Source organism: Platichthys flesus, chromosome 9, assembly GCF_949316205.1.
Source record: "Platichthys flesus chromosome 9, fPlaFle2.1, whole genome shotgun sequence".
NCBI lineage: Eukaryota > Metazoa > Chordata > Actinopteri > Pleuronectiformes > Pleuronectidae > Platichthys > Platichthys flesus.
The window spans coordinates 15471403-15541119 of NC_084953.1; the positions used below are offsets into that span (position 1 = coordinate 15471403).

The 69717-nt window shown below is 42.7% G+C and overlaps 7 protein-coding genes across 12 annotated transcripts in view; 1 reads left to right on the plus strand and 6 right to left on the minus strand.

Annotated features, from left to right (window-relative positions):
* The window catches only part of LOC133960978 (transmembrane protein 275-like), a 1867-nt gene extending 1151 nt beyond the window's left edge, over positions 1-716 (minus strand). Inside the window, exon 1 of the mRNA XM_062395883.1 lies at positions 1-716. This exon is cut by the window's left edge and continues 1151 nt beyond it. Within this exon, the coding sequence (XP_062251867.1) occupies positions 37-648 (612 nt within the window). The 5' untranslated portion in view covers positions 649-716 and the 3' untranslated portion in view covers positions 1-36.
* An 861-nt stretch (positions 717-1577) lies between these two features.
* Positions 1578-8704, minus strand: mknk1 (MAPK interacting serine/threonine kinase 1). Of its 3 annotated transcripts, none has more exons than XM_062395778.1 (14): positions 8614-8704; positions 7911-7972; positions 7312-7414; positions 6547-6645; positions 6337-6434; positions 6027-6106; positions 5860-5933; positions 5645-5749; positions 5507-5562; positions 5319-5414; positions 4687-4881; positions 3909-4073; positions 3760-3803; positions 1578-3585 (listed from the first exon to the last, which is right to left on the minus strand). In XM_062395778.1, exons 2-14 carry the CDS (start codon positions 7962-7964, stop codon positions 3366-3368), a joined length of 1389 nt encoding a protein of 462 aa, XP_062251762.1. In that variant the 5' UTR covers positions 7965-7972; positions 8614-8704; the 3' UTR covers positions 1578-3365. The 3 variants fall into 3 exon arrangements, with proteins under 3 accessions (XP_062251762.1, XP_062251761.1, XP_062251763.1); XM_062395777.1 differs by having other exon boundaries at positions 6547-6648; XM_062395779.1 differs by lacking the exon at positions 7911-7972 and having other exon boundaries at positions 8614-8686.
* A 615-nt stretch (positions 8705-9319) lies between these two features.
* mob3c (MOB kinase activator 3C) lies at positions 9320-15323 on the minus strand. Of its 2 annotated transcripts, XM_062396369.1 has the most exons (4): positions 14877-15313; positions 11258-11869; positions 10531-10733; positions 9320-9751 (listed from the first exon to the last, which is right to left on the minus strand). In XM_062396369.1, exons 2-4 carry the CDS (start codon positions 11673-11675, stop codon positions 9722-9724), a joined length of 651 nt encoding a protein of 216 aa, XP_062252353.1. In that variant the 5' UTR covers positions 11676-11869; positions 14877-15313; the 3' UTR covers positions 9320-9721. The 2 variants fall into 2 exon arrangements, with proteins under 2 accessions (XP_062252353.1, XP_062252354.1); XM_062396370.1 differs by lacking the exon at positions 9320-9751 and having other exon boundaries at positions 10542-10733; positions 11262-11869; positions 14877-15323.
* Positions 15324-18688: 3365 nt separating this feature from the next.
* elovl1b (ELOVL fatty acid elongase 1b) lies at positions 18689-35290 on the plus strand. Of its 3 annotated transcripts, none has more exons than XM_062395106.1 (8): positions 18689-18847; positions 32114-32216; positions 32311-32501; positions 32700-32780; positions 32902-32958; positions 33042-33147; positions 34263-34399; positions 34478-35290. In XM_062395106.1, the coding sequence occupies exons 2-8, from the start codon at positions 32147-32149 to the stop codon at positions 34790-34792; spliced, it is 957 nt and encodes a 318-aa protein (XP_062251090.1). In that variant the 5' UTR covers positions 18689-18847; positions 32114-32146; the 3' UTR covers positions 34793-35290. The 3 variants fall into 3 exon arrangements, with proteins under 3 accessions (XP_062251090.1, XP_062251091.1, XP_062251088.1); XM_062395107.1 differs by lacking the exon at positions 18689-18847 and adding an exon at positions 26726-26748; XM_062395104.1 differs by lacking the exon at positions 18689-18847 and adding an exon at positions 28712-28945.
* Positions 35291-36501: 1211 nt separating this feature from the next.
* zfyve9b (zinc finger, FYVE domain containing 9b) lies at positions 36502-46356 on the minus strand. The gene is made up of 16 exons (XM_062394667.1): positions 46206-46356; positions 43459-44240; positions 43219-43318; positions 42959-43137; positions 42700-42811; positions 42076-42198; positions 41728-41883; positions 40859-41083; positions 40691-40773; positions 40458-40562; positions 40207-40357; positions 39266-39346; positions 38848-39010; positions 38058-38163; positions 37790-37969; positions 36502-37196 (listed from the first exon to the last, which is right to left on the minus strand). Exons 1-16 carry the CDS (start codon positions 46267-46269, stop codon positions 37035-37037), a joined length of 2772 nt encoding a protein of 923 aa, XP_062250651.1. The 5' UTR covers positions 46270-46356; the 3' UTR covers positions 36502-37034.
* A 3484-nt stretch (positions 46357-49840) lies between these two features.
* ptgfr (prostaglandin F receptor (FP)) lies at positions 49841-52798 on the minus strand. The gene is made up of 2 exons (XM_062396403.1): positions 52007-52798; positions 49841-50209 (listed from the first exon to the last, which is right to left on the minus strand). Exons 1-2 carry the CDS (start codon positions 52796-52798, stop codon positions 49901-49903), a joined length of 1101 nt encoding a protein of 366 aa, XP_062252387.1. The 3' UTR covers positions 49841-49900.
* An 8619-nt stretch (positions 52799-61417) lies between these two features.
* st6galnac5b (ST6 (alpha-N-acetyl-neuraminyl-2,3-beta-galactosyl-1,3)-N-acetylgalactosaminide alpha-2,6-sialyltransferase 5b) overlaps positions 61418-69717 on the minus strand; it is a 12495-nt gene continuing 4195 nt past the window's right edge. Inside the window, exons 3-5 of the mRNA XM_062395791.1 lie at positions 65267-65676; positions 63837-63944; positions 61418-62422 (exon numbers count right to left, since the gene is read on the minus strand). Of these exons, the coding sequence (XP_062251775.1) occupies positions 62179-62422; positions 63837-63944; positions 65267-65676 (762 nt within the window). The 3' untranslated portion in view covers positions 61418-62178. The remainder of the gene's footprint in view (positions 62423-63836; positions 63945-65266; positions 65677-69717) is intronic.

Genomic DNA, 69717 nt, shown 5'->3' on the forward strand with positions numbered 1-69717 from the left:
TTTGTACGGAGAGGCCAATCAGTCCTGTTAATTACTTCAGACACTTCCATCCTGTGAACAGTCCAGGCTACGAAGAGGGAGTGCTGTGAGCATCCTTGTGGGAGAGCTGCTGGCAGAGGTCACGGAGGGTTTGTCTCCAGGGCCACACATCTCCCTGGCTCCGTCCTGACAGGCAGGTGGCGAGGCGGCGGCGTGGCCCCCCTGGCTGGAGCTGGAGCCGGACCTGTGCGAGGAGCTGGGGGAGTTGGTGGGGCTGAGCTGCACGGCCGTGGTGTCCTGCAGCGTGTGCTCGCTCGTCTCCATCTCAAACGCTGCCGTCCCCATCCGCATCAGCCCCCACTTCTCGCCCCCGGGGGCCTTGCGGGCCATGTGGGTCGGGGGCCTCCTGCTGACCACACAGCAGGCCGCGAAGAAACCCAGGGCTACCAGCAGGAGCAGGGGCCCGATGACGATGGGGGGGTTGCCGGTGGGGATGAAGGTGCCAAAGGCGAACGCCCCCACCAGGGTGATGTTGATGCCGGCCAGCATGATGCACAGGCCACAGGCGCAGCACAGGGCCGGGGAGGGCAGGCTCTGGTGGGGCAGGGTGCGCTGCTTGGGGACCCTCTTGGCAGCAAGGGGTCTGGAGGTTTTATCAGTCAGTACCATGTCTCATGAAGAGCTCTGTGAAGATCAGATGAGCCACTGATCACCGGACTCATCCCCTCTGAGAGAAGAAGAAGAAGGTGACGAGGCTGGGGAGGAAGAGAAAATAACATTTAGTTAAGAAAATAAAATTGAAAAAACATGAATGAAAACACTTACTGTAAAACTGCAGCAAAAGGAAAACATTTCTTTCAAGATGAAAAAAACACAAAAAGTGCAACACCTCCTGTAATTGTGAAGCAAAACAGAATCAGCTTCAGTGTCTTTTCATTCTGGTGATAAGCCTGACAACACAATCATACTCAGAGTCACTTACATGATCTCAGCAGGATCCAGGGAAGTGTTCAGCCGCCTGTCGACCGTCCATCATGAAGAGCAGGAGCTGCAGGAGGTGTCTCTCTCCTGCTGGTCAACAGCAGAGTGAGCGTCTGCTGCTGCTGCTGCTGCTCTCACACACACCACATGTAATTATAAAGATGGGCCACTGGGGACGCTATACAACTCCTTGACATGAGGGGTCCAATCAAATTGACCTGTGAAGTGCTGAAGTTATTTGCTCAGTAAATTATGCTCTGAGAAATCAGTAGATATACAAGCACACAGGGTGAGACTTAAATGCGGATGGTACTGTTCTAATCTATCACTGCATTTTCATTAAACTAGTTATTGTTAGATTATGTAAGGGTTATTGGCATCTTAAAACCTTATTGCTCAGCAGTCGGTTCTCTACCCTTCTGCTTTTAAATGAGATCTGAACGAGGACACGGCTTCTGTCCGAGCGATGCTATCTGCGCAGTGTGGGCAGGTTAGTCACATCCTCACAGTGCAGCGGTGGGGGGGAGGACCTTCCTCATAACTCCTGAATGAAATCTCACAGTGCAATCGATAACAAACACAAGGTTTATATAACAGACCAGACAAGAGAAGACATGGAGGATCTTTGTTTTGTTTATTGAGAGCACAGCATACCAGTGAAAATCTGCGTGTGAGTGAGACTTTCATGAACAGGACCCCAGACGAGCCTCCACTCGTTTCAGTGGGACGACAGAATTGCACACCAATTAGGCCACTGGATCTCATTCCCTCCCATCACAGGTTGATGTGGAGAAACAAACGAGCCCTTTTTATGGCTCATAATGAGAGTGAGAGGGCTTTAACGCAGCAAGTGGATGTTTCCTCATGTGTGTGTTGGCTCTGAGCAAATCTCATGTCAATTCCTGCCAGCCAATAAAGGCCCTTAGTTGCTATAGGGATGGGGTGTCCATGGCAACAGTGTGAAATCTGGGGGCATGTTGTTTAGCGGGCAACACACAAAAGTAACAGATCGGGGGGGGAAATAGAAGTGATAGACGGCCGTGGTGCGTCCTTTCAAACCCAGACAGGCTCCTTAAGCAATGAAACAAGTAAGACAAAAAGTAAGACTAGATTTTTTTTATATTTAAAAAAAAAGGTGAGAAAAATAAATTACTGCATGGACTTGATGGACCAAAGACAATCAAAGATGGTGAAGTCTCTGCTTGTCCATCATTCTTTCAACGACACGTTCACAGAATCCAACATACAAAACTGAACCATAAACAAATAATTTTCAACTATTTATAAAAATAATTCCCTTCAACCTCAGTAAGGAATTAAATTTTAATATCAACTTCACACAAAACCTCTTTTAAGTCGTATTAGCTATACGGTACATACCATCCAAAACAGATGAAATTCTCCCATTTCAAGTCATTCTGACCAAAAACACATCAAGTCAATAGGACTACTAAGTCTTTTTGGGAAGATGCATTTGTTTACAGTACAAACACAAACACTTGGTGCAGTCTGAGGTATAGTTGGAGTCTACCGAGGAGAAAAGGTTGTTTAAAACTCTTTGAAGATAGTTATTGTTGTAGGTGAGACCAAACAGATTCAATGTTCTCCCTTTGAACTAAATACTTTAAAGTACATCAGTGCTGCAGGTAGCTTGTGTAAATGCGAAAGCTGGAGAACAAAAATAAATATAAAAATATCTGATCTGAGGGTTTTTACTAATCAGATTCATGCATACTTTAAATCGCCAGGCTAGAACAGAATTACTTTATAATGCAGGTAAGAATGGAGAAAACACCAGTGTCTCCTCCAAGTGTTATTTTTTTTTTATCTCAACCACATACACATACACACGTACTGGCTTAAAAAAAAAATCCCTTTCCTCCACTGACTGAGAAGCAGTTAGTAGCATTTCAATATCACATTAATTAATCACAGTTGGACAAAAAGGCAAATAAAAGCTATTAAATGTATATAATGTTCCATTAGGAGAGCAGCAGCTGCATAACTGTGCTGGACCTATGTAATGGATATGGCAATATATAAAACGCTGGCATTAAGAGCCTATAGTCAGCTGTCCCTGGTTGATCATAAATAACTCTGTGAGGATTATATGTAGTTTTCTAAAACTAAAGATATGTTCAAATAAATATGTCCTTGTTTAAAATGTAGGCAGCTTAAAATGTAACCTGAGTAAATCTCAAGAGGTTCAACTATGTTTGTAACTCTGAGGTGGTAGCTGAGGATGAACTGTTCCCTAACTGCTCAAACTCTGAGTGCTGATAAGATCACTGGCCAAGAGGAAGAGCTTTAACACCGTGAACAGTCACTTCTAATTGCATGTTCTTCCAGTGAAACACACTCACTCATGCACACAAGCCAAGCAGGCAGAGGGTGACGACCTCGCTTCAGGCAGCGAGGTCGTCCGAGGCGGGTTCGAAGTCACTGGTACGCAGAGCATTTGACAGCGCCCGTCTACGAGCCAGTCTGGAGTTGGAAGGAGGAGAAAGCCTCATGGAGCAAACGATCCCTCCGACGTCCTCCTGCTGCTCGTCGTGCTGGGAGAGCTGCCGGTTGAAGGCGATGGCTTCTGCTGCGAACTGGGTCAGGTCTTTGGTGCTGCTGTTCCTGGAAGTACAGAGGAGGCAGAGGAGGATAAGAGAGGAAGCGGACGCTTTGTAATTTGCTCCAGTGTTCACACATTGTCTTCTCTCTGCATCTTCTCATTCACTCCCACACTCAGGAGGTTTTCCCACCAACCACACAGGCCTATTGTTTTGTGGTGCTAACTGTTATTCTTACCTCTGTAAAACATGAGGGGTTGTAAGACCTCTCTCTGGAGCGTTCTGTAGAGGAAAAAGAGAGGAATTAAAGTACCTAATCACACCTTAAAATAAGCTTGTCATCACAATGGAAGAATTAGTCTAGTGCATAGATATAACGATACATACCCCCTGGACCCAAGGGTGCTTTAGGACCTGAGCGGCACTGAGGCGAAGCATGGCGTCCCGAACCAGCAGCTTGGAGATGAGATCCTTGGCCCCCGCTGTGATGTGAGACCAGTCCTTTTCTGGAAACTCATACTGGCCCTGCTGGATGCTCTCAAACAGGTTGCTCTGAGGACAGACAATCATAAGACATGCTGTGAAACTCTTCTGCTCTTCTGTTGTTCAACTATAAGAAGCAGAGGCAACATTCTCCACACAAACAGAACTGGTAAAAAATAAGTAAAGTCTCATCAAACTGGAGGTGGTTTCATGCATTATTTTGCATGTCAATATATTTGTCTTTGTCTTCAGTACATTCACACACAAGGTGAATATTACACAGGGACAACGCCACATCCTTTTAAGGTTATTTTCATTGGCACAAATCCTGCATGTAATATTTATTTTTGTTGAGCCTATTCAGTTGCCTGAATCATAACACGACTACAAAACTAGAAGACGTTCACCATTGAGAAGCTGGAACCAGGAAAGTCTCACTAGTTTTGTTTTTTGTATTTAAACTTCATCTACAAAAAAAAAGAGCTGAGATACCACAGTAACACAGAATAATCTCAGTTAAAAGAGGAGGCAACCATAATGAAGTTTTCAAAAACTGCTGTAGCTTTAATAGTATCTTTGCTTCAGTGGTGATAGGGAAGTATTCGGTACTTTCGTTCTGTAAAGACTGTGAGAAGTGAACACAGACAATGAGCGAGCACTGAGACCCATTAGACAACCGTACCTGGCAGGTTCTGCAGGTTTCTCCCCGGTCCCAACCACAGTCGGTGCCGCAGTGGCCTGTGAAGGGGGGGCTGCCGCTCAGCAGGATGTAGAGGATGACCCCGAGGCTCCAGAGGTCACAGCGCTTGTCGTAGAAGGAGGCTTCATCAGTAAAGACCTCCACTACTTCTGGAGCCATGTACTCAGCTGAGCCACACTAAGAGAGGACAAAATAAACACAGGAGGAGTCAAGTCAGTTTTTAGAGCATAGGATAAGATGGTGAATATCTCATGTCCGTTTAAAGGTCTTCTGCACACAAATCGAGTTACCAACTACTCGCTGTTAGCGACCACCAGCAGGTGCTAGGGGGTAACTTCTTATATGCACTTTAGCCTCATCAGCTGTTTACATACATACAGGCCTGAGTTGAGAATACGCTGAGGCTAAAAGGTAAATCGGACTGGCTAATGGCTTGTATGGCAACACTATGAAAGCCAGGAAGCTCGCTCAGTAGCTCAGACGTCATTACCTCTGTGCTTTTTTAAGCTGAACTCCTACTGTCACACGCAGCAGAGTCAAAAGATGTCCCATAATAGAATTGTAAACTTTACATCGATTCTGTTTGTGTGCTACAAATTCCAAACCAGACTTACCGGTGTGGTGAGCTCTGGAGTCGTAATGGGTGTACAGGCACTGCTGAGCTTCACTCCGCTTCCCAAGTCAAAATCACAGATCTTCACTGGCGACACCTGAGTAAAGAGATCGAGGAAAAACATTATTGTGCTATTAGAGGTACTTGTTGTCCTTCTGAAAGGGTTGTTGTCTCTTAATGGCCACTTACCTGATCAGTGTTTTCACAAAGGATGTTCTCCAGCTTAAGGTCTCTGTGGGCAATGCCTGTAGACAAGCACATTGTCACCATGATGATCCATAAATTCTCAGTTTGGACTTTGCTAGGAAAGTTGGGCTGTTGACCCACCTTTAGTGTGTAAGAAGTCAAGTGCTTGGGCAATATCCCTGACGACCTTACTGGCCTCCAGCTCATCGAAGTGCTTTCGATTCTGGATGTGTGTGAGGATGGAGCCTGAGGGAAGAGAAGAAAATCACTTGTAGCAGTCAGTGCATGTTATTATGAGTCATCTGGAACCACTAAACTCACTGTACATGTGAGGTTAGGGAGTCTTTTGTACTCACCTCCACGGAGCTTTTCAAATACCAAATAGAAGCATGTGCTATCTTCAAAGAACTGGATCAGTTCCAAAACATTCCTGTACCAAGATATTTCCAGCAGATTAGAGTCTGATTCATTCTGTGCTGTTTTTCCATTTAAAAATCTCTCTTAAAAAACGAAAAGCGCTCACTTGTTCCCCTGACACTGGTAGAGTGTCTCCACTTCCCGAAAGACGCGGCTGCGGCTGTGACCTGCACTTTTCTCTATCATCTATGCCAAATAAACAGACAGAGCATGGTTAGTTGTCTGAATAACATATATTTTCAAACTGTTTCACTTACAGCGCTGGCTTTAGATTCTTTTTTATCATTATTATATAATTATTTTATATATTTTTATGTTTGAACTTTTTAAGAAGATTTGGCTATAAAAGAGTGTCCATCCTCAGCAAATCTACACAGTTAAGTTTAAATGACTACATGACAAATGTCCTTACTTACCTTCACAGCAAACTCCTGTCCGTTCTGTAGACTTATGCATCCTTGAACTTTAGCAAATGCCCCCTGACCAAGAACCTCATCTGTCAGCTTGTACAGGTCTGAAAAAAGGAAGCAAATTCAAATCCACAGCAGGTGTACGCCAAGTAGTGGAAATGGTAACCTTTTCTGTATTTTCATTAAAAGGTCTCCCCATAACAGGAGTTTTCTTACCATCAAAAGTGCCAGTGAAGCTGTCTGTTGCCCTAGTTCTTTTCTTCTTCTTTCTTTTAGCTGCGTCTGGGATATTCACTGGCTGGCTTTTCTCTAAATCTGCTACAAAACAGAAAAAACACAATGGACTGCATTTATCAAGTGTTTTCCTGTCTTAACAAGCACTCGAAGCAGGTGTGAAACATCCGCTTATTCAGATACACAATACATACAGCATCTATCACTTATACATCCCAATAATACTTTGGCAGCACAGGCATCAGGAGCAATTTGGGGTTTATCATCTCTCGCCTAGTGACATTTTGACATGTTGACTTTGAAGAACCAGAGGATCAAACCACCAACCCAACCATTAGTGAACAACATGCTGTAACTTCTCATGGTATCTGTTTAAACAAGTTAAGTTTGAGACCTATGTCAAGTATGACAGATATTAAGGAATATCCAGAATCCCAGATCCTTTCCACCTGCCCACCCTGGAAATACCATACTATCTATCACACTACAGATAGAGGCAGTTGGTATGAATAGTCCTTCCCACAGCCATCTGTCCAGGGTGTTTGTATACTGATACAAACACACTGAAAACAAGACCAACATGGAACTGCCACGTTGGTCTTGTTTTCCGTGTTTTTAAAAACATTTAATTTAGATTTCCCACAGTGATACACTAAACAAAGCAAGAGGACAAAACAAAAGTCTATGTTTTGTTTGTAGTATTGATACTGCGTGCTATCATCTAAATTGTTGAGAAAGCTGTTGTACCTGATGGGCCCTGGGAAAGGTGCCGTCTTTCCTCTGTGGGGATCTCATTCTCCTCAGTTGCCCCAGAGCTCTGCCCTATGTGACCCATAGACAGGGAGTTACCCTGTAACAGGAGGAAGACACATAGGAGGGGGAGAGAGGGAGGGGAAGTGTTAGAGTGGTCAGAAAGATCAGTCGGTTTAACTTAGTGACTTTATAGAAATGTAAACTGGAAATTTCTTATCCTTCATCACGACGACATACAACTGAAAAATCCTTTAGCAAAACTGAACCACTATAGCAACGTAGTCATTTCATTACTGTTGCAACATCGTTGGCTAACTTCCCCTTTGGCAGTCTGCCAAATCAGAGGCCCAATGTGAATACGGGAAACACCAGGACAGGCCTTATCTCACCCTGGATATTACCAGAAAGACTCACACAGCCGCTCACAGCGCATGACTCATGGAGTCTGATGAAACTTCTGCTTCAGTGTGGATAACCATGAATCTGTCTGTGTGTGTGTGTGTGTGTGTGTGTGTGTGTACCACTTTCTGGCATCGACCACAATGTGTTTCAGGAAGCTAGTGAAATTGTGAAATGTCCAGTGATAACTGTACCTGGAGAGGCTGCTGGAAGACTTGCAGCTCCGACATCACGCTGTACCTCACCATACCTGCAACTGTGCCACACAAATATTCAGTTAGTCTGGAAATGAACTGCATCAGAACAGACGTAGATACACGTCATTACAAGTCAGACTTCCAGTGAAAGAATGTGAGCAATGAACAAATCAGAGCAGTCAATCTCCCAATGTTCCCTCCTTCTTTCACTGTGACACACTTTATTTGTCGATGGTTGCAGTTTTTGATCGACTGAGAGTCTAAACTGTCGGTTAGTTAGCGTTAGCCTTCTGTCCAGCGGGTAACAGCAAGTACCGGGCTACTATTAAACACTTAACATGTTACTGACGCTGGATATATTTGGCTCACTGTTGACGTAGTTTGCTAACGTTCTTGAATAAAACAGAGCAAAACAACCACTAATAATATATACATCGATAATTAGCATTTGCAATGTTGTGGCACAAATGTGGGCACCGTCAAGAAGAGATAAATGAAAATAGAAACCAAGCCAGCATGATATAAAAGCAAGAGTTAGCCTTCTGATCCGACAAAATGCTGCTGGGGTTAGCCGCAGCTAGCTAGCTAAAATAAACCTTAGCTTGCTTAACAGCTAAAGCGTCTATTTGCTAGGTTGTGCTGAGACACCGGTTAGCGAGCGTTAAAACGAAGCTGTAGATGCAATAAAAGCCTTCCTCACCTGCTTCAAACCAGCCAGGTTCCCTCTGTCAGAGCCTTGGGCAGCTGATGTAAGCATCCATAGCTGAGATCCATCACACAGACAGCCAGTGACGCGCGGGGCGGGAAAACACAATAACAGACGTTTGACCCCTCCCATTTCCGCATGCCCGTGTCTCCCATTGGTCGAGAACTAAGCTACCTCTACTACGTCACTTGGCCATGTTCCCCGCCACATCCCCACTCTACGTAGAGGGAATTGACAGAGTGCATTATCATCTCTATTTATACACAGAGGGTGTGTTTGTAGGTGCTCATCGCGACGTAGTGGGCGTAAGTATTTGTGTGTGTGTATCCATAGTGCCATAGTGAGTGTGTGTGTGTGTGTGTGTGTGTATGTGTGGCTATGGTGTGTGTGTGTGTGTGTGTGTGTGTGTATGTGTGTGCCTGTGTGTGTCCATAGTGCCATAGTGTTTGTGTTTATGCGTGTTTATGCGTCTATGCCTGTGTGTGTGTATGTGTGTCCATAGTACTATAGGTTGTGTGTGTAGTGTGTATACTGTAAGTGTGTATGTGTGTATGGTGCCATAGTGTGTGTATATTTGTGTTTATATGTGTGTATTTGTGTCAATGACGTGTGTGTGTGTATACATTGTCTCCTTTAAACATAATCATCACAGTGTTTTTGATGCTTGTGTGGTGCAGTGTCATAATAATAACACACAATATCTTTGGTCATTTTCAGGCTGTATTTTTTATGTCAAGTTCAAACTAGAAAAAACATCAAGTAAAATACAAACTTTGATTGGTCGAAAAATAATCAACAATGCATATCTAAACTTATAAAAAAGGTCGGACGCAAACATACATGCAGTAAAGGAAAGGGTTAAGGACATGCAGTATTATAAAGCAATACAAAGTCCACAAAGATGGCATCACTGCACTGTAAAGTAAACACACGTGTGAAAGTACAGCGTCACCATCTGAAGAAGTGTGTTACAAAAAACACTCATGCAAATATATGAGAAAAATCTAAAAGTTCTTTGTTTTGAGTGTCTTTGAAGCTGGTGTTTTTTCACGGGGCTCAGATAACGTCGGAAATGTAAACTCCTTTGTCCATGTGGTTCTGTTCAATTGCAGATCTTATCCGTCATCGCTTTCTGTAGGCAGAGAAAACAAAGGACACGTTAAACACGTCAAGCTCATATTATATTTTACGAGGGGATGATTGTTTTATTGTCAAATACAATAAGGAAATTAACATATTGTTCCTACAGGACCTATACAACAATCGACTTGGCTACTTAAGGTAGGACAATAAAACCGTGTCTGTTCATGTGATTCATTTGTCTCATCCCTGTTTCACGTTGGGATTGGAATTACACGGGCCGAGCAATGTAATGATAACTGTGGCCTTTTATTGACGTGTGGAGAACCATTCTCCATCGGCTCATATGTGATGCAGCTCCCTTTATTGGAAAAGTACTATGCAAACTCCTGTCTCATTATGACGGCACAAAGTCGGCAATTTCTCTTATGTGGGCTGTTGCTGCAAACCGAACCAATATCTATAAAGAAGTTAATGAGTTTCTTTCATGATGGAGAACTGAGGGGGGAGGAGATGCTGATTTCTTTCCCAGTATGAGCGAAAATGATGTGTGTGTATTGTTGAACACGTGTTGTTGTGTTAAATGCCTAGACAGAGATTGTGTAGCATGTACAAGCTTCAGGACAAATTGTCTGCACTGCGCTGGCAAAGATGAAACTCAGCGTCATTGCAGCATGGTGCATGGCCAGGTTATAGACTTGACCCGCTGACATTTTCTTCCAGACTGCGAGTCATGAGAGTGACACTGACAACTCATCCGCTAGAAACCATCTAACTGATCCTCTCCCTCACTTCGCCCTGACACATATCGAGGTCGCTCTATCGTCTCACCAGGGGCTCCAGCTCAGAGTGATCGATGAGGTTGAACTCTGTGATGAAGTAGTAGTAATGCTTGTAGCAGGTGTTGATGTGGGCCTCTGCGCCCATGCTGCAGACGCTGTCGAAGTGATGGATGTAAACGTGCACGAAGACTCTGAAGAGGCGGCTCAGGATCTTCTTGCACACCTGCTGGAAGTTTTTCGGGAAGGGTACACCTGAAGCGGAAAAGAAAAAGAAGTGTCACAGAAATTACAAGACTTCCACCTGGAAAATTGTTGCATTTGATAATATAATATATACTTTCTATATTTCTCCATTCCCTTAAAAATCTGATTATCATGGATAAGTGAGAGGAGAGCACTAAACTTATATTACATTGCAGCTGTAGTCCAAAAAGTGTCAAAAGACAGTTTCAAAACCGTTGGACCGCTGTTCCGTCCCCCCCCGTCCGCCCCCTGAGCTCATATACCTCCATTACGACCAAGAAATGTTGATGGCCACATTAGGTGCTGAGATAAAATAAGACCAGGATCAGCCGTTCACTCTCCTCTAAATGTCAGCCTGGTCGTTTCATTAACCTCTGCCTGAACTTTATCATCCCATTTGCGATGTTGATGACGGGGGAACACACTTCGGCTCCGATGCTGCACAACGTTAGTGTCGGCTGCGCTCATTCATGCATTAGGTGACACGCTCAATAATGACCCATGGTTTTCATTTGTCGCCCCCTCACACACACCTACTCTGGTGGGGAAGATGTCCTCATTGTTGATGAGGGACTCGATCCAGTCCATCAGCAGGTTCATGTACTTGAGGGCGGGCAGCTTGGTGGGCTTCTTGTAGTCGTCCCCGTCCTGCCACCTGTACTCGTACCTCAGCCCCCCGGACATGATGGGACACGTGCGCTCGGTGCAGTACTCGCTCATCGTGCCGTAGATCAGGTTGATCCGGTTGAAGAAATCCACCACGTGGACGGCGATCCAGTCATTGATGTTCTCTCCCTCTGGCAGCTGAACCACCTTCCTCAGGTCCAGGCCGGACTTGAGCGAGGCCTGGGCCTTCTTGTACAGCTCAAATCGCTGGGTGCCGGGCTCGAACCGCTTCCTTGGCCTGAATGTTTTGTCTTTGCTGAACACTTGTCCAAGACACAACGCCATTGACTTTGACGTTTCCCCCGAGATAAGGGGAGAATGAGCGCTCCAGAATGATGATTAGTTTTGAGTTTTGTAGAGGGTGACCTTCCTGAGCGAGGGAAGCAGGCTGGTGGCAGCTCTGAAATCAGGTCATGCGGGGTCAGCGTCTGTCATGCAAAGATTGCACGGGCGCTTGTTTTCAGATGGCGAGGCCGTCCCTGTGAAACAGGAAAACAGGAGAAGTCGGCTTAGGCAACAATGACAAAGAACATGAGCAGATAGAGCCACAGAACGACACACATCTCTGTCAATTGTCAACAAAGAGGTTTTATAAAAAAAATGGGCATAACATTCAAGTTTACGACAGACATGTCAAAAACTTGGTCGTTAAAAAGAATCATGTTCAACTATCTTGAAATGATATCTCTATCTTGGACAAGAATTGATGTGCCATGAAGGATAAGGCGTGCTATACTGCGGTGGAGAGGCTGTGAGGAAACCTTTCTCGTAAACTGTTATATGTTGTCGATTGTGTTGCGTACTTATATGTTCTGTCGACCTATATGTTAACTCCCGGGGATCAGAGAGAAATGGCAGAACTGAGGATAAGGTTGACTGTGACTTTGTTGTAAATATTTCTGAGGTAATGCCATGTTCCTTTTGTTGTTTGAAATAATTTGAATGAAATAATGTAAATACTAGCCAGAGTGCCTATAGCAAAGGAAACAGACGGACAAACCAGTGAGTCCATCACAAATGCACCATTATTGCATCATCTGCTCTTTGTGACCAAAATTACCCCATCACAAGATTATCATTAGTTCCCAGTGATATAAATAGAAGATGTTTCATTCTGTTTTGGAAAAATAGTTTTCAAAAAAGCCCTCAAAAATCAGGCCACTAGAGTCAAGTAGAACTGTGGGAATGAATAACAGGCTGCAGCTCAGTGAGGATGAAAAAAGACTTTCAATGCAATGTGAGAGAAAAGCTCCTCGGCCCAGTTGTTGTTGCTCAGGGAGAACAGAGGACTATCACTCCCATTCACAACAGTGGTGTGTAAATGTTGATGCTTTAAAACACTGAACCTGACTACTGAATTGGAAACAGAGAGTCAGCCCCTACCTCGGGATGTGACTCTCGGGATATGACAGGGGTTCAAAGGTTCAAGGTATCTTTATTATCCCAGAAGGGCAATTAGTCGTAGAGCCAACAGTAACCACACAAGGCTAAAAACCCATAATCACAATGACTAATTTAAAAGGCCGGTGGCAGCAGGAGTAAATCATTTTTTTTATCCTCTACTTCTGTATCTTTGCAGGCTGTAGCTGAGGCAACGAAAGGTCACTCTATAGTGGCTGGCTGAATTCATTGAGGTCTACAAGGTCTTCTTGACCTCGTACAGGTGATGAAGGCTATCTATCCATGTAGATACCACTTATCCTTTGAGGATCATGAGAGCGGGGAACTGGAGCCGATTCCAGCTGGACATGTCGCGGGTGTATCGCAGGGACAACATAAAATGACAAACTAGCGTGAACTCTCACATTCATACAGTCAATTTAGAGTCTACAATTAACTTGACTCCCAATCTGCATCTTTGGCTCACTGACAAATCAAACAAACCCAACACAGCAAGAACCGTCCGAACCTGGATTCATACAGAGAACCCTCTTGCTGTGAGATGACAGCGCTAACCAGGGTCGTGGCGGCAATTTTGCTGCACACATCGACAATAACCTGCACCCTTTGAGAAGGAGGAGAAAGTATGAAGGGATGAAACACTACTCCTAAATTATTGACTGATGATTGTATTTATTTCTGGTACCCATTAACCGTCTGGCAGGTAATACACACTGATTGAGGGTGGGACCTCTCTGAATGATTATGTCCGCCAGTGCCTTAATTGCTATGATAAAACGTGACCTGTAGCATTTGAATATTAAGAAGGCTATTTTTAAGTCTGAAGAAAGAACGTGAACCTGATGGGGAAAAAAATAACTACAAAAGTTTATTGAAGGACTGATATATTTTTGGAAAGTTAGCCTCCTGTAATTGAATATCTTAAACTACCACGATGATACAGAGCTGTACTGACTTAATCCAAGTTAAACTATGCGACACCTTCAGGAAAAGACTTGTCACAACATAAAATAATTTTGTGGTATTTTCAGTTTCATTTTTTTATATCTGAGCTTTTGTGTTTTGTCATGACTTATTTTCTTATGCCGAAATGTGTACAGCTCTTCTGCGTCACTCATTGTACTTTGTTCAGTTGGCCGCTGTCAATTTGAAACGCAGAAATATTAGTTTTGACTTGGTTTAGAAAAAAACAATAGCGTGAAAAGTTTATTAGAAATAAACAATAAATTCACATAAAGGATTGTAAGGGGTTAATTTCAATGTGTTACACTGGCGACTGTCCGTGGAAATGTGTGTTGGTGTTCAGTGCCCTGGAGGATTCAAACATGTCGCCTCTGTGGGTTCATTTGACACTGAAGTCCCACTCAAGTGACTGCGGTTGCAACACGACACTATACATCCGCATTTGTGTCCCGAGTCTGTTTTGCAGCACACGTCTTAACATTTCCTGTGGTCACTTCTCAATTTAAAAGAAGTTCCGCTCTCTGAATTATCATCCGTCACAGAAAATCACAGAGGCCTCACGTGTTTGTAAGGTTCCTTTTTTGTTTCACCCTTGGAGGGAACGGTGAGGATTTCAAACAGCACATAGTGTTGGACATATGAGAAGGGGCACTTTAACTTTCCACTAGCCTCCACAGTCCGTCTGATCTCAGCTTCAAACTCACCACTGGGGGAGCGTGAATACGTGGTCATGAGATAGCTCTTAAAATGGGTCCATAACAAAAGGGCTTGTGTGGAGGGGCTTAAAGTCATGGTGTTTCGTTCTCTCCCAGTCAAATCTCAAACTTGGGTGAAGAAGGCGTGAACGTTTGCTCAAACGGTGACATCATGTGAGAGAGAATGACTTCAGTTTGCATCTCTGCCTGTCTGAACAGCCTCCTGCATGTCTGAAGCATGTCATACCATGTGGGTGTTGGCAGCCCTGCATGCATATTCCCAGTGTTTTCATGGACTTTGCTTCTGACACAAGTCGAACACAAAGCTTGACACAAAAAGGAAAAAAGAGAGCGGGAGCAATAGAAGAGACGGAGGGAGATAAAAAAAAGAGAGATTACTGAATGGAAAAACCTGTCTGCACTGTACCTGGCTGAAATCCTGGAGAGTCTGGAGTCAGGCTGGCAAGTCATGGGAACTTCAGGAATGATTTTTGACGTTGGATCCTTTCAAATTCCCTGTGGAGGTCAGCTCCAGCCACTCTGTACCCCCCCCACCCTCCCCTCCTCTCGAGCCCCTCTGGGTCTTCTCCCTCCGTTGGAAATTCTCCCTCCCCACCGGCCACGCCAGACCGAGAGGCTCCAACTTCCCTCGGCTGCAGAGACGGAGTCACAGTGAGGGGAGAAAAAGTTGTTTGGCTTCTCTTCCTGTTGGTGATGTCACATCCTGACTTTGTCTACTTTGCCCTGCTGCTGCTGCTGCTGCTCCCGCTGTCTATGTGTAGGTGGGTGGGTGTGTATATGGAGGACCTATAAATTGAAAGAGAAGAAGGGCTGGTAAAGGTCTCTTCAAACCCCCACTCGGGCCTCCCTCTGTTCCATTTTTTCCCCCCTTCTTCTTCTCCTCATCCTGTAAGCAGAGGAGCCAGCCCACTTGCCCCATCAAAGCCCAGCCCACTGGTTTAAAGGTCCTGAGAAAACAACCCCTCCTCTTAAGCCACATATAGGACACAAGCAGCAGAATGATCCCACAGACATTTCTAGATGTTTGGCAGAACACACCGCTCTTTGTATTTGTGAAGTCTCAGTAACATATCATTTAAATTCTTGGTCTTCTAAGGACGTTGTAGTTGAACTCTGACTTTATAGCCTTAAATAGAAAATGAGCTATATACTCTTTTTTTTTCAAACAGACAAGAATCTGCGTTCACCAAGCGAGGCGTGTTCGACTGAGCCGGTCCATTTTCCCTGTGCCCTGGAGGGCCGAGTGTTCCTCTGATAGCTGCTCCCTTTGTCTGGGAGTTGAATAGGTGCCACAGAAATTGCAAAGGGTGTCTATTTTCTCTCCTGTGTAATGAAACACAACCTGCAAAAAGAAGCTGGCTATAGACCTTTTGTGACATGATTCTCAGTGTGAGGGATGGAACTGTTGGATGGGATAAAGTGACAACAGGCTCTAGTGTTTGGGTTTGCCGCTGTACGGACCGATTAAGAATAACTGTATGATTTCTGTTAGGAAAATGCAGCTGCAGATGTTTAGAAGTGTGGAGTCAACAGTCGATGGGTTGTAGAGGACACTATAGTTTATGGATACCTATTGATTAAGGAGCAAAAGTCAGATGCAACAACTCTAACAATAACGTTTTGTTTTGGCCTTCCTATATAGTTACGGGTTTCCTCTCTATTTTGAACACACGCTATGTTGTTTCATAATGCAGTACTGCTGTTTGATGGATCCTCCCTGCACAACTAACATACATTTGAATTTATGTAATTCATCTATTGCCACTAGACTGGAGGGAGTCTAAACCTCCCATATCTCATGCTTGATGGATTCAAGATACTTTTATTCTATTATGTTGTTAGAACTTAATATACGTTTACTAACCCCAAACTCCAATAGCAAGATCACAGAGAAAAGGAAATTCTGAGATGCAGTGACCAAGCATATCCACTTGGGGTCACCATTACTGTTTCTAATGAAAGGCACATTATAACTTCTGTATCTATTGATGAGGCAATGAGTAACACATCTGAGAGAAAATCAATATAAAACCAGTTTCTAAAATCCAAAAATATAAAAGCAACTTTTATAGGCTTTCAAATATATGTAGTAAAGTAGAAAATACAATAAAATTTTATCTGAAATGTGTATCAAATGCAGCATAGAATGACACACACAATAATTCTCCATCTTCTTTGTGTGCTTTGTTGCTCATGGGAATGAGCAGGCAGTGAGGCGTAGGTGGTAGAGTGGTCGTTTCCCAACAAGACAGTTGGTGGTTCAATTCCCACTCTTCCCCATCTGCATGCCGAGGCGACAATTTCAATAGGGCCTTACTGTCTGTCAGTGACTGTCAGTGCTCGGGCCCTAATTATCCTATTTCATACTGGAATAGGCTACACTACTGCTATTTTTGATATTTTAAATTTGTAATTAGGTGTGGATTTATGAAAATGTAGATTTAATAATACTTTGCATGTATAATATAATCAAAGTGGAAGTGGTCAAGTTTCACCACTACTTTGATAAACCTGCCAAACTCAATTTTGAAAAGTCTTCAGTCCTTTATATTTAAAACAATTACATGAGCTCTAACTAAAAGACCAAAAATGAGGATCAAACTGGACCTGGTTAAACAATCACTATTCAACTTTTTTCAAAGATTCAACGCAGCAGTGACTTACCGATTCACTGGATGTGTATGTATATCCCGCAGCTACATGGCCTGCTTTGCCCTCGGTGTGACTGTCACCACACAGACATGTGACATAGGAGGAAGTTGAGTCATTCAGGCTTTCTTCCCCCTATGATCATATTTCAGCATAGTACACAAAGTCATTATTCACCAAAACACACTACCGGTCGCTCAAAGCCCTTAAACCGCACATTCAAAACAGATTAAGGACAAAGTTGACACAAACACCTGAGGAGAGTGGAGGAAAGTGATGAGCCTGTTGTTTAAACCGCTGCCACCATCTTATCAGATAAAGTGAAAGTCAAATCGATTTCATTTTCACTTTCTTTAACATCCGTTGCATTTGCAACCTTTTCAGCAATTCCTTAGAGAATAATTGGATTGATTCGAGAATAACAAAATTAATAACCAGACATGTTTGGAGGACTGATTTTATGAGTGTGTGTAATTTGGAGCAGATCAAACAAAAAATGTGGATCGAGTGAATTCAAATGTTCTCTTGAGGGGACTTTTGGGCCTTGGCAGATGCAAGCACTCACTCAGGGATCTTCATCTTTATATATATAATATTGAAATATATTGTATAATTTATACACTATTTATTATCAGTTCAGCCTTTGTCTGTACCTTAAAATGTATTGATTTGTTAAGTGGACTTGCTTTTTGTCCCAATAGTATGACTTTGTGAATAGATAACGGTCCCCACAACATGATAAATAACTGGACCACACACACAGACACACACACACACATATGCACACACACACAGGTTAGGGTTCGATAGGCCTGACATCCAGAGCATGTGGACAGGTAGCCGTCACACACATGGATGATTACCAGACCAGCTGTCTAACACACTGAGCTACAACTAGGATGCAGGCGCAGAACATTCTCTCTGTGATCATTTTTCAACCAGGACGGTGTCACCCCCCCAATATCACTTCAACACGCTGTTTAAATTGAGAGTAAGGGGACACATACCTGAGCTGAGGTATAGTTTGCACAGGGGGGTTTATCTGTGTATGTAGAACATCATGGTACACACATGTAATATCAGACCTGTGTCTTCACCAGGGCCACATGAGGGTTTAGAGCCTGTCCACTTCTTCTTAATATAGTATCTGCATCCTCCTCATCAATATCAATGCATGGACAATGTCTCTATCCTGATTCTGAACAGTTTGTCCAGTTTTTATTTATAGTAAACATCTACCTACAACAGTCTTGTATATATAACAACAACAGATCGTATAGTATAACCTACAAGGGGTCAGAAAGTGCAGTAATATTCAATGTTTTTTTTTTTTCTCACCTGGATATATTGGATGCAAACATTTACGAGTAATTTCTTTGACTTCAAGTGAATTTTCTCCACAAAGCCCAGAGGACTCAACCCGGGGGGACGGACCTGCAGCTCTGGTGAGAGTCAGTGAACCGCGAGACTACAGATCTAGGCAGAGTTACAGTTGATTACGTCCATATTAGGCGACCGGCAGAGGGGTAGAAAAATGACTCCACCTTTTTCTCTCCCCCCCCCCCTCTTAGCAGCTCCATCGAAGGGCTGGGTCATGGGGAGAAAGACTTTAAGCGGCGAGGAAGAGGAAGAGGAAGCTGGGCTGACTTCAGACGGAGAGGCACGCAGACACGCCCTTGGTCACATTGCCCGGCTGCTTTCGACGCTTTAACCTTTAACTCGGCGCAAGTGAGTAAATCTTCACCAATATGTGTGTGTGTGTCTGTGTGTTCACCAGGTGGAACTTCTTTTTTTTGTGCCGTTCACTTTCCGCTTTCAGGTGGGTTTGACTTTCCGGGGGCGTCGTTGGCGGTGCGCTTTTTACGCAGCATCTTGCTCATGTTTCATTCATTCAAACGGTTCAAAGTGTGTGTTTGTGTGTGTGTGTGTGTTTGAGTGTGTGAGCCTGCCTATATAACTTCACTTAATCTAAGGGATGAACTTTAAAAACAACAGGTTTTCGCCGCTAACTTGAGAGTCGGTTTCAATTTTCACTCTTGAACTCGTAGCGGTGCCATACATGTGTATCCACTGGAGACGTGTGGGTGCAGAGGCCATTTGCAAACCGTTCAGCTGAGTTATTGGGCCTATTTATGGTGTTCTTGGTGTTTGTGTTTGTGTGTCTGTGTGTTCCTCATCATTGACATCTGTGCTGCAGACTGTGGGGCTAGTACACAACCTGCACATAGCAGCTATGTTCCCTGTCCGGTGCAGACGGCTGTTCACTGTCTGTCTGAAGTTGTCACATCCATTGAAGGAAGGGATTGGGGATGTGGGGGGGTGGTTAGTAATGTGTGTGGGTGAAGATAACATGATAAAACATGACAACACATGACTTTATCACTCTTTTTTTACCTGCTTTTCAAAAATAATTATTGTACAGTCTGTTGATTGGAAGACTGTAGAAAGTGCATGAATCTGATCCTAGTTAACCCCCAGAGCTGATTTTTTAAAATGTATTACCAGCTTCAACACAAGCTGCTTGTAGTGGTACTTTAAAATATGTTGTTCCAATGGAGAATATCTAATCAGTTTGGCCAGACAATGTCAACTCTTCGCCCTGAATAATAAATAATTATCTTCTGAGAGGCTCTGAAAGCTCTCCTCTTGGCAGACCTCAACAATACCTGAAATCTCAGTGTGTGTGTGTCCGTGTTTAACAGGTAGCAGAGCAAATCCAATGTGGTTGGTTTGTGTTGGGTGATGCAACAAACTATCGCAGTTAATTCGTTTTAAAATCCCTCTTAACTTCACCCTGAGTGGAAAATCATAAAATAAGATGTTCATTTCACTAATGAGAAATGATTAAGATAATTCATTTTACGCCGCCAGTATCATTTTTTATTTTATTTGTTTTCTTTAATAAAGTGAGATTGAGCACTTTATGACTTTTTTTTACCAATTTATCAGAACAATAGAAATAAGAAATAAGGCACATTTAGGGAACCAATTTTTAGTATATTAGTATTTTAGTAAGTATGTGCAACTTCAATTTAAGGGGACTGTTGGGTTGTGACAGAGACTCGTCCTTTTTAGGCTATTGACACATAAATCTATCCAGACATTTTGTCAAAGCCGTAACAATGACTAATTGAGGCTCTGTCAAACTTTCTGCCATGTGAGTTTTCAAGACAAGAGCAAATATGTACACCATCTTATCATATCCAGTTAGTGCCCTTTATACTGATAGCTCTGCCCTGCACACCTATTTACAATGTAACAGTGTAGGTCATGTTAAACTCTTGCTTTATTTCATCACTCTGAGACAAGACAGAACCGTATCCTGCACCAACTTGTTTATGCAATGCACTATTGCGGAACAGATTGTGCTGAGGGCAAAGCTGCTTCAACACAAGAACCACACAGTCTGCCAACTGAGAGCACAGTACCATCAGATAAAGTGGCACCATGTCCAATTTAAATATTTGCACATTTGCAATGGACACATCAAGTTAGCACTGTGAATGTAGACTTAGATTGGACTCTTTTTTTTTTAATTATTGCACAAGTAACTTTGAGAAAACAACATGATTTGCAAATCATGAGCTCAATGTGTTTTTTAAGTATTTAACAGTTGACCTGATAAATGGGAAAAAAAAAATGTGCATTGGACCCTCAAATGTCTCTGCGGGTAGATAATGGATCACTAACCAGGCATAAACATGTAAACAGTAGCCGCAGCTAATGGCTGTGGGATGGAGACAACGGGCCTGAAGGTCAACCAGCACTGCAGGTGTACCTCTGATAGTAATGTAAACACGGCTGCAGCATCGTGACGGCTAACGCCTCAAGTTTGCATATTGTTATCAGTCATCAGCGTCAACACCCTCACATCGACTGAACTCTTCTTACAATGGAGGTTGAAGAATATAGAATTTTGAGTGGCTGACATTGGGCAGCAAGAATAATTGCAATCCTGATTTGTAATTGGATATATACCAAATTGCACACACACATAAATATCAATCCCCTAAACATAACATGAGTTATTCTCTGTGAAATCAAGATTTTGGAAAAATATTAAGCAATGTTAAAGAAAGTGGGAGAAAATAATCCTGGATCTGCACCTAATCTGGATCAACACCGGAATTAAAGGGGTTCTTTCTGGGTAATGCCAAACCGCTCGTCAACAATTCATGCAAATCGGTTGAGAAGGTTTTGTTTAAATCTCTCAAATACCTATCAAACAAATACAGATGAGAACGAATTCTGTGAAACCAGTTTTCAAATTGGTCCAGCTCAAATATAAAGTTGAAGTTTTACCCCGGAGAAACAGTGACTCCCTTTTTTTCCTTTTGTTTGTTTTGCATGAGAAAACTCATGCAGGGCTGAGCTGAGTGTGCTTTTCTTTATCCTGCAGTCCCACTTAACACGGTTGACCTCTAACCGCTTTTCTAGAAGTAAAAGGCAAATGATATTCATTGACTGTTCCATTACTACATATTCCTTACCAGTGTGGCTTTTGAAGGATCCTTGTCCAAACACTGTTACTTCTCATTGAATGAATTCCCTGAAGCACAAAGTGTACCAGTGACAGGGATACAGATCTGACGTCCTACAGAGACGTCTTCCCTGTTCTGCCGGGTGTTTGAACAGCGTTGCAATCTCCAGATAATGATCAGTCCCTTCGGGGTGGCAGTATGTGCTCACCGTACCACTGCTGCTCTTTTGGTTGTTGTCAGTTGATTAAGGCCTTGTGTTTGTTTAGTATAATAAATTAATATTTAAATACTGTTTGTCTGTGAAGTTTACCTTATTTTTGAAGACCCACGTTAACGTTGGGAGGATGCAGATAAAAAAATTGAACGGTTACTTTTTAAAATCATTTGAGCTGTGGAGTCCTGCTCTTTGAACAGGATATTCTTCTGTTGTTTTAGGAAACAGATGTTTTATGACCGCCATCAAAGAGGTTACGTTTCACCTCTGTATGTTTTTTGGTTAACTTACGAGTATTATTATTCCTGTAATGTTCTTATTGTGTTGAGTTGAACAAATATCAGCCTGTGATGAAGAGAACATGTGTATTGTTTATTGAGAGGAAGTGGGGACTTTTTTTTGTGATTAAACAGGAAGTTGTTGTTGGGGCTAATAAAAATTGCCGTCAAACTTTTTTTTTTACGTTCTCACCAATTCCCCAGAGAATAATAATCTTGTTAGAATAAAAACTCATATTTTAGGGGAGCAATAGGTATGATTGAGCTTTAAGGGGGCTGTTGGGGCTCGGGGAAGGTATCCCCTCCACTGAGTCTAGTTCTAGATAATGTGAATGTTTCTTCCTGTCACTGGAGAAACTGTTTCACCTGACATTCAGGGAAATGTTGTGTTAGACAGAATCCTCAAGTGGCCCTTCAAACAGTGTACATTTGTCTTGGGGCAACTTTCAATCCCACTCGCTTGAACCCTTCATGGTGTCATTGTAATGAGTGTGAGGTTTGATTTGTGTGTGTCAGCATGTTTGAACCCAGCTGAGCCAATGCAACTGCAGTTTTCTACATTACATCACGTGCTTTGGTGTTAAGTTAAGTTTTGTAGAGGCTGTAGGAGTTCAAGCTTTAGGCTGTACCTTCTGTAGCCAGCTCAGGACAATATGTACACACTTTGAAGTACATGGTATGTAACTAAATTGAATGTGGAGTGAATTGCTTTTGTCTAACAGGTGAAGTAAAATGTATATACTGACCTTGCTGTGCCTTTTAAGTATGTTTGTTATGACCAGCATGCCTTGAGAGGTCCATGCCAGGTTACGTGTTTTGAGTTTCCTCACAGACTGCTTTTGGAAAGTTGCATTTGATTGTTTTCTAAAATGTAGCTTTTGAATTTAATTTAGCTTTTGAATTTAAGCTATTCCCTGCCTAGCTGTTTATTTTTTAAGGTTGGCGTCATCAGATTTTGGAGAATTGGAAAACATACAAAAAACTGGACTGGGTGTTAAGGCATTGATAACTAATAACTAGCCGACTGGCAGATGCTTTCAGATGTGCACCAGTCCAGATTTCTGCTCAACATTCTCCGATTTTAAAACCTTCAAATTCAATTATCTCGTGTCTATCAGGTTCCTGCCTGTATATGATCCCACTAGCTGCATTTCAGTGAGACAAATTACATTCAAATGTTTATTGAAACAGTAGAACAGGTTAGGGTTTGGCATATAAGCTCTGACTGAATCCCATTTGGTTACATAGATATAATGCGAGTGTTGAGCAAATACTTGCGGATGATGGAGGGGCTGAACTGATGCAGCAGCGGGGCAGGCAGAGGGAGTGACGCGACATTAGCTCTGCTTAAATACGCCGCCTAATAAGGTGGGTGTGTGTTATAGATAATTGTGGAGAGTGAGGTATGTCGCATGATGTAGTGTGACACATGATTGGCTGCCTGAAGTAGCTTGCAGGCGTCCCTCCATTTAGTTCAACATGTGGGCCATCTTTGAACCATAGTGACAAACTAGAATGTCACTCAGATTGCATACCTCCAGGTTTCCAAAGTCTCCTTATGTAACTACATTTAAATTCGAAAGATCCAGATTCTTTTTGGATCTGACATTGCACAAATATACATAAATATCGATCCCCTGAACATGTGTTGTTGTTTTTATTTTTCCTCAAGATCCATGAATTATTCTCTGAGAAATCAAGGAAGTTTTTGAAAATTTCCCTCACAATGTTAAAGATATTTAACAAATTTCTGGATCAGCAACAAAATTCTGCTGACTATCAAACAAACGCATGTGAAAACATAACTTCATTGGCGGTGTTACAAAAAAATAAAAGCATTCATATTCCTGGCAAGTATTCAGAACTCAGTAGATTGTATCTGGGGAGGAGTTGTTGTTAAGTGTTGGATCACTGCTTGGTTTGTTTTCTTTTGTCCCTCCCTTTGTCCCTTTTTGTAAATCCCAGTCAAGTTTTCCTCTGGAATGCCAGGATACTTCTCAGATGACTCAAGCCAAGACTTGTCTTTTCTTTAAAGCTCAGTCTCGGGCTCGCCCTCTTTGCACCTTCCGAACCTGGGACCTGTAACCTGTCCTTTAACATTCATCAGATAAAGACGTATCGGTTGAACTTTGGCCCACAGTCGTTTTGCAGTGAGGAGTTACTGCAGCTATGCTTTTGCCTGTAAAATACTTTGATTATATATAAATATTTGACTTATTACTTGTTGGAAGAATCCGTTTCTGGCCCCATGTGATGTTGCATGCTCAGATCTGTCTTTTCAGTATGTTATAACGAGATTAGACACAATTGCACTCTAATGTTGTGTAATCAGTGCTTGTTCTGTCCTACCTAATTAATATCTTCTCCAGAACATAACTCTTTGCACGGTTTTGGCCGAACGATGGCAATGTTTTTTGCAGAGCTTCAGTTTGTGGAGAATGATGCCACAGTGTGAGTTCACTTGTTTTTGCTCCCTGAACCTGTTGAGGTTGTCGTTTCTCTATGATTTGCATCAGGTTGAACTCCTAAGTAAAGACACTAAACGTGTTTGTGTGTGTGTGTGTTTGGAAAAGATCCAGAAATCTGAGTTGTTGGAGGGGGGAAGTCTGCAGAGGGAGGGAGGGGCGTGAAGAGAAAGAGACCAGTGTTGGACAGTCGGTCTTGTCTGAATTCTCGCAGGTATGGGTGGTACTGCTCCCCCTACCTCTGCCAGCACCTACACACACAAACACACAATGTAGAGAAGATGGTGTAGCCATCTAAGTCCAGAATAAAGTTCAGGAACATACTTACGTTTTTTATTGGGGGGGTTGGCAGTGCTCAGCTTGTACACCATTAAGTCAGGTGTATTCATTGTTATCAAACCACAAATCTGGCTAGAGACCAGTGGAGGGGAGTTTATGTGCAGTCACTGAACCAATATCAAAAAGTCTGATTTCTGTAACAACCATGTTTTTGCACAGTACAATGTCACTGGGCCGAGCATTTATAATTTCAGATAAGGTACAAGATGGATGCACAGCAGAGATGAAGTGCAAGGTTTAGCCTGTGACGTTATTAGAGTGAAGGCGTGTTATGAAGACTGCTGAGGATTGTTTATAGAAGCTCTGTTGTTAAATGCTCTTTAATAATGTAATGGATCTAGAAATCAGATGTGTTTAGGGGACTGATTTTAAAAGTAAGTATCAAAAGTGTCTGTAATTTGCACCAGATTTAAATAGAAATCTGCAAATGGTAAATTTAAACTTGATTTCAAAAGGGGACTGTTGGGCCTTGGCAGAAGTATGAACTCCACTGACTGACATATGTAGTTATCAGTTTTAGAAGAATTCTATTGATTTTAGAAAATAAAAACTTATATCAGCGTTTGCATAGACATTAGGATAAATAACAGTTGGTTCAATTCACTGCCTATTTGTATTTTTCTAGCTGTGGGAGCATCCATTTTTGGTAAATCCGAGAAAGCTCTGTTTTTAGTGGAAAACAAAAAAAACTGGACTGGGTCTTCAAGCACGTGCGTGCGTGTCCATCTGCAAATAGCAGAACGGGTTTGGACAAGGTTGAGTTGTAAGCGGTGTGGCATGAGACCTACATTTGAACGTAGCTCACTTTATCTCAGCTGTTATGTCGGACATATCCGGTGGGCCAGGAAGAGCACAGGGATGCCTTGTTTTCTCTTTGAGAGGTTTGACGTCCTGCTAATTTGATTGGAATGTGCGTCTGTCTTTTTGTTGTCATGTGAGACTAGTGTCCATTTAACAGATTCCTTGTCTCCGTTTCAATTTGGCTGTCACATAGTTTTCAGGTCGTAAGTTACTGCTACTCAAGACTGTCTGACGACCTGTTTTAAAATGAAAAAAGTTGTAAGTGCATGAAGTACCTAATTCCACACATTCATAGATATCAGTTCCCTAAATAAGCCAAGATTCATCAAGATTGTCCCTTGGGAAGTCAGTGAAAATGTCCAAACATGCTTTCTTGAAATGTCAAAGAAAGGGATGGAGAAAAAAAAACCTTTTTAGCTCTGAGTCATCCATTTGAACTTTGCTCATGTATTGAACCATTTAGGTATTAAATGTGATGTTCTGTTTAGTGCACCCTCGTACGCAGCAGTGGATGTTTCTCACATATTCAGGCCTGCTATTAGTTCAGTGGCAAGGCCTTGGCGACAAAGTCAAATCACATGCTGGTGGAAATTCTTTGCATCATGTGCTCGTTGCTATAATGCATCTGCAGCCCACATGTACCTTCCTGCATTTACACTGTGTCAAGGGATCATCCATGGCATTATACAGTTGTGATTATCAGTAAGTTCGGAGATTAACTAATTTTTATAGTTACTTTTGGGTCCAAAAGTCGGCCAGGCGTCCCAGAAACAGCCAAATGTTCCCAGACTTTTGGACCCTGCCGTGACTCTTATTTGTATCATGATGGAGTTGTAGATAGGGTGGTTAATCAGTACAGGGAATTGGTTTCCAGTCTGTAATGATGAGATGCATTTTGCTTGGCACTGTGCACAGGACAAGTCAGTGTCTATCTGCAGCACCTGTCTAGTCCCTGGAGTTATGCTGACAAAACTTCTGAAGAATTTGTAACATGTAATCGTTTTCAAAGTAGAATGCTTACGCCCCGGTCATACTATACACTACTCATGACGTAAGTAGCAAATAGCTGCACGTTTCTGGTTATCTGCATCATCGAGACATCGTGGCAACTGACTGCGACAGAGATAACCTCTAGGAACACCTTTTAGGAATTTGAACTTGCAAAAAGTTGTCACGAAACAAAACCAATAATCCATTGATCTATTCATGACTACTTGATTGTCTTACAATGGCTCAAGCTATGCGTGAGAATGGTTTATTGTTTAAATTGTGACCATAAAATCAAAAGTCAATTCAAAACCGACACTTGAATCCAAAAAGCTCAGATCTTTACTTGCATGATTTAACCTAAGTCTTTTTTTTACATTAGTGCTGAGGAATCGTGTTGACTCGCAGCCTGAACGGGATCCTTTTTGACACTCATTTTGCAAGCTGCAACCGGGTGTTGGCTTTACAGCACAAGATGTTTATCATATTTGAATTGTCTCTGTCAGCATCTACCACAGCGAGCAATGATGTATTTTGTTGTCTGGTGTGTTTTTGCTTTTCGGGGGGAGGGGCTAAAATACACTGAAGTTCTGCCACTATCACCCCCAGCTCCCCACCAGGGCCAGAGTGACGAGTAGAACCAGCCCAGTCAGTCAGATGCAGTGGGATGAAGATCACCTGTGCAAGAGTTTCAGCCTAAACAGACCAAAAGGGCCTCTTGGAGCTGTAATCATTTTCAGGTCTTGCTTTTGCAAGGCTAATTTTTTTCATTTGCTCATCTGCTGATCTGCAGGAGTGAACGCTGCCTTGCTGGTGGAAAAGCAAATGTTTAACTTGATGTTTAAAACCACTTTGTGAATCGGTGATGAACCACCGGTCCCATTCACAAATCTGAACGTGAAGAATGAAACTGGTTTATTTCAGCTGTTCCGAAAGCCTCAAATCACCAGTACTGTTAGGGTTGATGTTGTTGTTCTCTCTTTGGATCAGCTGGTTGTGATGCTGGATCAAACTGAGTGATTCCCTCTTGCAGCGAGAGCTAAATCCTTCTTACTCTACACTCTATGAAGAATTTTTAAACATTATCGTGTGAGTCATTTCTTCCCTTCACTATCCAACCCTGAGTAAACATCAAGGTTGTGTGAACGTTCATGCTGCCTCTGAGCTGTGGAGGGGTTTTCCTCTGCCAGGCTGTTAGGTTGTTTGGGAATCAATGTTGGATTAACTTAAAAAAAGTAAATTCATTTGATTATTCATTAATTTTAAATTAAATTCATCAATTTTCTTAATATAACTCAATGATAACAATAAACGATAAATAAACTCAATTAATTCTTCTTTTTCAAAAAAGTTTTCAATTGCGTTTGTTCAACGTGTTTACGTTGTTCATTTGTTTGTCACTTATTGAAGTAAATGAAACTATATTGAGAAACAACTGGACATTCTACACAGGTTGTAATTAACCTGAAGTTCACATCTACTCTGACTTGTTTCAGTCAATTCAGACGTGACATGACACGGATTGTTCCACAGCAGTGAAATTGAAATGGATGATAGTTTTAGTTTATGGGTGTTGGCCGGCGAGAGGCTCAGCGAACAATGGCCCCTTCATGATAACAGAGTGTCCACTGATTTCTCGCCCGCTGCCTGTGAATAATATTATCAGCCCACCCCCGAGAAAGGAACTTACAGGGTGACTCCTGAGTCGTGTATGTGTGTGTGTGTGTGTGTGTCTGAGTTTCAGCGGGTGTAGGGTGTGATTGGAAGAGGAGGAAAAAGAAGGGGAACTCGCACATGTGGAATTCAGGGTGGCAGCCACAAAATAGAACCCAGTTGCATTTCATTTGGCGGGTGTTTTCTTGTGCAGTGGGTTTAAATAGGGGCCATCTCGCTCTCACCCCAGTTGTACACTCTCTCATTCTCTCTCTCTCTCTCTCTCTCTCTCTCGCTCTCTCTCGCTCGGCTCGGCCTCCTTCCCTCCCTCTCCTTCTGTGAGCTGGTTATTCATCCACTGTGTGAGTCAGGGAGGGTGGAGATTTGGACGACTGCTGTACCAGTCACACTCTGTCAGTCTACTTTCTCGTTCCCTTACTCGTGTGTCTTTCTCTCTGTCTCTCCCCTGCTCTTCTGCTGTGCTGTGTTTTTTGCAGCTGCATGTCTTCCCTGCCCGCTTGCCCCCTTTTTTTTTATCGATTACGAAGAGGCGAAAAAGGGGAGTCGTTTTCCCTTTTGGGGATTTAAGTGGTAAAAGTGTCAGCAAGGTAAGTTGCTAAAAGTTACATAAAGATGGTGAAGTAACTTACGTGTGGAGTTTGCTCACTGAGCGGCCCGGGGTGCGTGGTTTTATTATCTCCTTACTCCTCCTCAAGTTTTCAGTCGGTGTTTGAGGTTGTTCTGTTTGAAGAGACTTTATTATACAGTTTTCCTGATGGATTCCTGGTTCCTCTTCCATGACTTTCTTCCATCTCTTCTCCAGCTTGTTCATCATTAACTCTCAACCTCGTGAGCTCCCTTTTTCCATCCCTGTGAATCATGGACATGGCTCTCATCGGAAATGTCCCCCCCTCCCTTTCCTCTGTACTACGTCTCCTCGGTAGACGTAAGCCAGCTACCTTGCACCTTGTTGTCAAGGTTGCCTGATATTCAATGGAGTTGTTGTTGATGGAATATTCTCTCCTTGACTTTTTGGTTTGGTCACAAGAGTAAGAGCGGTGTAACCCGGGGTTGTGCCTCATTCGTCATGTGTCTGCATATCAATTGCGTCACTCGGTCATGAGAATGGTACAGGAAACCCTTTTTTTTTTTTTAAGTGTTACTAGCAGTTGTGAGTAAGATCCTGTCTTCTCGTAAAATCTCTGTCTACTGCTGATGCAGCTGAACAAAATCCCCTGAGCAGTTTCAGATCCGCTGCCAATCCAAAGTCTGTGCTAATGTGCAAACATTTTAGGAATTGCGGATAAAGAGAAGCGATCAGGCGTCTTTGAGGTCATTGATAACTTTCAGATAATGAACAGTGCAGATGCATCGGTGCAGCGAGGTGTGCAGTGGTTCTTGTGAGATGGTTTTGTGGTTTTACTGAGCTTGAATGGAAGGGAGCTGCATTTCCGGTTTTCTTGGAACTTTTGTTTATCCTCCATCTGGGTCTCTTATTATTAGAGTTGTCATGATCATAAGACTTTATCCCCCTGACTCACACACTCAGTCGGTTATTATTAGTTTGTTTAAAAAAAAACAACCGTAAGTCACATGTTCCATCATAGGAAAGTAAGATGACTTTATTTAAAATTCCAAACCCAATCCTACTTATGTTGCAGTAGGAAAAAAATCTGATTTCACTTGAATACAAACTCACAGCAACTTGAATTGAATGCAAAAAAATAATAATAATAATACAAAAAAAACGATTGAAGGTTGCATTGCTCCAGTGACTCTAGCAGACTCACCCACTGACCTGACCAGAGTATGATCTAATCTCTGTGCCTGTTCAGCATTTTTACTCAGCACAAGACAGACTCTGCACCACTGATGTGCAATGTGAGGCGTCTGAACAAAGGCCTCATCGTCGGTTCAAAAGCAGCCACAGCTTTTTGTGTTATCTGAAATGTCAACTGTGTCTTAAAACTGTCATTTACCATCACCAGCAATTTGCACAAGACCAAAACTGACGGGGGAAAAGTTGGTCAGTGGTGTCACATGCTGCTGTCAGACGTCGGTGCGTGTGGAATGCTGTACTTAGTCTCCTTCAGGCTGAAACCAGAAGGAGATGACCAGAGAGATACTCTGGTGTTGACGTAGGCCAGTGACTTACAATGAACACACCACAGTGGTTATCTGCAGGAGCAAGAGGAATGTCCAGTTTACGACCGAAGCAGTTTTTTCACCATGCTGCTCACAGTCGGGTTTAACCTCGACACAATGAATCACGGATGATGATTTGTGACACTTGTTGGTTTGTGTGAAAAAGGGCAAAGTCTCTGTGCAGGTGACCGGTCACACAAATGTATCAGTGGCGAACCTTCACTTACAGTTCACTTCCAATCTGTGCAAGGGAGGAGGTGGATATAACAATCACTTCCTGTGGCGAGGCATGGCCCTAACTCTTGTAAACTTTTATTCTGCAATTTGTATTTTTTACTTTGTAAGAAAGTATCTGGTGTCAGTGGCAGATGGAAAAAAATTAAATACACAAAATGGCATTGAAAAGTGCATGAAAATGACACTTTGCAAATAACATTTCTTGTTCGACATCCTATGAAAACAAAACATTTTAAAAGCGATTCCAAAATTAGGTCGACATTTTCTTTTCACTGCATTTCCTTCTTACCATTTTCCCCTCCTAAGCTCCGCTCCCTGTCCTCCGTCCTTAAATGACCCCCCCCATTTCTTACAGTTAATGATATTGGCTCAAGGAGGGCTGCGCTTTTGTTCTGGCGCTGTAAATAAACGGAGCGTTGCAGATTGCACATCAGACAATACCCCCCCTCCGGGTCGAGCGTGTTGAAAGGAGACCGCACCCGGCATTGCCCTCTGCATTGTGTCTACACTTTGCAGTTTACAGTTGATGAGATAAGCCCATTTCCCACGTGCAAGTGGCACTTGACATTAGTGAAATGCATGTTGTTATGTTGGATGTGCTGATGAGGTTAGATATAGATAGATGGATACTTTATTAATCCCGAGGGAAATTCAGATCATCCAGTAGCTTGTACACTTAACACATCACTGACACATAAATCACATTTGAGTTTGAGTATGCGGTGGCTGTCTTCCAGTCCCGTGTGGTTCACTGCATCCTGGATAATCTGTGTCAAAGTTCAGCAGGTTGGAGTTTCAGGTTTTGGTGATCAACGACTGGGGGGGGTGTGTTTGAGGAGAGCGTTGTGGATGTTGTGTCCTGACTCGCGCACAAACCACTTGTTGAGTGTCGCCTCAGTGTGAGATGAGGGACGCCTCCCTCCCAACGCCCTGTGGCCCCTCCTTTGTGATATCAGGCCATGTCTGACGAGCAGCTGGAGCCACGGCAGAGCATCCTGGGCTTCTTAGTGGGAGTGTTTCTGTTTGACGAGGGATGAACTTCTTTCCCAGTAATTGCATTCCAGTCTCGCTGAATCGGTAAAGGTCACAATTGCTTCTCCTTAAGGACTAATTTATTGGTCATGGATGATCGCCAGCAAGACATGTGCATTTTTATTTTTGTCATCGAGTAATTAACTCTGTGTCCAGTGTGGCTGGAAATTGTGTAGAAAAAGTGTCACCCAACCCATTTCCATAGACATTTTCCAGTTTCTAAACCTACAACAATGTATTGATTTCTTGAACTGAATGATAAGTAAGTGTTTGAATTGCTGTCATGGGACTGCTGGAAGGATTGTTGCTGTGCTCGGCTCTGACAAGCAGAAACTGAACAATGGGCTTTTTACTTTTTGCAGACAATTGGGTCCTAACAATACAAGACGGTAACCATGCTTCAAGGGATCAAGGAGATTGGCTCACACGCCATGGATATCTATGACTACCTCCTGGCAGGATTTGGTAGGTGACTGATCCCTAGAAACACACACACTCATATTTATTTATTTGAATCGTTTGGTTTGGAATTTCATGTTGTTGTCTTTTTCCTGTTAAGATCCGCGGCTGAAGGAATACCCAATGATGCAGAATCCCGTTCCCATGACTGCGACATTGATTTCCTATCTGTTGTTCGTAATGTACCTGGGACCTCGCTTCATGGCCAATCGCAAGCCCTTCCAGTTGAAGGAGGCGATGATAGTGTACAACTTCCTGCTAGTGGGGCTGTCGATATTCATCGTGTATGAAGTAAGACGCTGCAACACTTTCAGAAACACTCACAAGCTGCTGCTGCTTTCTAACTCTGGCTTAATCAGTGTGGTTTTGTTGACTTCCTGTTTATACTTTTTTTTAAATATGTATATATATATATAATTATTAGGTAATGACTGATGACTTAAATCCAGTGTTTTGTCCACAAATAAAGACAGTTTACTTGTTCTTTAGTTCCTGATGTCCGGCTGGGCCACAACGTACTCTTGGAGATGTGACCCAATTGATACCTCAAACAGCCCTGAAGCTCTTCGAGTAAGTCCCCCCCCCTCCACTCACTTCTCAGTCCCACACACTTCATCTTTGACCAAAATCAGCTGCACTTGTCCATAAATGACGATTTCCTGTTAACTTGACTCGGCACCCTCTTCACTAGATGGTCCGAGTGGCCTGGCTGTTCTGGTTCTCCAAGATCATTGAGCTCATGGACACAGTAAGTCCGCTTCCTCACCCCGACGCCTCAGTGTTTGATCAACAGAGGATGACTTCAGCTAATCAATACCCTCTCTCCGTCAGGTCTTCTTTGTGTTGAGGAAAAAGCAAGGCCAGATCACATTCCTGCACATCTTCCACCACTCCTTCATGCCCTGGACATGGTGGTGGGGAATCTGCTACGCTCCCGGTAGGTACACATTAACTGGAGCTCTGCTTGGAGAAGATTTTAGAAACTGACGAGCAGTCGGGTGTTGCAGTTACCTCTTCCTGTATTCCAGTCCTCCAGGACATAGACCTGTACACTCAGTCGCAATGTTCTAGGCCAGTGGTCGCCAAACCGTCGATCGCGAGCTACTGGTTGTTCTCCTAGTCATCACTGTCGATCCCCCAACTCTCTAGACTCACTGGCTGTCGTTGTGTGGCAGATCAGCTGTGTGTCGGTTGTCTGTTTTTCCCACGCGCTGTGTCCGCTGCTGGCGTCTGAGTTCCTGGTTTATCTACTTCATTGACTTCAAGAACAAATTGATTTATGTACTTAACGGAATTTCAGGAATGAAGATGCACATTTTTTAGTCTGTCGATAACAATCAAAGCCCCGTTGGAACAAATGAGTGGATTCAGAATGCGAAACGCTGGAGTGCTTTTACTTGAAACGGGTTCAGAAGGGTTGTAAATACATTGTGTCATAGACAGATAAGCATTTAGGTTCACAGCAAGAAAACAAACTTACCAGAGTTTTAATATTAATCTGTCACAGACAAATGTTGCCAATGCTTTCTGTAAGCCTTTTCAAAATAAAAGCCCTCCAGCATTTCTGTTGATGGAATCCATTCCCTTGTTTTTTTTTTCCAAGGCATTAATCATATTTGTGGCCATATTCAGCTCCTCTGCAGAACATGATGTGGAACTGAGAAGCTACATATTGTGCATTGTATTTACGAATTGATATTAATTTGAATATTGTGCATTGAATAGAAAAAGTTGCACAACTGGCCTTCTCTGTGTATATTTATTTCTTGTACATTCAGCCTTTAACAGAAATTGCAAAAAATAATAATAAATATGACCCTAAGTGTTTTTTTTGTGGAAGAGGTCAGGGTGGTAGATCTCGGCTTACGTTTTGGATTAAAAAGGGATCGAGGTCGGTTGGTGACCACTGGTCTAGGCTGTGCAGGCTACCAGAAAGGACTTAAGACCTCCACGTTCTCTACATTCTTGTTTTGTATTATGTTTTTTGCAAGGTTTATGGGGGATTTTGGAGCTGGTCTAATGTGTGTGTGTGTGTTGTCATTATGACTCCAGGTGGAATGGGATCCTTCCACGCCATGGTGAATTCTACCGTCCACATCATCATGTATTTCTACTACGGCCTTTCAGCTGCTGGACCTCGCTTCCAGAAGTTTTTGTGGTGGAAGAAATACATGACAGCCATTCAGCTCGTATGTATACACTGTGCACAAAGATGAATCCATCTAAGTAAAAATGCAAGTGCTGACTCCTTGATTCCTTCCCAACAGACCCAGTTTGTGCTGGTGTCTCTCCACGCCACCCAGTATTACTTCCTGCACAGCTGCGACTACCAGTTCCCCATTATCCTCCACCTCATCTGGATGTACGGAACCTTCTTCTTCGTGCTCTTCTCCAACTTCTGGGTGCAGGCGTACGTGAGGGGCAAGCGGCTGCCCAAACAGGACCTCAAGCAGAGTCAGAACGGCTCAGCCGTGCAAACCAACGGCAAGTGCCACGAGAACGGCAGCAGCAGCAGCTACAGCAACGGCTCGACCAACCACGACAACAGCAGCGCTCACATGGGCAAGATGAAGAAGGCCTGAAAAGATCTCGGGAAGAAGACGAATCTGTTGTTGAAACTACCCCACATTCCAAAGATAATTCCGCCGTTATTTTTCCTGTTTTTGGTTTTGTATGCAAAACATGGGCGAAAAACGTGGTCAATGATTTCCACAGTTGGGGTCTCACGTTATGGTTTGTTTAGTTTCTTGGAGTTGATGAACCATCATTGGGACACAATGTATGAAGAGAAGATGTTTATAAGCTAAATGTTGTCTTCAACCTCCTTGTTCAGCATCAAACCCGGTTGCTTCTCACCCCTCTTACCTAAGCTACTTATCTGACACCCCTATGACCCCACCCCCCCACTCCCCCCTGTGGACAGATGACTGTACAGTTTATATCAAACTTGAACATACTTTTTGTAAATAGTTTTACAAAAAAAAAACACGAACTAATTGTATTGGTATGCTTTAGACTTTCTAAATTTTGTTACCTTGTGTATTTAAAATAGAAATGCCAATAAATTTAATTAAAAATTATCCAGTTGTACAGAACTTTCTCTGCTCGTGCAACTTTCAGGACGTTCTCAGCTAAGGCGAGGCTTGCATTGTGCTGTGTTGCAGCAAAAACGACGAAACAAAAGTTTTTTTTGCGCTTGTTTGTGCCTCTTGTCTTCGCTATCTCAAGTATGTGGTGCGAGTAGGGGGCGGAACAAGAGAGCCATTCTGCTCTGTTTGAAAAGATCCATCGGACGAGGCCGAGGGAGAGATTATCCTCCAGACTGACGAGCGGGTTCATCAGGGACAGAACATGGGTCTTATTTCAATATTACTCTGTAAAGAAACTGCTGCTTATATTCATTCACTGTGGTTTTGTATATAAGCTAAATAAAGCATTCATACACAATGAAAAATAATGACTTGTCAAGTGACAGACTGAAGCAGCAGCTTCTCTTATTTACTGCTTCGTCACACCTGGAAATGTGTCTCCCTCAAAGAGATGTGTGAAGCTGATATTGTCAACAGGAAATGCTTGTTGACAATATATAAAATTGTAACCAGTATTTGTGTCATTTAGTAAAACCACCATTTAAAATATTACAAGAGAGTCTGTCTTTTAAAATCTAAAAACACATTGTTTTTTTTACGTTATTGATCCACTGATCCAATCAGAGCAGACAGGTAACATTAAACCCCGCCTCCTTCAACAGCAGCATCACTGGTGAAGTAGATGATGAGACTCGGTCATCAGATATATGACAAATGAGTCTGTGCTGTTGTTGTATTAAACAGAATATACAGCAGGCATAGACTATATTACAAATGTAGTTGATCAATGCATTCAGGAATAGGATACTGTTAGTACTTTTACTTATAAGAATATATAAAAGCAAGTACACTTACTAACTTTTGCTCAAGTTCAAAAGTTAATGCTGTACTTTTACTCGTTTAATTTTAATACGTTAAGTTAATTTAAATGTTTGTCCTTACCTTTACTCAGAGGAAAAAAGTTAATGTTTTCCTATCTATTTGTAATTTTGATTAACTAAAATATTTGAGTGCTTGGTACACCAAACAAGGATATACACTGTATTTGTGCTACAGTGCAAGGATATATATACAGTATGCATATATGTTAAGTAAAAAATACTCTCATTTTATACTTGAGTAACTGTACTGCGTGTTGTGCAGAGAGTCCTGGATAAACAAGCAGTAATAACCCAGTCATAGTTATAAGTTTAATTCCAGGCTGACATCACATTTATTAGCAGTCAGTTAAAACACATCCAGTATGAAAACATTCTTCAGGCATTCATTCTCTGTGCATCAGGTTTCTACAGATCTACTACCTACAGTTCTTCAAGTCATTCTCTTCTTTTCTTTGCTTTAGGGTCGCAGGGCTGAATCCAGCTCCCACTTTAAAGGTTTTCTCCATATCTGGAAACTGTATTGAACGTTGAGACATGAGTGATATCAAGCTATGAAAATGCTACTACAGTGCAAGTACTGAGCACCTGGATCTGATGGTCCATCGGAGGGTTCATCATGCGTACTGGGGATTGTCTGCTGCAGGGCAGAGTGAGATCAGAAAACCGCTAAAGGAGTCAGACCACTTCTCTCTACTGTTGAGTGGGTGAGATGGATGCAGACCTCGGGTGTGGTCTGGTTCGCCCTTTTTTGGAGGCTTTTAATCGCCCTGAAGCCAACAGCAGCGCTGATGAGACGTGCCCGCGACCGAGTCGTGGTCAGGGTTAATTAGATGAAATTGTTAGATAAGTGCGGCCTAAGTAATGTTCTCAAGGATGTAAAAGATGAGCTCCATCACTATAGGCTCGTCTCCCCTCTTTCGCCCCCTGCTGTGTATGACGGGGATCATCACACTATCCAGGGCGTTGAGATACCGAGCAGGGAGGGGCTGCCCGTTGCTCCCGGCCACAAATCCAACCTGAAATTACAAAACAGACCACTCATCAGCTTCAATGTGGTCACACCCAGGAGCCTGAGTTATAAACTTTACCACTGCGCATTATGAGGCACACGTTAAATTGCTACATCTGTCTGAACATATATTTATCATTAGATACATTTAAATATGGGTTTAAAAATAGATTTAACCACATTGCAGATACTGCAACTTGACTATAGGTCTACCATATGATAAGTGGGCATGTTTCATGTTGTTTTGTTAATTTGTTTTGTCATCGTTCCACCCATTTGTTTACGTTATACGTTATAATTATATCCTCCATACATTTTTATATTCATATTATATTGAATACAATTTGAAATTTAAACCTGTAGTTATATATTAAACATATTTTATAGTTCTTTTATACATTATACTACCATTTAGTATACTATGGTGAATTTATAAAAATATTTAAGTAAGTTAATTCTGACATTCTACTGCTATAACAAATGAATATCAGTAAAGTTTTTTCTTATCTTATCTGATCTTATAACAGATATACTTGTTTCAGAATTCATGATGTAAAGTGACACCTGACGTGGAAGAATGTATGAGACATCTGCTCTGACCTCTTGAGGGTCAAACGTGACGCGCAGCCCCAGCTTGGCCATCCCGTCCTCCTTCAGCAGCTTGAGGTGCGGACACAGTGCCAGGCAAAAGGCTCGGGCGATCCGCTCCGTCAGCCGGTTCTGTTCAGCAGAGTCACTCGCTCCTCTTTTGGGATCATCCCCCATCTGCAGGAAGAACACCTGCAACAACAAAATCACACGCATGTCAAGAGAGGAGACAGTTTGAGGTGGACTCGTTTTGGTTTCTCCAGCAGATCAACATATTTACTTCTGTCCAGCGGATGATTTTCCCATTTTCTTTGTACTCGGACTTCTGGAACATCTTGGTGCTGCTGATGGACTCCATGGATTTCCCATCGATGGGGCTTATGACTCTGAGGAAACAAAGGTTTGGAAGACCAACAATTTGACACAATGACAAGAGAAATGAGGTCTGGCTGGTTTTAAAGCCTCCGCTGGATTGATTTGACAACTCCTAGCACACAAGATCATATAGTTCTGAGTAATGGCACTACAAGGACTACTTTCTTTCAAATGTGCAATATCGATTTGTTTGTGTACTCAATCTGTCACTGTAATTAAAACAAATGTTAACGTTTAATTTTAAATTGGTTATATTTGTGCTTTCTTTTGCTTTTGCTTTTCATCCTTTCATTAATTTTGCAATTATAGATTATTTACTTTGCGAGAAATGGCATTTTTCAAAATGTTCCTTAATTTCCAAGAGAATAATAGATTACATCCGGTTTTGGGAACCTACATTTTTTTATTTGGTTCAGATCCGTATTTGGTCCTGAAGTTAATATAAATATGATTCGATAAGGAAATTATTGTGCTGAGCTCTGAATGCCAACCTAGTTTACAGGTTTACTGAAAATGCTTCTTGCTTAGGGACTAATAAAGGAATATTACACATTACATTGATATTATCTAATCTTCTTCTACTATTCGAATCCCTTTGAACGTTTTCATGAGTCTGTGTTTGAATGTGGTCGTTCTGTTTTTCTCTTCGTCTGCTGCAGCTGCAACATGAACTTCAGACAGGTGGACACACTCACCCTTTATTCACAGTGCACCTCTCCTCCACCCACTGTACACAAACAAGCTCCTGGCTCTCTGATTGGTCAAGCCGTCCGCAGGTGACAGTGTAGTCTTTCATCTCCCGTAGCGACCGGCGCAGCTCTGCCATGGTTTCCACGGTGATCTGCACCATTAGCCCATCTGAGGAGAGGGGACAGCGATACGGGAGACACACACATACAGACACCAACGGGGAGACACACACACACACACACACACACACACATACACTCATACATCAACACATACACACGCCTAGACATACAATCTTTTTAAATGTAGACAGACACACACATAAAAACACCAGTTGGAAGGCAGGGGTGTTAACATGCACTACTTCATGTAAACAGGTCAAAGTCAAGGTCAACCTGACGCCCCTCTGACTGAACGTCCTACCTTCTACTATGCTGGACTTGGCCAGGTATCCTGCAGACGCTTTCAGAGCACTGCTGAAGATAAAGAAGCACGATCCAGTGACTGTAACAGAGAGAGAGAAACAGACTTGAGACACAACTGGTTTTAGTACACTTACAGTGAGTCTGCACAGCGACAGGATGATGCAGCAGCATCTAGTGTTAAAACAGGGAAAGTGCACCACTGACTTGACTCCTTTACCGCTTTTCAGTACTCGAGGTCAATTTGATTAATCTCTTGTGACTTAACATGTGTGAAGATTTTTTCTGTTGTAAAAAATAAAGGGTAAACTACTATTACTACTAAAATAACCACTAGATTCTTTGTTATCCTTTGCAACCCTGACATTTCCCCTGCAGCCTCCAGAGGAAATATTGCATTTATAGATGAATTATATACTGTATGTACATCTTGATCTATGTATGCCTGTCTCAGTACAGCTTAAATTCAGTGTAATATTAAAATCCATAATTTCTTTGGCTGCACATTTACACCACCTGGCATTATTTTATCTGTAGCTCCGAACAATAGAATATTTCATATCTTGTGATTTACAATGCATTTTTATGGATTTGCACGTCATGCATTTGCAAAAATGCATTTTGTGCAGCAATGGTCGTTAGTCAATTAATGTATTTAAAATGATTAACATAAAAAATAAACATATTTAAAATTTTAAATGTTAAATTTTCATTTAGTAGATTTCACCAAAAGGTCTTTAGCAGGTTTTTATACAGAGTTTCTAAAGCAAACTCAGATTTGAGCTTTTGTACAGATGTGAGTGTGCTGATCATAATCACTGAATCCCTGAACAGCAGACAAATGCAACGTATCAGTCCTCCACTGCTACTAGATTACAGAGTCCACACTCTGATATATTGTCTGTAGTGTACTGTCTCTTCCTGTTTAAGATCAGGACCCACCTTTGCGTGGCTGATTGTGGATGCTGATGGCTTGGGTCTGGTACTGGCCGCCCTCCGCTTGCACACAGATCAGGTGGGAGTCTGCCGCCTCGTTGAAGCACGCTGCGATGGCCAGCACGTGCTCGTTGGACTTATTCAAAGCCTTCATTAGCTGGTGTGACACAAGCAAGCAGAGAGGGGAGGATGATGGATAATGAAAAGCACGTAACCTTAGCACTAAGTGGGAGGCGTTTCATGGTGTATAGCCTGACCTCATTATACCCGGTGGTTGGTATCTTTATGCAGGTCCTCTGAGCCTCTAGATCCACAGTGAGCCCGGGCACCACTGGAAGGCTGTAACGGTAATTCCTAAAGTCCTGGAAGAAACCGAGGACTGTCTATTATTCAGTTTGTTAAGGCAACGACACAAAGCTTCCTTTTAGTAATCTTAAAGTGGTTTCTGTAACATTCCCAAGAAGAATCGGTTGCAAAATGTCACACTCACCACTAGTAGTCTCATTATGGTGTGGCCTATTTCCCCAAACAAGGGCTTCCTACATCGCACGCTGTACAGGGGACACGGGTAAACTATAAAAAGAGAAAGAAAGTAGGTAACTACAGAGGAAAGCTGTATTATAACAGTTGTGAGATTTCTGACCAACACCTGGCTTACATCGGTACTCGGCCCCCAGTCGCAGCATGAGACGCAGGGGGAAGGCTTTTGCCCAGGCCACCTCTGCTCTGTGGACCAGCAGGCCGAAGAGGTAGGGCTGGTTTGGCAGAGGTAGACCCTGAAGGGACTGGAGAGTGGAGTGAACGTACAGGAAGCCTGCATGCTCCTCACTGCCGAGGAAACTGCTGCCAAACAGGGAGAGGGACAGGTGTTCCACCACCTTTCCTACAGAAATAAACAGGAAATAGTTAGATGAGTAATAATGTGCAAATATTAAAATGAACTAGTATTACCACCCTGACCTTTGACCGCTAAAAACTACTTAAAACCAGTTAATCTCTAAATCTAAGGGGAAATGATTTAAAGGACTCTGTCAGGGCGTACTAAAGGTAACACGTTCACAAGTGGAAAAAAAAGGTTTTGTGAGGTCACTGCAGGGTTGACCTTTGATTTTTGACCGCCAACATCTAATCATTTCATTTCAGAGTGAACATTTGAATTCAATTTGAAAGGATTCCCTGGAGGTATTTGTGAGATATTGCGTTCAAAAGATTAAAAAATGAGTTATGTGAGGTCACGTGAAGCTGATATTTGACCTTTCACCACCAAATTATATTGAGTCTGGGTGAATGTTTGTACCAAAATGGAAAAGATTTCCTCAAGGCGTTAAAATATATTCACTTTTATATTTTTTTGCTTTTTGACAACTCAGAAACATAAACAAAAGAAAGTACATTGAGAGTCTTTACTTTAATGGGTGTATTATGGCCCAAAGGTGGCGGGTGATACTCAGAACACAGAACATCATGACTAAGTAATGACCGGTGAGGTTAACTCCATGTTGGCGTATCTGCCGGTGTGTCTCTGACCTGCGAGCATGTCCCTGTACAGCTGGATGAAGTGGCGGAAAATGTCTTTGGGGAAGCTCTTCTCTTCTGGCAGGCACTGCAGCAGCACCACCACCTCCACCTGGCCCACAGCATGCATCCCCTTCGTCGTCACGCACCAGCACTTCCTGTTTACATCTGTCAACCCATCAAATCACAATCTCAGTGGTCTACAAGGACATTTTTTAACACTCTGTGGAATTATAAGAAAAGGTATAAATACTTCTAATTGGGCTTTACAATATGCTGCTTAGTCATTACAATCATACCAGCACTGTCACACTTTATGTGTATTTTATCATTTAGTGTAAAATAAATAAAAAGACTAACAGTTGACCAGCTTGACCATAGCGAGCAGGTTGGCGTTGAGGACAAACACCAGGGGCTTTGGTCTGCCGCTCTCCAGCTCCTGAATAAGCAGCATCTCAGAGGGCTGCTCCTCCACAGTGTAATCTGAGCAAAAACACATATGTCACAGGATTTAGAAGTTTGTGTCTTTGAGTTTGTCAATTACAAATGAAAGAAAAAGACAGATTCATGTTTAAAGATTAATTTACATACAGCTCTGTAGGGATGAATAATCGCTGATCAGTGAAGAAGGCTTGGGTGTTTATCTTATTGAATTCCACTGATTACCTTTGGGACACGAGGCCAAACTGGATCCATATAATGACCATAAAGATGGACGACGTGTTTCCACTTCCTCCAGCTATCCAGAAATTAAATCAAATTATCCCGGATATAAACAGTGCCATCCTGAGCATTTAAAGACGGAATCTGTGCAGTAGAGATCAGGGGCCAGAGCCGCAGTAGTAAGGTCCCTCTGATACACACACTTGACCAATCCTGAGTTAGTCTCAGCTGTCAGTCATGATGTTTCACCCTGTTTACAGTGAGTATCATCAAATTGGATTCTCGCTGTATTCTCCAAGTGGATCTTTGCACTCGTCTCACCTCCCTTGACTCCTGTGGAGGTGAGGATGGGGGGCAGACCTTCCAGGGGGATGAGGTTGGCCGAGCTGCTCACTAGCGCTGTGGTGCCCCAGCCGTAAGGACCACAGGCCTCCTGGGAGAAGAGAGAGACAGATTTTGAGGTTGCTGTCAATATATGATCAAAACTAGGAAATGGAAGGACGTATGATTGATTTCCCCCTTCATCAAGCGTCATGTTCTCTGTGTTCTGTCTTTGGTGTCACGTTTTGGATGACCCTACACTGATAGATGTCCCATCCGGCCGCATGGTTCTCCCGATCTGCGGCGAGCCCACTGGACTTTTAACCCGCTCGCCCAGCGTCGGCCCTCTGACTGGCGTGGTGGGCGCGGACTCCGACCGCTCACCGGTGAGGATTTCGTCAGCGAACCACACCCTCCTCTTCCCCCTCGGAGGTGTCCCTGAGGAGAAGATGTCACAATACTCATGCAAAGTTTCCTCCAAAAGCGATGAACTATAACCAGATGTAAATGTGTCCTCACTTTTGATGAGTGTTGAGTGACAGCAGACACACACTCGTCCCTCCTTGCCATCCAGATGTGTAAGTCTGAACTTCAGATTGGAGCAAAGTGCACAAAATACCTGACGACACACACATGCACATGCACACACCAGATAAGCGCAGATGCACACACACACACACAAACTTATTTCCCACCTATCAAGTCAATTTTATTACTTTGAATACTGCCCAACACATTTAAAAATGAAATGATGCTCACCTTCCCACAAGCGCGGCAGTGGTGCCTCCTCTTAGTAAATGTAAACTTTACCCCACACTTCATGCAGACCTGAGCCTGAGCATCAGGGATCCACACTGGCGCTACCTCCCCGAGGACGCTGCCTCGCTCCTTGGACAGAATACCAGCAGGGCTCAGCTGGGACTCGTTGTCAGGATCATCAAAGGAGGACGCAGAGTCTCCCATTGCTCCCTCCCCACTGGTGTTCTCCTCATCTCTTCTGTTAGATGTGGTCGTCTTAAACTGACCCGGGAGCTCCCAGGGCGCCCTGCCACACGCCTCCTCAGGGGTTGCGGTCGCCTCTGAGCTGCAGGGCTGCTCCTGCTGCTGCCCGCTCTCCTCCAGCTCCTTCTCCTCAACCACAGAGTCCTCCTTTGACGGGGGAGATCGGGGTTTCTTTCCCTCCTCCACCAACTTGGCCCCCTCTTCCGGCCATGCAGCCTCGGCAGGGTTCAGCACCAGGGGGCTGGCGGACTCCCCGAAGCGACTCTCACCCCATGAGGAGATGGCGGTCACGGTGCAGCTGCCCTCCTCCAGCTGGGAGGGTGAAAGGGTTTTGGCAAGGTGTTCGGATGGTTTCTGCTCGCATGGCACCAAAGTGGTTCTGACGGTGGCATCTGAAGTGGCCCTGGAAGGAGACTCTGCCCTGATCTGTTCGCAGCCCAGTCCGGGTTTGGCCACGTCCCCATCGTTGAGCACCAGCAGGCAGGGTCTGTTCAGCCAGTGATGCTTTGTGTCCTGAAGAGATGGATTGTCTCCTTCATCTGTATCGAGGGGGAACATGATGAAACCATCAACACTCACTGCCTCTGGCACCTCTTTCTGTTGAGCACACACACCCCCACACTTGCACATGCGATGAAGCAGGCTGATTAATAATGAGCCATTATGTGGAAAAGCATGTGCTAAGTGGCCATTTAGCAGCTTGTGTTAATTCACATCATCACCTGTCAGACACCCCCTGGCTTTCAATCACCTCTAAGGCAACGTAATAGCATGTGGTCGTCCTTGAGCACTGATCCGAGAAAAGACAGTGCACGTTTAAGAAAATAGACGAGTGTGAACCAGATACTGATCTCAAATCAATAAGTGATGGATGTTGCCACATACTTGTGCAACTGCTGGTTCCGCAGAGAATATAAAAACGTCAATACACTGCCTGTGTATATGATCTCATAATAAATGTGTTTATTGCAGGGCTATGGTATGGTTTATATTAGAGCCTGACCATTATTGATTTTTGGGGCTGATGTCAATACTGATATCAGGGAGTGCATTTTTTTTCCGACTAATATATCCGACAACATCTATATATTTTAACTTTTATATTTAACCTAATACCAATCTTAAAGTCATTCCCTCAAGCTGATCCTAACCCTGGCCAAAATTAAAACCACGTTCAAATGAATGTTTATACCAAATGTGAGAGAATGCCCTGGAGGTGTATCGCATTCAAAAGGCAAAATATGTACTCTCTTAGTTCCCACTGACCTTGACCTTTGACCTTCGACCACCAATTTCTATTCAGGTCATCATTGAGTCCAAGATAATATTTCTACTAAATTTTTTAGAAACTCCCTCAAGGCGTTCTCCAGCTAATGCGTTCCCGGGATGGGACTGGACGGACGGACAACCCGTAAAACTTAATGCCTGCAGGCACTTGCTGTAATTGGCTTGGAGTCATAAAAACAAAAAAGGATTCTATCTTTCTGTCAACATATATCTGGTCCATTTTTGATAATAGGCCTGTGTTTGGTTAAAGGGCATTGGCTCTATGCTATCCATTGATAACCTGAGAATGCCCTCCATAGATGACTGTGTTTCATTGTAAGTATATAAATATCCGTCACTGCTCCATTCTCTGATCACCTCCATTCATATCCTCAACATCAGGTTCAGGAGAAAGGTAAATTCCTCATGTTATTACATCCAATTACTGTGTCAGCATCAGCCATGATACGATGAGCACATTATAACCATTATTGTGCATTAACAGCAGCTAATTGAACTGGAGTTAATGGGCTTTCACTGATGATTATGACTCAGGAGCATCCGAAGAACTCATCTGCGAACCCGATCACTTCATACTAAAACGTGTTGTTGTTGCCTTGTGGGATATGAGGCTGGGCACTGATGGAAATGATGCATTTGCTAAATCTGCTCAAACTGCCCATGCTCCAGGTTAGACTGCATTGCAGCTCCTTCACACAAATCTTACAAAACCGGGGGGGAAATGAGAGGCGGGTGGTGTCGTTCCCTCTGCGGACAACACAGTGAAGACCTCCTCACACATCAGCCTCAGTGGTTCTCTCTCGCTCCGCGGGACGGTGACGCATCAACACACACACAAACGCACGCGCGCACGCACGCACACACACACATACACACACACACACAAACACACACGTGCACATACAGATTTTGGATCCGCTCGCAGGCAGCGGTCCGGCGGCACTGCGACACTCTCTCGCCCCGTTACATCAGCTCCTGGAGGTGATGGTGCTCACAGCGCAGCCTGCGGGCTTATGTGCGCAACACACACACGCACACCCATCCAACGTCTCAGGTGATGCTGACTGTGCGCAGGCAAACGCTGCATCAGCGATTTTCAGTGACAAACACTATCACCCCCCCTGCAGCACACACTCACACACAAAGGCAATGAATGGGGAGCAGGCAAGGACTCAAGCACCCCCCACCACCCAGTTCAAATCACATGCACGTCTCACCCTCGGTTATTGCTCCCAGCAGGCTTTCGTTCTCGTCATCCCGCGCAGAGAAGAACTTCAGCATTTTATTTATCCCGTTACATCTGAGAGGAGGACGGATTCAAGCAGCAGCAGCAGCAGCAGCAGCAGCAGTGGCTTCCCTGACAGGAGGAGGAGGAGGAGGAGGAGGATGGGATGGTCTCTCTCTGCCCCACACTCAGCTGTGATCTCCCTCAGTCCCTCCTCCCCTGTGCTCCTCTGCAGCTCTTTGAACAAACTCAGGAGGTGTGCAGAAATGTGCCTCCCTGTGTCTCCGCATCCCGCAGAGCAGCGAGCGAGCCAAGACAACACAGCTGTGTACGGTGCACAGATATGCACAGCTCTGCCTGCATGCCCAACCTTCCATCTTCGAGTAAATGTGTGAGGTTAAAGCTCCACGCAAATATATATTATCATATAATCTGTCACTTCGCTGAGAACCATAAGTCTTCTCAATGAAGCTCCATTCAAATATGATAAATCATTTTTATTTTAGTTATTAATCTAATAAATGTATTTTATTGACTGCTGATGACCATTGTAATCCTGACCATTTCAATGTTTTTTATGAGTGCACAATCCAGGCTGTATCATTCCGTGTACATATTTCTACTCTGACCTTTGACCACTGAAAGGTAATCACTTCATCTTTGAATCCAAGTGGACCTTTGACCTCCAGGTACCAAGATCGAATCAGTTCATTCTTGAGTCCAAGTGAATATTTGGACCGAATTTCAAGAAAATCCCTCAATGCGTATTTGAGATATCGCATGGACAGACGGGCGGATGGAGGAATGGACAGAAGGACAACCCCAACACAGAATGCACAGGGCGACACCGCGGAGGCATAAAAAAGAAAGACTTCTTGGGTGGGACAGGGATTGCTTGTTTCAACTAACTTCCAAAAGTCTTCTTCAACTCAAGAGGTGTTCAGGGTACCTCCCATTGGTCAGTAGGTAGGTACAGCTTCCTTTTCATCTTTAAATTATAATATATTGTGTTGATTTTACTGAATAATTCTTATTTTTTATCAGTTCAATTTACTTTCAGTTTGTCCGCTTGCATGTCTATGGCTTGAATCCCACCTTGCAATATTGCGATATGAACAGTTTGCATTTTGTGATTACCTTGATATAACTCAGATATTGAAAGATGTTTCAGCAGTGAGCCACCTGGAAATGATATTTCATGTGTGGTTACTCATGACCAGTTTAATGTGCTATTAACATTATACATTCAATTAGCTTTTTGAAAACAATCATGACCGAGTCATACTAATTGATTATTTGTGAGCACTGTAAGAGTCTACAATAACCATCCCCAATAACCGTCCCATATTATGTGATTATAACGAGACATTCAATTTACTGTATATTTTTTCCATTTGTCTCACCATTTCACATTTATTACATTGTTCAGTCAAAAGATTTCACGTGAGGAAGTTGACATCATTTAATAACACGTGTGCACAAAATCACATTTAACATCGATCTACATAATTACCAACCAGCGGAAGACTTACAGACATTTGTCATAACTGCCTGAAAACAATGTTACATAAACTTCTGATGAAAGAGACCATGAAAATCTCAAATAAATTTGTGCTGCTGTAACATTCATTTTCTGTAATGAAGCTTTGTGCCATAAGTTGCGGCTCAGGACAAGAGCGGGTAACTAACCAGAAGGTCATTGGTTCAATCCCCAGGTTCTGCATTGCTCCTCACAGCTGTTTATGAATGGGCGTAAAAATGGCTGAATGCAACGTGTACTGATGGACAAGACTAGAAAAGCACAATGTGAACACAGCTTCTTTACTTTTTACCTTCATCAGAGGTGAAAATTTCCATTTCATGTCAAACAAAGGTCAAGATGATGAACATCCCCTTCATGTTTAAAGGTCTTACGCACTAGTTTGATGTTAAGTTTCCAATCACCAGCAGATATAAGAGATCACCAGCAGATATTAGCAACAACCAGCAGACTCTAGGGACAAATCACCAGTCGTGTACCTTACTGTCATTCTGCCTTTCAATCACAAGCCACCCTCTTCTAACGCAGGCCTACTACAGGCTGATCAGATAGGCCGGTGTCCCTGAAATCTCAGGGCCCAACTGGGGTCTTTCCTCCGGACCCAGACCCATCACCTCTGGATCCTTTTTATGTCTGGTTCCTATAATAAAGGACAAAGACCCCACTGATCTCCAGTTACTGGCTAAATGAAGATCCATCCCACCTGTTCCAGTCATCTCCGGCTGCCTTCAGACACATCTCACAAGGTAGTTACACCTGGAGAAAGTGTTTTTTTCACACATTGTGTTGATCAAAGTGTAACTTTTAATTGTTCAATATTATAAACCCCTAAATAAATCATCATTAATATGTCTGTCTGACTGGATCAAATCTGTTGGTGTGTGTTACAACAGAGCTGTCTCGTGTAAAACTGCACTTTCTGCTGCTGCTTCACATTACAACTAAAACATCACATGTAGCTGTGTGCATCAGTGCACGATTCAAGAATTCATGATTCTACCAATAACACCAGTGATCAAATAAGATGAGGAGAAACAAACACATTCAGTACAAATAGTTCCAATACAAAAAACAAACAATAAAATAATATTATCATAACATATTTACATATAAACATTAATAACATTATTTATCAATGTTCTAGACAGATGTTGTGTACTACGGTAGCCCTGAGAGCTCAACGAACAGCAACTTAAGAAAACAACGAACAGCAACTTAAGAAAACACATGCAAGTTGACAAAAAACATGCAAGTTGACAAAACACAATCAAAGTAAGAAAACATCTTCATCAATTTCACAACAAAATACAACACATTACAGAAACGCGCTGCAAATAGACAAACGCGCTGCAAAATACGCACATGCTTGTTAACGCTGTTTATTCAGTTTAACAGGAGAAGACGGCATGTCTCTAGATCGGACCATCTTTAGAGCTCACTGTGGCTCTCTCCGAACGAGTGGGCGGGGTCGGAGCCCCGGTGGGCTGGCCACACATACACACACGCACACACACACACACATACCCCCCTCACACACCACCCACGCCTGCTCCTGGTATTTCATGAGGGCCTGATACGATGATGATTTAAAAAATGAACGTGACGTTCACTCACGTTCATTGTTACGTACACGTTAATAATATGAAAACGCATTCGTTAAATTCAGCGATCGCGAAACATTTGGACAACACAGCGCGTTGGCTCCAGAGCCGTGGGTTGCCAACCCCTGTGCGGAACCGACTTTGTATGATGTAGTGGACGTTTTAGTGTCTCCTGTGTCCATCCCTTTTAGCTGTCCTCTGGATACACATTGGCTGTGTTGGCACCTCTATTTGCAGCGCGTTTGTCTATTTGCAGCGCGTTTGTCTATTTGCAGCGCGTTTCTGTAATGTGTTGTGTTGTGTTGTGAAATTGATGAAGATGTTTTCTTACTTTGCTTGTGTTTTGTCAACTTGCATGTGTTTTCTTAAGTTGCTGTTCGTTGAGCTCTCAGGGCCAACGTAGTTTACAGGCTCTGGTGCATGAAACAGAGCTTAAAGGTAAGAACAGAAACTTCCATCCCATGTTGCACGAGACATCACAACTTTTTAAATTATCAAAGTTCTCCCCATCTTCAGTTCTCAGATCAGAACCATTCAGACCAGGTTTCAGGAGATTGTTCTGATCACAGTATCCGGAGGATGTAATCGGCCATGGCAGCGGCAGTCAGCCGCTCCGATACCGGAGTTGCTGGTGTCCGCCGAGCTGCGGAGGATGGTGCACTGCCAGTGGGGAGGGTTGGGAGATTTTGAGCAACAGCGGAACAAGGTGAAGATTTTCCTCAGCACGGCCCTCCTCAACAGGATGTACACCCAGGGGTCCAGGATCTGGTTCCACGTGGCCACACGTATCAGCATCAGCAGAGTGAACGACGCGCTCTCTCCTTTGGCTCTGGCGCTGAGGATGAAGACGTGAATCTGGGGGGGGGGGTGAACACATTCGTTATGGTTTCAAAATAATGGCTCCTCAATCCAGCATCAGCACTTTACAAAATGCAAAGCAATAACCACCACTGACGTTCTAGTATTTTGTATTTTTATGTATTTTTAATCACCATACCTCCTATTCTATATGTATTTAATTGTATCTGTATTTTACAGGGGTAATGTATTTGGTTTCTTCTTGTTATGTGGTTTGTGTAGATTTTTAAAGAATCTTGAAGAAGTCATGTTTGATCCATACAATCAATCAATACAGACCTTAAATAGCAGACATAGACTAATGCATGATTAACAGTGGTGGTTATCATGGACAAAGGAGTTAACACTATTGTGAATTATTTAACAGAACTGTCTAAGTCTCAATTAAGAAATCCCACTGAGCGCTGAACAGCTTCATCTTGTGTGTTTTTGTAATGTATGCAAATGCCTCTGTGGAATCATCTTTTATCGCCATAGTAACATCATGAACCTTTAAAGCAGAAAATAATGTTAATATCCCTCATTAGGCCTTTTCCCTTGAAAAAGCTGTGATCATAATCCACAAATGTGCAATAGTTCAACACACAGACATCTTTCAAACGATGACTCATCAAGTCATTAACTAAAGTGGACAAAATACATTTATTCAAACGTGTGAAAATCAGTGAAGAGCTCAGACACGGTGTTTGCTTCTCTTTAAATTCTACCTTAGTCTCACTCTGTCATATTCTCACAGCGGTGCTTGTTTTGACTTGACTTTCATTATGACAAACTCTGCCCGGTCACAGCCATCACACAGTTTAGTGGCAGAAGAAAATGGTTTTGTGTATTTCTCAAGCCCCTGTGTACTGGCTGTGTCATTGCAAATTCATCATCAAACCAATTTTATTTGAGTAGCTTTGAGAATGGGAAGGGCAGTCAATCAAACATAAACCTCTGCCAAGGCCCAACAGTCTTCTTATGGAACAATATTTAAATTCATTTGATACAGATTATTATTTGGATCTGCACTAAGCTGCACAAACGTAAATATAGAAATGAGAGAAATCAAAGAGAAATGTTCAATCCATGAGAAATCCGGCATAAACTCTGAACTCTGGATCTGCACCTAAATGTAATGGGTTCCACTGAGTTCAGGGGTAATCTGTCCAGTAGATTTAGCTCTATCCTACCAACTAACAGAATAAAAACATAACCTCATTGTCGGAGGTGAAGTGTTTTTCCTGATTTCAATTTGAGGCTGGTGGGTGGTGAGGATATATTGAGCTGATTGTGGAATGTACTCTGGGAGTAACAACAAGGGGTATGAAGGGATCATTTTAATTGAGAGCCCATTGTGTTTGAAAGACATCTCTTGTATGAAAGTGGATATTATGAAGGGCCGTGAATTAGGAGTTCAGGGAAAAGGCCAAACAGTGAACTGTGGAAATGTTTGAGTGCTAAGCGGATAAGAGTCTCAACAACAGGGAATGGACAGGCTGCGAATGAATGTCAGCTTTATAGCATTTCTTCAGTCATCTTTTCATGACACGTCACAAATAATGGGACCTAGCAGGTTTTTGTCTGACTTCGAAATCCATCTCACTGCCTCTGACAGTTTGTACCTAGCAGTGCTCAAAATCTGTCATAGCCCATCTGACAACTCGCTGATTTGGCTTCAAGATCAGAAAGGTAAAATGAAAATGTGCTAAATCATTTTAAGTAACGTCAGCATCTTGAGCCAGCACTCTCAAAGAGCTGCTGCAGTGTCAGCCTGCACGCTGGGATTTTATTAAGCCGAAGATTAATTCTTACCAGCAATGGGCCCCAGCAGACGCAGGACACCAACATGATGGCCAGGAGCTGGCAGATCATTTCTATGTGGTAAGAGGTGCCTCTGCAGTGATGCTTGCGGCGGAGTCTGGCCTGCAGCAGGGTGCAGCTTGTCAGAGTATTGCACACAATGGAGAGCAGCAGGGCCAGCAGTCCGAGCATGGAGAAGAGCAGCGGCAGGAATATGTCCAGCCAGTCTTCAGGTCCCTCCATGTGGAAGAAGCAAAAGCTCCTGGAGCTCTGAACCTTGTAGCGCCTCCACGGCAGCGGCAGAGCGGCCACCAGGGCAGCGAGGGGCCAAGTGAGACCCAGCAGCCTCTTCATGTGGTGGGGAGCCAGCACCGTGGAGTGGAAGATGGGCCTGGTGACCCCGATGCAGCGCTCCACCGCCATGACACTCCCCAGGAACAAGGGGCTCAGGCCGAAGAACACCAGGCACGCCCCGAAGGCGCTGCACACGATGCTGTGAGGGTCAAACGATTCCCAATTCTTTTGAGAGCTGTAGACAAACAACACCATGGTGCCGTTGATGAGGTGACCCAGCAGGTCGGTGACCACCAGGCTGCTGGCGAACAGCAGGAAGGACGCCCTGGACTTGCTGCGGATGCGCTTGTAGGATTTGACCAGGATGAAGATGGCGAGGCTGTTGGAGAAGATGCCCACAGTCATGGTGATGATGGACGACGTGATGGAGTGTTTGCTCTGGTTGCAGGTGCTGCTGTCGGGTCTAACCTCTGACCTGCAGGCTGACTCTGAGCTCCCATTGGTCGACATGGTGGAGAATGAAATCTGAAGGAGAGAGGGTAACTGAGTTATGGGATGTGAATCAAGAGGTGTTTGATTTTGAATACAACTTTTGAATTAAAAATATTGCTGGTGATAGATGTACCTGAAAAAATAATCAGTTCAGATATAACTCAAAAAAATCACTGACTTCTGGCCGACTTTAAGAAAGTGTGAGCATTTAGTTATTTGTTGCTCACTTTGGAACTCACTTAAAGCACAAATAAATGTATACATTTATACACATATTTATACAACGGTTATTAATAAATTCTCCAAACAGCATGCATTTTTCAAATTGCCTTAAATTGTTTCTTATTATTAGCTTTTTAATTGTTTCCCATTGTTTGCCTTCCATTTTACCTTAATAGCCTTTTAGCCTAACTGTTTTTAAACTACTATTGAAATATTAGTAGTAGTAGTATCGTAGCAGTAGTAGTAGTAGTTTTCACAAAATAATGATTTATGTATTATAAATAGTCTCCTGAAACATAACAAAAGCCACTTCAGTTAACAAAAATGAAATTTTACTTTCCCAGATTGTTATATGAACCTTCTCCAAATAGTGGTAATACAACAAATAACTTGTGTTAATGACAAAGGGATGATCGATATGTGGGACTCTTCCTTACCTCAATGTCGGTCCCCTCTCTCACTTCTCTCCATTAACCAGCAGCCTCTTCTCTCCCTGTGTGGATTGACAGTCAACAAAACCAAGTGACGTCTGCTCAGATCAGCTGTAAACACCACAGAAACCTTTCTCCTCCCGTCGAGGCAGCGATATGTGCCACTCGCTCCGTGCGTGTCGGCTGGTGCCAAGTCACAGGGAGCGCGCATCTCAAGAGCCTGAGCAAGTCTGTCGCATCCGGGGAGAAAATCTGCCTACCTCAGTGTTCAGTGTGCATGTGCACATACAATGTGACTGGGAATGACCAAGGAAATAACTGTGCCCTGATAAACCTGTAGCCAAAACAGACTCAAGATGAATTGGTTACGCGTGACTGTCCTGCTTATTTCTGACAAACCCTTCAATGAGATTGCCTATTTCTTTTTTATTTCCGCTCTATTAATATTGGCTGTTTTATTTTGTACCTCTGTAACTATGTGATTATGAAGCTCCTGAGTCCAAATCGAATCCCTCTTCCCGTCTCCATCCTCTCACTACCTGTAGTTCATGTAACCGGTTTTGTTTTCAGAAACCTGTTATCAGCAGCTCCATGGTTCCATGGTTGTGTCCTTGAAAGCATTAAATCCCCCACTGACGTCATTTTGTCTTTGCAATTTAAGAAAAAGAAACATTAAGTTAAAAAAAAAAACGAATTAAATTCCAGGATATATATCTGGCTCCATCATGCACCTGCTGTGATGAAGGTTTATTTGTGTATTGGTTCAATCATCTGATGGGTATGGGCGAAACAACCTTTAAAGTGGAAAGATGTGGAATAGAATTATCTACATTCCTGCTTGCAGTCCAAACTTCATTTAGCTTTCACATCAAAAGATCAAAATGTTTTTCTACAGCCAAAGCTTAGACTCAGTTGGCCATTGGCTGTGGGTCGCAGCAGTATACCCTTTCATTGAGCTGTTCATCTGGTTGTTTTCAACAGCCTGCAGCCATTGTGATAAGAAAGCACAATGAGCGCGGACATGCTTCATTTGAGAAACAGATGAAGTCCCAAATGAAACCTATCCTGTTCCTTTGCATCTCATTCCTTTTCATCAACTCTGGTATACACTGTCAGGTGGAAGTTGTTTTCGTGAGAGTCTCTGAGGTGTTGCCATGGGTTGTTGCAGCAGGGGTATAGGCAAATATATATATATAAATATATATATATATATATATATATATGTATGAATGGCTTGGATAGTGTACAGGAACAGGGTTGTGAAGTTGTGAACGACAGAGCTACGATGCTGGCTAACCAACAGGGTAGTTGGGATGGACAAAGAACAGGGGAGTAGTGATAGATGTGGAAATCCAAGGGGACAGAAACATCAGGAAAGAGGAGCACTTAGCAACTACAACATCTGGGGAAGGTGAAATCCAAACTGATCCCAGAGGTAGTAGGAGCATTAGGTGCTGTGACCCCCAAACTGGTCGGAGAGGGTCTACTAGATCGGGTGTAGTCCTATAGGAACAGCTAAGTTACTGCGCAGAACCCTCAAACTCCCAGGCCTCTGGTTGAGGACCTGAGCTTGAGGAAGACATAGCACTCCAACCCCATTTCTGGAGATCTTCCCCTCAAAAAGGTTTGCAGTAGTTCTTCCCACACTCTTACTTACATTCTCAGCTTTTGGGAACAGCTTAGTATTCAGACAGGATATGTCTGGGTTGTCTTGTAGAGGGTTTGTTCCTCTTAAATGAAGATCGTATAATTTCTCTGATGAGGAAGTCAAGTTGCCATCGTACTCTACGTTTTCTAGCAGATGTCGACGAGAGAAATAATGAACTCCCCAGCACATCACATACAGAAAAGTGCAGGCGCTGAACCTGTAAGCTCATCACTCCGATAGACCCCAGCACCAGCATATTGATGTGTTATAGATTCTGTCTCCTGACCTCAGCCCAGTGCTGAAACACTTGGCAAATGAGTCAGAAAACCTTTGGGTCACACTCCGGGCTAAAAGCAAATGTCACCTCATATATAAAGCAAATTTCTCGTTACCCTTTAGCAATGATTATCATTAGGGTATATAAACTGAACGAAATGTTGTTTTGTAGCATTTCGCACGCAGAGAGTTGAGGTTTTTACATTTTATCTATTTATTTTACTAAAAAAACCATTCACACACACATTCATTTTCAAATCGAGCACTTCTTCTATCACACACCATTCTCACCCTGCACAGCCATAGGAGCATGATGTAGTTCAATATCTTACCCAATGACAATTCAAGCGAACTACAGGAGCCAGGGATCGAACTACCGACCTTCTGATTAGTTGACAACCCACTCAAACTCCTGAGCAACAGCTGAACAAAACAAAAGTGTAATATGCCGCTAACGGAGTCACCCATTTTTATTTGATATGTTATGTATTATATACCATAACTGTGTTGGGGTTCTCATATCAACATTCAATCTATGTAAATGCTATTTCCTTTGAACAATCCCATCTGAAGCTACTTTAGTGCTTCCTGGTGCCTGAAGTTTGAAGAGATACTCCTCAACAGGTTCATTTCCTCTGTAATTTATTTGCTCAAAAGCTGTTGTCTCAAATGTTCTCTTCACTGTCTTTTGCCCTTTCCTCCTGCAAGATCAGACAAGTGGAAAGAGGGGGGGGAGTCAGAATCAGGGAAGAGCTTTAGTCTGAAAAATACTGTAACATTTCTCTTTATGCATTTCATACATTGTATGTATTTATTTGGAAATAAAAGCGTCTCAGAGGTATTAACCTTTGCACATAAACTCGCCAACTGCTTCTGTCATGTTAGTTACAAAATATACACTTTGTGAAATATTTAAATATGATGGGATTCCCCCTTTAATTGACAAGTTACCACGGCTGTTCACAAGTTCACATGACTTGTAGAATAAAGTAGTTTCCTTCTGTTTTCTTCTGATACTAAGTCTCCAGGCAGCTGATGAGCCAAACCCTCCACTGCAGGTATAAATAGTTTTCAGTCACAGCTGATGAAAGAGTCCTGGAAATGACAAAACGGAGAAAAATATGTTTCTATCCTTTTTTCATGCACATGACCTGATATTTTAAATCTGTGATGGAGTTACTGTTCCTCTCTTTGTAAAAACAGGATGTCTTGTCCTCTCTGGGTTTTAATGAGACATCTTTCTCTTCTTTCTCGTGCTGCCTAATGGTCGCAAATCATCCAACAAGGTGACTCTTGATAAAAATCTTCTCCCCGGTGACATTGCACCTCCAACGTGTGGTGTCGCACGGTATCCATCTGCTGTAATGACGGGCGGCGGAGTGGTCGGGCACAATGCAAGGTCGACGCGGGCATTGGGTGCGCAATCACATTCTTTTGTGGAGAGCTTCAATTCAGGCCTGAGTAATGGACTGACAGTCTCAGTGGGGCACAGATGGAGTCAGCCGCAGATTGAGGGTTGGTGGGAAAATAACTCATATTACAGGCTTTTTTTCCAGCAGCAGCAGCAGCCACCTCCTTCTCTGTGTCTCCATCTAATCACAAACACTCTTGAGCTGCAAAATTCACAGGTAACAAAAGGTTCCTCACAGCTCTCACTCGTTCTCTGTCTAGCATTTTTCTTTCTCCATCTTTCCCCAGAGCTGCTTTCAGACGAGCACTGAAGTCCAGAAATATTCCTGAAACTTTCCGGAGCGACTTCTATGTGAGAACGAAAATTACTAGTTCGTTGCTCCCAACATTTTTGGAACTTTTCCTCGGAGCCAGTCTGTGCAGCAGTGATCGGGAGATGGAGCCACAGTAGTGAGGTTCCTAACTTAGACTCAGCTGTCACTCATAATGTTTCATCCCACTTGTAGAGCATAGAATAGCTCTTTAAAACCCAAAACTTTCATGGACCCGGCAAGCCCGAAGGAGATCTTTTTCATTGTGTCTCCATCGGCTGGTATTTTATGGAAAAGACTTGTAACATTTCACAGTCATTAAGCTGTAAAGATACATTACTGAATAACAAAATCAAATCAGTGATTGCTGTGATTAATTAAATGTATATATCTGACAACAAGCGGCTGTGGCTGAGGGCTAGAGCGGTCGTCCTCCAGCCTTAAGGTCGGCAGTTCGATCCCCAGTCTTCCCCATCTGCATACAGAAGTGTCCTTGGGCAAGATGCTGAACCCCGAATTGCCCCTCATAGAACAACACAGTGCTGCTGATAGATGCACTGTATGAATGTGTGTGTGAATGGGTGAATGTAAAACTGTACTGTAAAGACCTTTGAGTGGTCATCAAGACTATAGAAAAGCGCTATATAAATACAAAACCATTTACCATTTAAACCACACCCAAATCGATGTATTTGTAAATACACACACTAACTACTATTAAAAACGTAAAGCTACATTTTAGTTTCATGTCTATTTTGTCTATTGCTTGTCATTTATCAATTTAGCTGCACCCATCTCACATTTGACGTAAGTGTCATATTGTTTTCTCATTTGAAAATGTATCAATAAAAAAATTAAGTAACTGGAATAATGTACCTCCAATTTTTTATAATACCTTCAGAGGAGTTAATCACGAAAAATGTTGCAGCAGCAGGGATCCTTATGGTGATAAATGCAAATGCATGTAAATTGTATTTTAATGGCAGGACTAAATTCATATTACTCCCAACAGAGCATCAACCTGCAAACGATTAAATGGTGCAATAAAACCTCAGAGGATGTTGTTCATGGTGCAGTTTATTTGAAAGCATCATCAGCTATCGGGACTTTGATGGATGTGAGAATGACGCTCTTATCACAGCAGAGAATTAAAACGGAAACAGATTTGACTACATAAGTGACATTGATGTAATGGAAATAAAATTGAAAGAAATTTGAAAGACGCCTTAAATGCTTTACTCCGACGCTAAACACTCAAAACATGTACAGGTATAGGTACGGTAGATGGGACTATACAGTTCACTTTACAAATATATAGTTGTTTTTGTTCTGTTCCTCTGAAATCCAAAATCAACTGTTAAATAAAATTGGCAAAACACAAGAACGTCTCCACCTTTTCAATCAGACAACAACACAACGAGATGCCATGTGTGGAATTCAGGAAAACAATCAGCCAGTGTGTCTCCACCCAATTATCAAGCCATGTCAAAGACAAACAAATGTCTGTGGGTTTTGTGTATGTAATTAAGATAATTAAAACATTCACATTCAACAGTTTGATGAAAGTTCACTTGATTAATTAAAAAAAATCACAACTCACCTTATAATTATAAGTGAGATAAATAATCAGAAATTTGAAGCCCTCTGTTACCTCTCAGCCACAGTTTTAAATTTGTCACTTTGGTCATAAACTTTTCAACTTTGAAATGATTTTATTTATACACCTTACACCGTAAATTACACTACCTTACGTTACACTTACAAAATGTACTAAATAAATTCAATCATAAGTATTTAGAGCTTAAACGCCTGAACAAAAAAAAAAAGGTGAGTGCATGTGACCACTAGATGTCAGTAAAGACTCACAACACACAGTGAAGTAAAACACTTGTTTTCATTTGAGCCTGACTATATTAAGAAAATGTTGATGATGAGACCTGGTAATGTGTTGTGAATCATAAAGTCTTCAAAGGATGATAGTATAGTGTCGGGCGTATCTATCAGAAGCAGTGCAGATGTGTAAGTCACAATGTGGCTGCAGTACGTGTGAGATGAGTCCCGGTGGGATCCAGAGGAGAGGAACTATGAGTTCACTCTGCTGAGCAGCTTGAACAAACACGTCCCTGCCAAGAGAAAGTGGAGCTGTACAGACATAATGGAAATTAAAAATCTCTAGATAATAGGTCATGATTTATTCTTAAAGAAAAAGTCTCACAGTGAAGTTTGAGAGGACCCAAATTAAACTGCATGAAATTATCACTGTAAATGGAAGCCAAAGATTTGTCTAGTTACATTAATTGCGTAAAATAGTGAATTATGTTTCATTATAGGCTACTTGGTCAAAATCCAGACAAAAGAGATGTCACAATGAATAGCAATACTTTTTCTAATCTAATTATTCATTTATTTGACATGTCCTGATTTAGTTTAGTATTTCTCAAAAAGTCAGGAACCCCTCAGTATTTCCCATTCTCTGTTTTTTGTTTGAGGTCTCTAACCACCCCTCTCTTTTCAGAGATCACTTCCTCCTCTCGTGCGCTTTACACTGCCCTGTTTTTTTTATACATTTTCATTTTGAGTACTTCCTCCACCACTGGACTTATTGCCTTTCTTTGTGCTTCCATTCCCCTGTGTCAGTTCCCAGTTTTGTAGTGTTGTTCTTCCTGGTATTTATTACTCAGCTATCAGTCTGCCTGATCCTCTTCTGTTCAATTTGTAATATTGCCAACATGTGTCGACCTTTTTTATGCTAAATTTAGAAAGTTTCGTGCACAGATGTGTGAATATGGAGGCAATTCTTGCCAGCACCACCCTTCTGTCTCCGAGCACTTTAGTATCCGTATGGGCTCCTGACTTTTTGAAGTTCAATGAAAAATCCCAATGTCGCCTGAAGCAACTGTTTAAAATCTCACCATCAGACTCAGTTCGTCCTCTGAGGTCTTTCAATTCCAACCTGTCTAGATGAAGGGCCAGTGCTCAGTGTGCAAACCACACAGCACAGATCTGTTGAGGAGCAGCGAGTGCACTTAGCACGACGGCCAAGCAGTGCATGGGCTTCTCTGCAAGCACCTGAGAGATGTACAACATTAAGATTCCACCTGAGTGCTGGCTCTGGTGGTAAAAACCTGAATTAACGCAGGAACAGGCAGCAGTCAGCGCCCTTCCCTGCAGGACGGCAAATCTTGGATTCTGCAGCAGTGCTGCTCTCCTCACCCTGGAGATGTGGTTGGATGGTGAACTATAATCCCCTGCTGACAACCAGCTCCCTCTGAAGAGGTGGAGACAGAGGCCTGAGTGCATGACTGAAGAGGATGTGAACATTGGTATCAACGGGTGACCTGCTCTGTGGTCAGGAAGAACGCCTCCGAGTGCTTGTTCTCATTTTAACATAATAGGACGAATCAGGCTCCCAGGGCCTTTCTCACCAAGGGCCATCTGCTCTGACCTACAGAGGTTCAAGGATCTTTCTTTAAAAAATTTTAGCTGTCGGCTACATATTCACATTGTTACAATTGTTTAAAATGTTTTAAAGTCACCAATCTTCTGACCAGATTCAAGTGATAAATTCAAGTTGATATTTAAACAAACATAAGCTCATTACTTCCAGAATGGTCTGCTGCTCGGATTTTTGAAATATACTGATGTCAAATTTAAATGATATTTAATTTTTGTTTTTTATACCTTCATTTCATCTTTAACTTTTTATTTATATAAAGATAGATGACATGACAGCTCATCAAAAGTAAACCCCACTCAAGTTGATTGCCCCTTTGTGGCTGGCTGCAGTACAGGTCATAAAGCCCACCTCCTCCATGTTAGAGTACGGGTAATGGACCAAACCAAAAAAAATCAATGTATACTTCAACAAATGTTTTCTCAAATATTTTCTCACATTGATGTTCAACTGCTCATTTTACCAACTCGTGAAACGTCATGATTGACAGCTGATACTGACTCACCATTGGTTGAAAGCATTTAAAAGGGGGACTTCGCTCACTGATCACTATCGTGCAAACTCTGGCTCCAAATCCAGGATTGCAGTGGTCATATCCAGGAGAGTTTAACTCAAACAATTAGTTGATTATTCACATTGTTGATCAATAGACAATTTAAGAACAACAGTTTTGAGGGATTACATAATTATATGAACACTAAGTGCTCCCTGCTGTGACGGTGGCTATTCTCTGACTTATATCATTGCACTAAATATCTTTAGGAAGTGGACTGTTTATTTCTAATGATCAGTTGAAGCTTGGTTAATCAGTTAGGTCATGATGAGTTTGAGACATTGAAAAAAAAAGAAGACAAGATCTAGTTTTCCTTTATTGACAATGACAAAGTGAAAAACCTGTCAAGAGCTTCTTATCCTTTTTAATGATTTGTATTCTTTTAATTCGATTCCATAGTTTTTCCTTTATTCCTTAAATGTATATCATTATACCCCACACCTCTGTATAACTGGCTTACTGCAATACAGAGGCTTGTTTTCTCTTTGACATTTATGAGAAGAATGTATTATATATGTATAAACATATGTGCTGTTGTCTTCCTTGCCTTCATTTTTTCTTCTTTAGAATGTACAAACGTATAAATGAAACGATAAAAACAAATTAAGGCAGTGACTCTAAAAATATCACAATTAGCCTCTGGAAAAAAAACACAATTTGTTGTGTGTAGCTGTAGAATATAAATTAATTTGAATTAAAATCCAACAACCATACAGACGACATGACCTCAATCAATCTGTGATTAGTTTTGATCAGTCCTACTCCAGTTGTTGCAGTGGTGTGTAGCCTCTTCATGTGTCCGCTCTCTGACGGCTCGTTATTAAGGCAGCTCTGTAAAAACACACACTTGAGCCAACCTCTATGAAATCCATTCTATAGTAGTTACACTTCTATACCATTGTTGAGCCTTTGTGCTGCTAATGCAATGATTCTATTCTTCCAAGCTTTTTACAGTACAGCAGCCGTCTAACAGCCGCAGCTGCTCATTCAGTCCTGCTGCTGCCACGTGCATTGACCAGACATGGCGTTCTGCACACCGGAAGCTGTCCACACTCATATCCCACACCTCTTAGGATCGTCTGCGGAGAGAGAATCAGGATCCAGCAGGAGCCGGAGCGCACGAGCTGTTCATGCTGGCAACGATGGCTGCGGGCTCCCAGTGCGGCTGGTAGAAGTGGATGTCGAGGGCCCGGGCCCAGTTAGCAAACACTGTCTTCTCCGTGATGAAGCGGTGGTGGCTTCCTCTCTGACTCCTCTCGTGGGAAAGGTACATGGAGCACTCGTCGGGCCCCAGGGGCTCGTAGTAATGATACGGCACGGAGGGATGGGAGGAGGACCTATACACAGGAGCAGAGAGGAGAGATGAGTACAGCATGAGAAGGCATGAAAGTCAAAAGAGTGTGGAGGGATGCGTGTGGAAGCAGCACGGGGATAATTATGAGATGAGGTGGAGGAGGGGAGGAGAGGGAGTGAGTCACAGATGGAGATGAGAACAAAGGAAAACAGACAGATGAGAAGAATGTGGGATAAAAGATGTTGTCATTATACACCAGCTCATTGCTCTGATACTTTCGGGTTACATGAAGCTCAGCGGAAGACACAAGAGTTACTTCCCTCCAACTCTCCTTTCTTGATTTGCAGCATCACATGAGAACCAAATTGCCAAATTGTTCTCCAATGTCCAGTGCCCCTGAGTGCTGCATTGTAGACATTTAGCATTGTATTTTCAGCCCATTCAGTGAGACGTGTTGCTTTTACTCCAAAATGATTGTGTGATCCCTGGGGCTGGAATCACAGTCATTAGCCAGCCGGACTACAATGCCATAGAAAAGCCTCCTGAACTTGCCACTGCAGGGATTATAAATCTTACATTGTCATTACCAGTTGACGACATCATTAAAGTTGCACTCGACCAGATTTCGATGTCAAACCCACACTCGCATTGTCAGCACAGGGTAAATCATGGAGAGTGAAGCTGCGGCAGAGGAGAGCGTTCCATCCTCTTCATGCACTAGTTGCCCCACTTGCTCAAACAGGAAGTGACAAACTAAGAATGTAAGTCCTGGGGTGGGAGGCATTTCCACAGTGTCTGGGATGTATAATTCAATAGATGAAGCAGCGTGATGCAGAGAGTGAGTGCTCGAAAGAGTCTGGATGTCTTTAAAATGAGCTGCAGACTTCCTTTTATAATACGACATTACACGCGAAACACAGAACTAAGATAAAAATAAGACAACGCAAAATGAATCAGCAGAGGATTGGAGATAAGGATATAGTGCAGGATTTATGGTTTTTTGTTATTTATTTAAATTAATGGGTATTGCATTTTATGTGATAGACTTCATCATATTTACTTTATTTACTGTAAATATTTCACGTGTAAGACAAATTTTAATATTTGTGAAAAATCCTGTAAATGTATGCTGCCTGGTCAATCAGTGGATTCTTTGGCTTTTGAGAGTGTTCATTCATTTTGTCTGCTTGTAAACAAATGCACCCATGCACCACTCTGTATGGAGACTTGTATTTACATGAATTACGCCTCCCACCATTTTAATAAATGAACAATGCATGGTTTGCTGGAGCCACATATTCGTATTAGTATTATATTTGTTCCTATTTGTGGTGAGATGCACTGAGTTTCTGAAGCTATTTCATCTGTGCACCATGTGCTTCTGTTGAGTCATGCTGTCTCCTTTAATCCAGCTGGGCAAATAGAAAACCTTGGATCAAACAATAATCTAACTCTACCTGCAGAAATCCGGGGGCACCATGCCATACACGTTGATCCTGTCACACAGCTCCAGGGCTATGGCCATGGTGAACCAGCCAGTACTCAGCCAGGAGTTGGAAATCTTCCTGGAAGACAAGAGAGCATCACCATTTCTAGCAAACCCATGAAGATAAAGTGCAAATACACAGAGAGCATGTTGGCTCCTTCTATGAAACAGAATGATTGGATGGGACAAGCTGCAGAGCCTTGTTTTTACATTTTATCTGATCAGTCAGCTCCAGTTTTCAAAAATAGATATAGATGAAGGCAAAAAGAAGGACTTTCTTTGTTTCCACACAAAATGTTCCCACTCTGCTGACTTGAATGAGCTCGAGGGGGTTCTGCAATATCAGGGTTGTAATCCATCTTGAGCTAATTAAACTGAAATAACTTTTACCACTGGCATGATCACGAGCAGACCAAAATAGTCATGCGACACATGCAGTTGGAAGACAATAAAATAGGTGCAATGGGTAAGCCTGTATTGAGAGGATATACAACTTGTTCTAACTTTGAATAGAATTATAATTTTATGATTTCCATGTACTGTTGTGTTAATGCTGCAGTCAGAAGGGAGATAGAGAATCATATAACTGGCCTTTTCTACTGTCAGAATAAAGATAATATTCTAGGAAATATGCCAAAAAGTTATTTTTGTAAATGTTCCCTACTTTGCTACTTTGATTGTAAAATGAAAAATGGGGTTTGTCAAATTGGAAAAGTTACCATATCTCAACAGGCCGACGAGTAGCCTAAAGTTCTTATTTTTTCAATTATCATCATACAAGATTGTAAACTTTAAATTCACTCTTTTGGTCTTGGTCTCAGAATCTTTACACTGTTTCCAGGGTTTTGTATTAGCTCATTTCAGCTTAAGAAAGTCTCCAAATATAGTGGAAATACATTGGTAAATATAAACACGGCAACAGTGCATAGAAAAATACTAAACAGTACTCTTCTTCAGTCTGACATTAATGAAACAACAGTTTGTGAGATCAAATCCCACATGAACCCAATAGATAATATGTACAGTTTTAATTTAAACACTATTAATAATGTATGTGTGTTTGCAGCCAGGGGTGTCGCAAGAAATGCAGGGCCCTATGAAAGAATGTAATATTGGGCCCCACCCCCATTCACACTGTTGGACATAATTTTTTTCTCTGAGGGCCACATGTCAGTGCAGGGCCATTGGAATCATCCTAACTTCCCCCTGCCTGACTGACTGTTTGCAGCTTGAAGTTTTCACAAAGTAATGCGTGAAAACTTCAAGTGAAATTTCACTTTACACTGAGGACAGTTAATGTGTGCAAGTATTTAGGCCCCTGTTTTTTTATGTTTCTTCTTTGACACAGTTATGTCCCTCCAAAAAAACCTCTTGGAGACAAGACATGCAGTGGACATTCACCTGTCAATCCCTGTTTCCTTTTTAAATAGTTCATCAAACTTCAGCATCTTGCTCCGAGAAATAATGTAGATTTTGAGTTTGGGCAGTCGCTGGTTTATCAGCCTCAGGTTGTTGTAAACGTGACCTTTTCCATCCCGTCTCATGCAGCTGCTTGGTCCCCAGAAGATGAACACTGCGTCCTGGCTGGCATTGAGCAGCTCCTGTCTGCTCCGCAGCACCATCTGCAGGCTGGAGTGTGCTACAACGCGCAGGCTGGTGCGTTGCCCGACGTCCTGCTGGTAGCCTTCGCTGGGAGCATCGTTCATGCGGATGACGCATTCAGAGCGATCGATTTCTTCACCCCGCTTGTTCCCAGTCAGCTGACCCGAGCTGGTCACCAGAGCACAAGTACTGCAACGCATCTTCAAAGACTGTGGAGGTAAAGGCCACGGGTTAGAAATGAGAGAGTACTGAAGGCAGACAATTTGTAGCCACTGTAGTATTCTCAAGCATTTTGATTTTAACTACACAACCAGTTCAGTTTTTCCCCCCACTTGAACCCATTTAGATATTACAGTCCGGCATATGAAAGGCTATGCAAAGCTTTCTAAATAGACTAGCCATGTATTCAGACAGAGCACTAATTTTAGATGCAGCATTATCGCTTTTACAGTCACTGACACAAGTACATGCAAATTTGTGTGGGTTGTTGTGAATGGAAACGTCTGTGCGAGTTAAAATCGTTCCAGCTTGAGAGAAAATAGAAAGTGAATCTGCTCCATGCACATGCAGATTGAGGAAAAAGAAAATAAACTATACAGTACACCTAACGTCAATAAGAGTTAAATCATTTCATCCATTCATTCTATCTACCACTTCTCGTATGAGGGTTGCAGGGGCTGGCTACACTCTGTACATGCTGCTAGTCAATCACAGGACCAACATACAGAAACCATTCAGAATCGGCAGGTTAACTGGCCTGTTTTTGGACTGTGGGAGGAAGTCACAGTGTCGAGAGAAAACTCCACACAATCTCTCCCTGGTTGGGAGGCAACTATGCAAATTATCGCAATGCAAAATAAAAATCTCAAGGGGAACCCCAAAGTCAGCTGGAGTCCTCCTCTGGGGAACGTGAATGTCTGAACAGTGTTTCATGTACAGCAGAATTGATATTTGTTGACACATTTCCCTCAGAGTTAATCATCAGAACAATATCATTATATGTAGAGCCAAGCTACTTGCTCTAATGAATCTGCAACTTCCTCCAGCTCAATTTTTGGCTTGGCCTTAAAATGTGGCTCTGGCTGAGTTTAGTAGAGTCTATATATACAACAACACATGCAGACAGGACATTTCCCCCAAGCCTAATGTAAAGTGTCACTGATAATGCAGCCAAAAGTTTGGATTTCAAATCCAGTCTTTTCAGGCCTTCCTCCACCAAGAAAGTCATGTTTTCACCCACATCAATAACTTTGTTGGTCTGTTTGAAATCAAGATGGTGCAAGTTCCATGAAACTCGGTGTAATGAGGTGGTATGGATTAAAGAAAAACCCATAAGCTGCCTGCATGCCGTGCCCTTGGGCAAGATACTGAACCATGGCAGCTCCTGGTGTGTCTGAACTCTACCGGTTGCTGGCATGTGATATATTGTTATGTCCAACCAGGTTCTCACAGTAGAAGAAGGTGAGCTCAGAATGAATGATCCAACAGCAAAAAAAACATGAATTATTCCCAACCTTAATGGAGAGCTACATTGACATTCTGAACTGTGCCCCGAGCTTCACACTCCATCAGGTTCTGAGGTGATAGTGTGTACGTGTGTGTGTCTGTGAGTCTGTGCATACATGCAGGTGATCTTACCAGGGCCACAGGCTGTGCTGCTCCCACTGCTATTTATAATACTCCCCCGTCGTCTCTGTGACCCCACGCTGAATGATTGCCTATAGTGTGTGTGTGTCTGTGTGTGTGTTTGCAGAGTTCGATGTGTCTCTAGATATGACGCTATGTAATACAATCACGTTTCTCTAGCAAGTGTCTGCAACTGTCTCAAAGTGTCTAGATCCAGAATCAACTGTAATCCCCTCTGTTCACACACACGTACACAATCACACTCTGATGATGCAAGGAGGAGCAGGTATTTTTATTCCCTGATAAATTGCCCAAAAGACGCCATTTCCTGTAGGAGTGTGTCTCTGTGCTCACACCTCCTTCATCAATAACAGGTAGGCTGGAGCGGATTACACACTTCACCGCACAAACACACCCTCCCTGCCATCGGAAAAAAATTCACACTCCAGAATTCCTGTTCTTCATGCAGCGGATTGAGAGCATTGCCCCCTCGGCACTGTCCAAACAATTACTCCCTAGCAGGTTTTAATCATTTTAATCCGGGAATGTGTTAAACTCGTAAAAAAGGCAATTGAAAGTTACATGGATGGTGTCAGAGTTTAAAGTGCCTGTGAAACAATAAAAAGTGATGCTGATGCGCAGGTTTCTGACAGCTTGATGAGGCCAGGAAATAACCACTTACAAGCCTCGTCTCACAGTGAGAGAGGCTTTCAGAGTCCGATGGATAGATATATCATATGGCAATGAGTGGAGGATACAACACACGGAAGGTTGAATGAACGATGAAATTAACAAGTGGGAAATCAAATTCATATTGCAAGGCAGCTCATGAATTGGCCGAGGGGTCCTTGAACACCTGCTGACACGCTCAGTCTGCAGATTATCATGCAGACAGAGGGTTGTCTACCTTGATCAATAATGCACAACCTCATAAGGCAATACACTTTCCTGGATTAGAGCGATCTATAAAAAAAAATAGGTTTAACCTTAAAGAGCGACCTCTGATGAGATGTCGACTGGATTACTCAAAGTCATGGCTTTGCTCAGAGAGGGGCAGCAGAAGAGAAAGGTAAGGAGTGCTGCTCTGGTTCCAGCCCCAGTCACTTACTGCCTAAACATTGACACCAGCCTCATCAGTTTAATCCTGTTTGTACTATTCCCAGGGGAGCCCACAATCACAATTGCTTTCAGAGCAAACCACAGCCAGCTTCTAATATTGCACCAGAACAACCAATGGGCCTCTGCCTGCATCCCGTTCAGTTAAAGACGAGTGTAGAGTGCAGCCCTGAAGGGAAAACATCTTGCAGGATCAAACTATTTAGCGGTCGGAGAGGATTCATGTTCTAAAAACTTCTTTTTTTTTTTTTTTAAAACAAGCCTTACCAACCTGGGATTTGAAGGATAAGGTTTTAGCACTCTATATTTTTCTGACAGTCAAATAGGAAAATAATGACCATCACTATATAAAGTGCACTATAATTGTGAGAGTTCTGAAGAGGACATTTATCGAAAAGCATATTGTGCAGTGCATGTCTGCAGCAGCCCCACATTAGAGTTTCTGCAAAGAAACGTACAAATAAAAAGGATTTAGAAAATGACTTAAATTGAAAGCACATCAGGAGGGGATCTCTTAACGGCCGGTGTGAACAGGAGAAATGATTACAGCATGAAAATCTGTTTGTGTCGGCTCCTGACTGTTGTTATTGGTTTGAGTTTGTCTGTCACAGACTCCACCTAACACACTTCACAACATATTCAGAAAGAAAGAACATATCAGATACAAAAGACGCGAAACAGCTCGGACTTCAGGTCTGACCGCAGACCAAACCCAAATGCTTCTTCAAAGCGTGTTTATGTGGACTCAAACACCTCACCCACCCCTCCATCAGCACAGTGGTGAGTAGATAGTGAGTGAATTTATCATCGGCTGTATTTTCTTGCAGGCAGAATAATATTTAGAGGCTGATAATGATCAATGCAGTAACTGTACACTTAAAGTGTGTGGAATTAGGTTAATGGCTCAGGCGAGAGCAGAGGTAGATCAAGCGGCGCCTGTTCCGCGGTGCGAGGGTTTAACGATCAGCGCTGCTTTCTTTTCTCTCAGGCCAGTTAATTACACTGCAACCCTCCTGACAGTTGATGTCTCATTAAGCTACTCCTGGTGACACACATTCAAGAAGCAGTCCTGAAGTTTCTCTGCTCTCAGTTTGAGAGATTAAAAGCAGGCTAGTCGAGGGGGATGTGCTCCTCCTCTTCATCCTGTCATCTTCAGACAAGGAGGAGGGGGGATGAGGACACAGCCTTGTTAGCAGCACAGAGGGAGACATGTAAGATGAGTCTGGGCTGGTTTGCACCACGCACTGTATTTGAAGACGGTCAAAGTGTCTTAACTTCTCCCAGAAATTAGGCCAAATTATCCTGGATTCAAACGCTGCCATCTTGCATATTTGGACCCTGGAGTCTGCACAGTGGGATTGGAGCCAATGCATCGACGTTCTGCCGATACAAGTGCTCAACCAATGGCAAGTCAGTCTTAGATGTCAATTATGACATTTCAACCTGTTTTCATAGAGTTAATCAACAAATCAAAACCAAATTTACAGGAAAAATCAACACTTAAACAA

Bases quoted from the DNA above. Each gene is read 5' to 3' on its own strand.
- mob3c (XM_062396369.1), bottom strand. From the start codon at position 11,675: ATGGCGTTGTGTCTTGGACAAGTGTTCAGCAAAGACAAAACATTCAGG. The intron at 10,734-11,257 runs GTGTGTGTGAGG...TTTCCGCTTCAG, and splicing joins CATCTTCCCCACCAGAGTAG to GTGTACCCTTCCCGAAAAAC. The intron at 9,752-10,530 runs GTGAGACGATAG...CTCTGCCTACAG, and splicing joins ACTCTGAGCTGGAGCCCCTG to AAAGCGATGACGGATAAGAT.
- elovl1b (XM_062395106.1), top strand. From the start codon at position 32,147: ATGCTTCAAGGGATCAAGGAGATTGGCTCACACGCCATGGATATCTAT. The intron at 32,959-33,041 runs GTAAGTCCGCTT...TCTCTCCGTCAG, and splicing joins TCATTGAGCTCATGGACACA to GTCTTCTTTGTGTTGAGGAA. The intron at 33,148-34,262 runs GTAGGTACACAT...TTATGACTCCAG, and splicing joins GGGAATCTGCTACGCTCCCG to GTGGAATGGGATCCTTCCAC.
- ptgfr (XM_062396403.1), bottom strand. From the start codon at position 52,798: ATGTCGACCAATGGGAGCTCAGAGTCAGCCTGCAGGTCAGAGGTTAGA. The intron at 50,210-52,006 runs GTAAGAATTAAT...CCCCCCCCCCAG, and splicing joins TCTGCTGGGGCCCATTGCTG to ATTCACGTCTTCATCCTCAG.
- mknk1 (XM_062395777.1), bottom strand. From the start codon at position 7,964: ATGGTGAGGTACAGCGTGATGTCGGAGCTGCAAGTCTTCCAGCAGCCT. The intron at 5,750-5,859 runs GTGAGTACAAAA...CTCTTCCCTCAG, and splicing joins ATTTGAAAAGCTCCGTGGAG to GCTCCATCCTCACACACATC. The intron at 5,563-5,644 runs GTGGGTCAACAG...GCTTGTCTACAG, and splicing joins TGACTTCTTACACACTAAAG to GCATTGCCCACAGAGACCTT.
- zfyve9b (XM_062394667.1), bottom strand. From the start codon at position 46,269: ATGCTGAAGTTCTTCTCTGCGCGGGATGACGAGAACGAAAGCCTGCTG. The intron at 40,563-40,690 runs GTGAGTGTGACA...GGTTTCTTCCAG, and splicing joins CCATAATGAGACTACTAGTG to GACTTTAGGAATTACCGTTA. The intron at 37,197-37,789 runs GTCAGAGCAGAT...TTGTAATTTCAG, and splicing joins TCACGTTTGACCCTCAAGAG to GTTGGATTTGTGGCCGGGAG.